Raw genomic sequence first — 72,089 nt, 5'->3', positions numbered from 1 at the left:
GATATAATTATCTTTAGAAATATGGCCCTGACAAACTATTTCAGCTATTGGCTTATACTTTTAATTTATTCCTGAGAGGAGAAGAGCTACCTAGAGAATGGAAAACTGCATATATCATACATAATATAATGGAACATAATATGGAGACACACATGGTATTTATTGATCTTCAAAAAGCGTATGACAGTGTCCCATTAGCCAAGCTATGGCAGGTGCTAGAAGACAAGAATATTCCACCGATTTACATTAATGCTGTAAGGGAGTTGTACGATGATATGACGAGTGTAATAAAGATTGGACAAAAAGTGACAAAAAAGATAAAAGTGACCAAAGGACTTCGCTAAGGCTGCTGCATTGCACCTACACTCTTTAAGATTTATTTGGAGGGGGTTTTGGATATTTAGAAAAGAAAATGTGAACCTATGGGTGTTAAAATTGGAGACCATACACTGTACAGCTTGCATTTTGCTGATGACCAAGCAATACCAGCAGAAGATCAAGATGATATCCACTACATGTTACGAAAAATAGATGAAGAATATACTAAGTGGGGCTTATCAATTAATCCATCAAAAACAGAGTACGTAGTACTGGGAGGTGAAGGAAAGCACTTAGAACTAGGAAGCAAACAAATTCAAAATACTGATAGCTACAAATATCTCGGTGTAAACATTACAAACAATGGTCGGAATACAAAAGAAATAGCTACTAGAATTGGTCAAGGAAATTCAGCAATACGTCAACTGAATAGTATACTTTGGAATAACCACATCACCCGAAACACAAAAATTAGGATATACAAAAGTATCATAGAAAGCATTGCTACATATGGTTCAGAGCTTTGGGTAATAAATAAAAATGACGCATCCAAAATAAAAGCAATGGAAATGAATTATTGGAGAAGATGTTGCCAACTCACTAGAAGAGATAAAGTAAAGAATACTGAAATCAGAGAGCGTATGGGCATAGACATTGACGTCCTGGAAACTATAGAATGAAAAAGGCTGAAATGGTATGGCCATGTAGAAAGAATGAATGATCAACGATGGCCAAAGAGAATGTTACAGTGGATCCCCACCAACCGCAGGAAAAAGGGAAGACCAAGAAGATCGTGGAGACAAGAAGTAAAAGATGCAATGGAAGATAGGGGTCTACAAGTAGATGACTGGAACGATCGCAAGTTTTTCACTATATATATATATATATATATATATATATATATATATATATATATATATATATATATATATATATATATATATATATATATATATATATATATAGTGAAAAAGCGATAAACGCTTGTCATCAACGCTGATCAAATAGAATACAAAACTCAAATATTTGGGTTTGCAGCGGAAGATAGGACAAAGAAGTACTCTTTTTAGTAAACCAAGCTTTCGCAAATCTTTATTTGCATCATCAGGGTGCTACAATAAACAAAATTAGTACAAAATACAGAAAAGGAATTATTTTGCATCTTACACTAGTTGAGGTTGGTTGTCGTGATGTTTATCAAATGAAATGAGCAACTCATTTCACCCCTACAAATGATGGTGAAAACTATCCAAAATTGTTTTTTAAAAAACGTTCTTTAACAAATACATATTTAAAACACTTTAAAACACATATACATGAACACAAATAAAATTATGTTAAAATAATTACAGAACATGTCATAAAATAAAATTTAGGTTATAAACATTCTTATCAGAAACAAAGAATTGGTTGTGAATTCGTTACTGCCAACTTAAAACGATAGAACGTTAGATCTTAATGATAACAATGTAAAGGTAATAGTATACCTGATAGACGCTGAACTTGAAACAGAAAAGGTAAAAAGACTTATTTTAGAAGAAGTAGTAGAGGTATTGTATATCTCATATATAATTAAACTTATATTGTTGATGATGAATTGTCTGTATTAGTAGATTCATGTTTATCCAAAGTTAACAATAATGAATATAAGTTGCTTAAATTATTGGTATCTGTCTTTTTGTTAATAGTTTCTTTTTCTTGAAAAATAAAAGCCATCTCGAGAAACAATCTTTTTAAATAATTGGTCTCCGTGGATAGGATTTTTACATTTGGAAAATCGAAAGAGTGCCCTGTTGTGTTAGCATGTGTGGCTAGAGAACATCTATCAGGGTGTAACCTAATGTCACTCTTGTGAAGAGTTAAGCGGCTAGAAACTTTTTGGGAGGTGTGACCTATATAAGAACCTTCACAGCCCAAACAATTAAGTTTGTAGACAACATCACTTTTATCTAAGTTTGGTACTTTATCTTTCAATGACTTGTACAAAGATCCCACAACTAGAGTGCTTTTATAAGCAATTTTTACATTTGGTAGGTATTGAGCAAAAATTCTGGTCAATTTGGGAGAGACGTCCTTAATAAATGGAAGTGATACAAAAGATATATTAGAAATATTGTTAGTCTGTGAGTGGGAATCAGAGCTAACTTTCATAGCACCTGTATTTTGGGGAGGGTTTACTTGTGTGTTGAGTATGACAGAGGATGTGTTAAAGATGATTTTCCTAAGTAAGGATTCGGGGTAAGAATTATCTAGGAACAACTGTAAAAGGATGTTGAGATTCTTCTCTCTAAAAACAGGGTCAGCTAGTTTACGAACTCGTGTAGCCATTTGTTTGACTAGATTAACTTTCATGCTTGACTTGTGGTAAGAGTGGTAGTTGAGATATCTTCCAGAGTTACACTTTTTTCTATACCAATCAATTGTAATAATGTTATCCAGTTCTCTAATAAACATTGTGTCGAGAAAAGGAACAGATTGGTTTTGATCCTCTTTTTCAAGAGTAAATTGAATGTGGGGGTCATAGCTATTGAAAAAGTCTAAGAGCTCAAATTCTAAACCTTGTGGGCACGACATAATAATGTCATCAACATACTTTTTAATAAAAGGAACATTGAAAGGAACAACCTGAAGAATAATATCCAACAGATCATCCATTACATATGTAGCTAGAATTGGAGAGATACTGGCTCCCATAGGAGTGCCAAAGGTTTGTTTATAATATTTGTTATTGAAAGAGAAGCAAGTGGAATTAAACAAGAACTCTATCATCTCAATAAACATATCGTAATCAATGCTACATACTTGTGAAATTTTATTCCAGTGTTTATGAATAGATCGGAGAACGGCATTTAAGTAAACATTACTGAAGAAGGAGACCACATCTAGACTAACGAGAACATAATTATGTGGTAATACAGTTCTGTTAAATAACTCAACAACTTGAAAAGAATCTCTGATGTAGTAATCATTATTTGAATCATAAGCTTTGGTCAAAATGTTGGTGAGAAAGCCTGCAATATGTTCAGTTGGTGAGCCTATGGAGAAAACTATAGGTCTCATAGTTAAGCTAGGTTTATGGATTTTAGGGGGGTGTAGAATTTTGCAACAACACTTTTATAGGATGAGAGTCTCTTTTTTGTGTTCAAATCAATTTGTTTCTGTTGCCAAAGGCGTTTTATTATGGCATTAGATTTATTTTGAATATTACTAGTTGGGTCACTAGGGAGGGTTATGTAGGATGAACCCTGATCAAGAATCTCTTGAGAAAGTTTAAAGTAATCATCTTTCAACATTATTACGGTAACATTACCTTTGTCGGATTGAGTCACTACTAACTCAGGGTGAGATTTGAGGAAGCGTTTAGTTTCTTCAAAGAGATTTTGTAGGAGAGAAGGGGAACTCCTACGTTTAAACGAGTTATTAGTGATTATGTTAATCGATCTAGCAATTGAAATATTTCTACAATCAGGATCCGGAATAAATGATGATATAAAATCAATATCTGATAAAAGCGGTTTAATAGGAGAATCAATACCTAACCGTGGTTCAATGTTAAACTTAGGACCTAACGAGAGAAACTTAATAACGTTTGATGGAATTTCAACTCGGGAGATATTTTTTATCCAAGCATCCTTAGTAATAAGTTGGTTGTTCAACATAGTAGATTTTAAATTGTTGAATTTATTAATATTACTATTTTTTATCTTATGAAAAGAAAAATTATAGTGTTTCATTTGTTTCTGAATAAAATTATTACAAATATGTTCACTAGTACTACTAATTATATTTGACTTAAGGGTATTTAATTTATTCTCTAATGATTTTATTAGTTTATGATTAATGTTTATTTCAATAGTTAAAAGTTTATACCCTAATTTGTTAATAAAAGTTCTCGTAAGATGGGTATGAGTATCTTGCCTGTAAATTAAATTCTCAATTGGGACAGCACAATGTGAAATGTGTTTCGAAAGTATTCCAGATTTCTTACATTTTAAAAGGAAAATTCTTCTTTTTCTTTCTTTGGATAATTTTAGACTCGTCTTCGACCATCCTTTGAGGAATCCAACGGCTGCAGTTCCATATGTAGCGTAGATGTTCTCGTAAAAACCCATTACACTGTAAACTGAAAAAGCGATAAACGCTTGTCATCAACGCTGATCAAATAGAATACAAAACTCAAATATTTGGGTGTGCAGCGGAAGATAGGACTAAGAAGTACTCTTTTTAGTAAACCAAGCTTTCGCAAATCTTTATTTGCATCATCAGGGTGCTACAATAAACAAAATTAGTACAAAATACAGAAAAGCAATTATTTTGCATCTTACACTAATTGAGGTTGGTTGTCGTGATGTTGGTAGTTGTGGTCTCCCTCTTCAGTAATTTTTACTTAAATGCCGTTCTCCGATCTATTCATAAACACTGGAATAAAATTTCACAAGTATGTAGCATCGATTACGATATGTTTATTGAGATAATAGAGTTCTTGTTTAATTCCACTTGCTTCTCTTTCAATAACAAATATTATAAACAAACCTTTGGCACTCCTATGGGAGCCAGTATCTCTCCAATTCTAGCTACATATGTAATGGATGATCTGTTGGATATTATTCTTCAGGTTGTTCCTTTCAATGTTCCTTTTATTAAAAAGTATGTTGATGACATTATTATGTCGTGCCCACAAGGTTTAGAATTTGAGCTCTTAGACTTTTTCAATAGCTATGACCCCCACATTCAATTTACTCTTGAAAAAGAGGATCAAAACCAATCTGTTCCTTTTCTCGACACAATGTTTATTAGAGAACTGGATAACATTATTACAATTGATTGGTATAGAAAAAAGTGTAACTCTGGAAGATATCTCAACTACCACTCTTACCACAAGTCAAGCATGAAAATTAATCTAGTCAAACAAATGACTACACGAGTTCGTAAACTAGCTGACCCTGTTTTTAGAGAGAAGAATCTCAACATCCTTTTACAGTTGTTCCTAGATAATTCTTACCCCGAATCCTTACTTAGGAAAATCATCTTTAACACATCCTCTGTCATACTCAACACACAAGTAAACCCTCCCCAAAATACAGGTGCTATGAAAGTTAGCTCTGATTCCCACTCACAGACTAACAATATTTCTAATATATCTTTTGTATCACTTCCATTTATTAAGGACGTCTCTCCCAAATTGACCAGAATTTTTGCTCAATACCTACCAAATGTAAAAATTGCTTATAAAAGCACTCTAGTTGTGGGATCTTTGTACAAGTCATTGAAAGATAAAGTACCAAACTTAGATAAAAGTGATGTTGTCTACAAACTTAATTGTTTGGGCTGTGAAGGTTCTTATATAGGTCACACCTCCCAAAAAGTTTCTAGCCGCTTGACTCTTCACAAGAGTGACATTAGGTTACACCCTGATAGATGTTCTCTAGCCACACATGCTAACACAACAGGGCACTCTTTCGATTTTCCAAATGTAAAAATCCTATCCACGGAGACCAATTATTTAAAAAGATTGTTTCTCGAGATGGCTTTTATTTTTCAAGAAAAAGAAACTATTAACAAAAAGACAGATACCAATAATTTAAGCAACTTATATTCATTATTGTTAACTTTGGATAAACATGAATCTACTAATACAGACAATTCATCATCAACAATATAAGTTTAATTATATATGAGATATACAATACCTCTACTACTTCTTCTAAAATAAGTCTTTTTACCTTTTCTGTTTCAAGTTCAGCGTCTATCAGGTATACTATTACCTTTACATTGTTATCATTAAGATCTAACGTTCTATCGTTTTAAGTTGGCAGTAACGAATTCACAACCAATTCTTTGTTTCTGATAAGAATGTTTATAACCTAAATTTTATTTTATGACATGTTCTGTAATTATTTTAACATAATTTTATTTAAGTGTTCATGTATATGTGTTTTAAAGTGTTTTAAATATGTATTTGTTAAAGAACGTTTTTTAAAAAACAATTTTGGATAGTTTTCACCATCATTTGTAGGGGTCAAATGAGTTGCTCATTTCATTTGATAAACATCACGACAACCAACCTCAATTAGTGTAAGATGCAAAATAATTCCTTTTCTGTATTTTGTACTAATTTTGTTTATTGTAGCACCCTGATGATGCAAATAAAGATTTGCGAAAGCTTGGTTTACTAAAAAGAGTACTTCTTTGTCCTACTTTTCTAAAAACCTTTTTCTAAAAACAAAACAAAATCTCAAATATGATTAGATATTTACCAAATGTCAAAAATAGTGCTAGCTGTCATAATATGTCAATACTAAATCTTAAAACAAAACAAATAATATGACAGCTATGGCCACACCCTACATTTATAATTTTAATTATTACAATTATGAAAGCAATTATTATAAGAAAATGTTTATCTTCAAAAATCAACACAAAAAAGTTACCTGGGTTTCACTAAGATTTCTTTACTTTAAATTTCTGGACTTCACTGGGTTTTAGAATTTCTGGGGTTAGAACTGGAGTTAGATTCACCGTCACACGAACAAATTCATCTCAAAACTGCGATAGGACAAAACAAAATTGAGTTTGAAATTGGCACACTGGACACAAACCTTGGACTCGGCTTGTTAAAAAACTAGAACCATGTTGGTATTTTTTAAAATTTGTTGGAAACGCCGTTTTACAAGTATCTCAGATGAGAGACGGCTTACAAATAAAAAACAGTGATTACTCTTATCGGAACTGACACATTACTTTGAGTATAAATCACGTTTTCTAACAAATTTTGACGGCTTCTTCAAACTACATACCGACGTCTGTTCTCAATGACCAACCATGCAAACCTCTATAACTACACATACGGCACAATTAACTACCACAAATCTACTTATTAATTAATTAATTAATTAATAAGAGAATTAATTAATAATATTAATTATTAAAGAAGATGATAAAAACAAACTTCTGCTTTGCCACCTGGAGCATCATAATTTTTTAGTTGCTGCTTAATCAGGTTTTAGCGCTAATAGCCAGATTGGTTCTTCTTCAATTAGAAATTTCTAAAGTCATAACAAATAAGAGCGATGTCGCTGTGGCCATGGATATACAGAGCGCCGTTGAGACTGTATCTAAGATTTTTCATCGTCGAAAAACTTGAAGAATTTAATCTTTCCGTAAATATTTTATCATTTATATGTACTTTTTTGACTAATAGATTTTTTAAAGTTTCTACAAATCGAAAAACATCTGCATCACTCACTCTTCAAAACGGTGTATCGCAACTCTCAGTTTTGAACACTACTTTTTTCTTCTCAATATAAATTACATGGGTTCCTTCGTGCCTCTTTCAGTAAAACATGTGATATATGCGGAGGACCTTATCATATTTTGTCAAGAAAAAGTCACAAAAACTACATGTTCTTTACTTCAGAACGTATTAGATAGGATTTATAAGTGGTCGGCAGAAATTGGTTTCAAATTTTCGCCCTCTATATTCAGAGTTATCCAATTTAGTGGAAAATATAGTTACCATTCTCCTGTAATTTTCCAAATAGAGTCCCTCTCAAAGTTGTTGATCAACACAAATTTTTAGGAGCTACTTTTCACATACAATTTACATAGACATATCGCATTGAAAACACTTAAAGCAACTGTTTAAATAGAATAAAAATTTTACAAAATCTAGCTCACGACCAATGGAGAACTGAAGAAAAAATTTCTTTTGAGAATCTATAGAGCTCTTAGTCACTCCAGATTAGATTATGGAAGCATGCTCTTCATGGCAGCCTATAATACTTCTCTCAAATCTTTAAATTCAATACAAACGACATCCTTACTATATGTCTAGATGCGTTTAGATCTAGCTCAGTTGTAATTATGTGCATTGAATCTTTTGAACTTCCCCTTCTTATATGACGTTAACTTGTACTATCTTTTTATTTCACCAGAGAAAGCGCCAATCCAAAAAATCCAGTAATCAAACTCATCAATTTTCTCCATCAAGTTCCTAAAAAATACATACAGATCTGTGCATAATTAGTAAAGCCTTTGTTAGAAGATACAAACCTGACAATAACCACCTTTATCAGTACAACATACTTTTATGGACTCAGGTTACAATATAAATTCGCAATAAATTGTATATACCAGTAAACGCTACTCGATATATAGAGTGGCCCAAAAGTCTGGGGAAACGACCAATTATCTCGTAAATTACAAGTCATAATTTTACTAAATTTGAGGTACACCTATTTTGAGATACGGAGAATCCATATTTCATATTTGCAATATTGCCAGATTGACCGTTTCATACCGTAATGTCTTAAATATATAAAACAGTGCAAAATATGTAGATTTTATTAAATTTAAATATTTAAATGTAGAATGCTGTGATTTTGACATTGTTCACTATTTACATTATTAACTAAAAGTGACAGTAGTTGTGTTTCGAAAAGTTCTGCAAGACAAATTGCTTCTATAAAATGACTTCCAACCAAAAAAAAAAAAATATAATGAAGCAACCTTTACACTGTGTGGAAGTTTAAATCGACACAATTTAAGGTACTGGAGTGACGTAAATCCACACTGGATGCGTGAAAACCATACTCAAAGACCACAAAAATTAAATTTATGGTCAGGTATAGTAGGTACTCAGTTAATTGGGCTCATTTTTTATCGAAAGAAATTTAACGTCAGATAGTTACGAAATGTTACTTAGAAATGAAATTGTATCTAAACTGAGAAACTTTTTTGGGGCTAATTGGATGGAGTAAGTTTTTTATTCATTTGTTGTAATATCTCAAGGCGAGTGTAATACCCTCGTAGGTTCCACTGGATAATAATTGAGAAAGCTATTATGATATATCTTTTACAATTTCATTATATTGGATTCGGTGTTAGTTTCTGATTGTATGGATTTAAGTATTTTGATTCGAAGTCTAGTGCATTTATTTTTCGATTTCCTATTTGATAAATTTTCATGTAGTTGATTTAAAAGTTTCAATAGGTTTTCTAGACATAAGTGTATAAGTTTTTATTAAGCTTACTGGATCAAGGGTGCCATGAGCATTTTCCAGTATGTCTACTAATGTTTCATAAGATATTGAATGGTTTACTGAAATATCTTCATATATTCGTCTAGCTGAATTTTTTATATTGTCAGATACTTTAGTGGTTCCCATGTATGTGACTAAAGACTTTGGCTTTTTGAATTTAGGGTCTGGGAAGGGGTTATTTACTGGAGTATCATTTGTTGGAGGGGTTATAATTCCAGAGCGATTTCGTTTGTTTGAGGGAGGATCGTGGGACATTTATTGAAAATCAGTGCTTTCTGTAACATGAGTAGATGGTAAAATATGGATATCCGGCTTAGTAAATATTGTAAGAGGTCTATCTTTTTTTCTACCAAAGTTGTCTATCAACTTTAAACCTCTAAATAGACAGGTTTTTAAGTTATGAGCAATATAATGAGTTTGACGTTTTGATTGTATATTTAAATATATTTCCACTAAAAAATTGATGAATCCCTAAATCAGAGTCTTTTTGTATTATCTTATACTACGCATTTCAACTGTCAAACCAGTTTATACAGTTATGACTAACTTGATTGGTCTATAAATCGATATCAATAAAAACAGAATATTATTAAATTTTAAGTATATCTAGCATAAATATAAATAACTATACATTAGAGATTCAAGTAAAATATTTTATCCATATAAAACATGATTTGTTGTTTCCAATTTAGTAGAATTCATTCGTGCATCTAGACACATAAAGAGGCATGCAACCTGCGTATACCTCAAAACAGAGTAAAAGCGAGAGGAAACGTGCTGCTAAATGGAGTATTCAGATATGTATAATGTTACCATTGTTACTATGTTGCAGAAAGAAATAAGACAAAGGGCAAAGGAAGGAAAAATCAAAGGGACTTTAGTGAGAATTGGATTCAACAAAGTGACTTTAGGAAAATGGAGAACAGGAACGAAGAAAAAATAGAAATAACAAAAAACTATCCCTTAACTGGTATCGTCATTTTTGTACTCGTAACTGGTATTGTCGGGTTAATTCTGATCCGACATTTTATTCAAGTATAAAAAAAATAACTAAATTAAATTAAAGTTTTTATGTATTTATTATTATATCATTATGAAAGAATATTTTGTATATAAAGAGTTGGCTCCAAAAGTTTAACAAAAACATGTAGTATGCAAAAATAAAAAAGCAGTATATTTTGTACCTAAAAATGTACAGGTTCAGAAGAATACCCTAAAACTAAAAAAATTATTATTTAAAAAATTGTTCTTTTGCAAAATCTGCAAGGGCATTTTGAGACATACTATTTTTTAAACAATTTGAACATTGCAGTAATTGTATACTGTGATTTTTAGAAACATAATCTCCACATGTGTTACAAACAGTTTGGTGTTTATTATCTTTGCTTGATGGACAAATGTAACATTTGCGCCGTTTTCTAGAAGGTTTGTGTTACTGCTTTGTGGTCAATTTTGACTCTTCTGTGGGTGTAACTAATTCATCAAGTTTAAGAACTTTACGAATTATCATCGGAATTTTTCTGGAAAGCCTCGTTAGAGTTAGGTGGCGTTCCATATGTGCATTAATCATTGATATTTCCAAAGAAATTACAAATTGTCTTCGTGTCATGTCACTGTCAGTATTAGTTTAAAAAAGAAAAAAAAAACGAATTTACAGAGGCAATATTCATAATAGCTTCGCCACATCGCACATGGACCTTGTTCTTCTTGTTTTTCTACCAGTATTATATGTAGAGCATTTCTGATCCAGACTATCTAAGACTGATTTAGTGGAATTGTAAAAGAGCATGATATCAGGTATTTTTATAATGTCTTCTATATATTGTCATTATGATGCATTGAGGACAGAAGAAGTACATACTTATTTTGATTTGTTACAGAAGAAACCGTTGTTTTTGATGAAGTAAAAACAAATTTAGACGAATAAAATGCATCTTTTTTTTTTTCGTTATTATATACGATAAAACATTTCTGTTGTTTTTACGTACCGGTCCAACATAGGTTAGTTTTTGTGCAAGCAATTAATCTATCAGTTCAATTGAGGTAAACCAGTTATCTCCAGTTATGCTTCTTTCAGTTTGATTTAGCAGAACAATAAGAGATAATACTGATAATTTCGGGAGAGAAAGCTTCTGGGAATTGGGTATTTTGCTTTTACCTGTATAAATAAAGGCGTTTAACAAATAAAGACTCTTGGCATCACAGAGACACATCACTTTTAGACTATATTTGTTAGGTTTACTTTTTATATAAACGCGTAAGAAACAATGACCTCTGAAACCAACAGGAATCTCATAGTTAAACAGTCTCCTGGTATATACCACCTTTTACAGTTTTATATGTGTACCCCGGAGGTAAAGGACAATGTCCATTTTTATCGAAATTTAGATTATTGCACTTTTGAATATAGATTTTCTGGCTCTACACATACCATACTATGTTCAAAAACAATTTTACGGCAAGTTACCGACTTTTTAATAAACACCAAGTCTACTTCCAGTCAGAGGTAAACAACACCATGTGGGCTTGGTGTTGTTTACCTCTACTATATGTGTGCACCGTCATTTACCATCCGGACATAGTGTTATGTACCCTTGTACACTTCCCGTCATATAAAAATGGTACACTTTTTTTTCCCAATGTAAACCAGTGTTCTGACCAGAGATATATAAGAGAGCCTCTGTTACATATCTCTGGTTCAGACTGAAACAATTAATTGTTGCCATCACAGATAACGAAATTGCACTAAATCTAAATAAAAAAAATATCGTTCAAATATGTGTTTAGATAAATATTATTTTTATTATTAACAACAAAAAACGGTATCTAATAAATTTAATAACCAGAGAGACGGTTGAGTTAATGTCCAAAATGTTTGAAGAAATTTTTAATAATGGAGATATAACAAAATACTATTATTTCAGCAATTTCGAATTATAATACATATATTTAAATTCCACCCTTCTTCACTGTAAAAGTTATTCATTTTGTATTAATTTCAAATTAAATTTTTAATTTTTCCAGTGTGTTTTATTTATTCTAGTATGCCACAACTCAATACAGTTTTCTGCTACACTTTACGAGAAACGAATGACAGCTCTCGATTTGAAATTAAACATAATAATTTAAAGTCATGTCTAAATCTTTAATTTTTTAACATTATTTTTGAATTAAAATATTTTCATAAATTATAGTAAAACACGATTCAAGTCCTTCTTTTAGATGGTTTGATATAATATATTCGTTATAAGAAAGAAGTGGACGAAAATGATAATTTGTTTGGAGATAAAAATTCGGATATTGATAAAATCTATGAGCCTCTAAGTGGTGAATGCTCAGAATTGGACGACAATGATATGAGACGTATAAGTAAACCAGCGAAAACAAAGGTTAAAGAAAAAGCTATTATTACTCCTACGATTAGTGGGGCAATAAAAAAAATCTTCTTCTTCAGGATGATTTATCCCTAAGCAGTGATGCAGGCAATTTCAATGAACATAATGAAATTATTTTAGAAGAAGAGAAAAGTGTTAAAAGATAGGTACAAAATATAACTAAGTACAAACAAAAAGGTAAAAAACGTGTAGTAAATTGGGCCTGTAATGTTCGCAAACGAGAAATAGCTGGTGGGAAAGAGTATCTCAGTAAAAGAAGCAAAGACATGCCTGCAAAAATGTTAGAGCATCCTTGCATGTGTCGCATGAAATGCTCTAAAAGATTGCCAGAATTGCCAGATTGCCAGAAACAAAAAATTTTCAACTTATACTGGACTGCGACAAACGTTTCAGATCTTAAAAAGCAATTTATCTTCTCATGTATCCAACATCCAACCTACTCTTCGATCAAGAAAATAGTCTAAATTCTACCAAATCTAAAAATAATACACTACACTACCATTTTACAGTGAACAATCAGCTATTGAAGGTGTGCAAGGTTATGTTTTTAAACACACTTTGTATATCTAATTTAGTAGTAGTAAATATGTTGAAAAAAATTGAACCAGGAGGTTCAATAAAAGCTGATCAAAGAGGTAGACACACGCCAACCAATAAAACTCCTACCGAAACCATAAATAGTATACATCAACATATTAAATCATTCCCAAAATACGAGAGTCATTATTCCAGAGAAAGAAGTGAGAGAGATTATCTGGCCACAGAACTTACAATAGAAAAGATGTATCAACTGTACATTGATGAATGCAATGAAAGACATATAGATCCAAAGCTTAGAGCAAAAAAGTGGTTGTACGCAGATATTTTTAATAAAGACTGCAAGTCGTCATTTAAACCTCCCGAAAGAGACATTTGCGATACATGCAGTACATTCACCGCTCAATTAAAAAATAATCTTACTGGAGATGAACTAACCAGTGTACAGGCTGATCATGATGCTCACCTAATTGAATCTAAAACTCGGTATAACTTAAAACAATTGGACTTTATAATAGCTAAAGAGTCACCAAAATACAAAGTACTATCTGGTGATTTGCAAAAATGTTTGCCTTCACCACTAACAAACAATTGTATTAGTTTCTACAAAAGGAAGCTTTGGACATTATATTTTACATAACATGATGCCAGTGACTCTTCTGTACAATGTATAATGTGGGACAAATCGAAAGGGGCCCGAGGTGCAAATGAAACTCGTCAATTTTGAAATGGGCTGACAATACAATTCCAGGTAGTCAAGTAGAGGACATCACTCTTTGGACCGATAATTGCTATGGACAAAATAAAAATATAAGTATTATAATGTGCTTTTTTTGGATACTGCAAATAAATACGATCACTTAAAAGTTTTTACTGAAAGGGCACACACATATGGAAGTACACAATGTTCATCCTTTAATCGAAAGAAAAAGAAAGAAACTCTCCAATTTGGCCATTTTAACACCATGGGACTGGCAACAACTAGTTAGGCAAACATCAGGTAAATACACAGTGCACAATATGGAACTTGCAGACTTCAAAAACTTCAAAACGCTGTTCGATAAGAAATTGTCAGCTAATCCTCCTTTTGTAAGTAGAAAAAAAAAATGTTAATAAAAACCCTGTTCTACTGTCAACATGAGTTTTTTTACAAGTCCAACAAGAACACATTGGAAAGTTCTTTTATAAGACCGATTTCAATAATCAAAATATGTATGAAGTGGACTTCATGAGGTATCGAAGACAGCAAGTAACGTTTCCAGCCCAATTAAATCAAGTCTCAGTAAATCACAAAACAAAAGTACAATGAACTATAGCAATCCGTACGGACTCTCTGTCCTTCATGCAGTCCATAAGAAACGTACATTCTATGCACCCAATAGTTCAAGAAATCCAGAGTATATGTAATCGCCTTCAAACTAATGGAATTACAGTAACAATATTGTGGGTTCCATCACACGTTGGTATTCCAGGTAACGAAAAAGCCGATCAAGCAGCAAAACAAGCATGTTCTCTTAACGTTACAACAGACATTCAAACATCATCAGATTTAAAAAGAATAATCAAACATAAAATAATGGACCTTTGGAATGATCATTGGAAAAGAAGCAATACCAAGTTAAGCGGTCTACAACCAAACATTTTCTACCACTAGCTCCCACCAATGAAAAGAAAGGATAAATCTATCATTCGAAGATTGAAGATAGAAGGGCACACCCGCCTTACACATTGACACCTAATGAATTCCAGTAATCAGATTTTGTGCCAGTACTGCAACAGCACGACTTCCGTAACACATGTACTTCTTGACTGTCAACACTACCTAGCGGCCAGAAAAAAATACAATCTTGATAACAACCTAAAAGACATACTTATCTCAAACAGCAGCAACTATGAAAATGTATTAAACTTTTTAAAAACACAAAGTTATACAATTTAATATAAAACAAAATGTATTACAAAAAATGTATTGTAACTAATTTGTACCCAATGTAAAGTATTAACCATGTAAACATGAATGTACATTGTAGCTGTGTCAATGACCATTAGCTGTCGAGACACATATTTTTTCGAAATAAAAAAAAAAGTACAATGACTTAATTGCACTATTGCCTTTTGTTACGTCAGGTTGTTATGCGTTTTATCAAAATTTAACACATAGCGATGTAGCCACAAACGATTACCCACAAGAAGATGAAGATGATATGGAGCATCTTTAACAATTTTGAAACTTGTCTATAATTTTACTTAATTATTATAACATTATAATATTTACCTCTAATAGAATAATAGTATAGGCTTTTTAATGTGTTTGTATTGTTTATTTCGCAAAGACCTTAACATGCAATGCCACATTATTTAAAAAAGTTGTTAGAGGTAAACAACACTATGTCCAACTACACATTTTTAAAAAAAATTTAAATAATGAACGGTAAACCTCAGGTATATAACACTTCATGGAATGAAAAACGATTATACACACCACAATAATAATATATTAATCTTGGTTAAATATAAGAAACATTTGAGTATTTACTGATTACAAATTTAAAAAATTTTAAAACTGCTCTCCTAAAAAAGTAAGAAAATGGACATAGTGTCCTTTACCTCCGAGGTACCGATATAAACTTATGAAACATTTAGTCAATAAGTCTCTCATTCCTCGTAGTTGCGCTGTCAAACCGTAAGGCAGCTAACAGAAATAAAAATCCTTACAGTGACATCGTAACACAAAATACGTCGCGTCACATGCCTTCACTTGCAAATAGTCCTTCAGCATCCTTATAATTCAAATTAAAGAAGGATGTAACATATAAAAGTCCAAAGAGTGCATTTATTACTAAAAAGTTTGTATGCTCAAAAGAAGACCCAGTGATCCATACTATTATCTGAACATGACAAATCGCTAATTTTTTCTTTGTGCATACCACAATTAGGTTTATAATAGCATCATTGATTAAAACACAAATTTTTACAAATTATACAGCGTTTTTTCGGCACAGTCTTTTGCAGCAGACTTTAAACCAGGAATATGTATTACTATGTTATGACTTCATGTTTTGCCAGTAGTTGGTGGATTTTTTGATTTGTAGCTATTTTTGCCATAAACGTACCTGAATAATTATTGAAAACTTTCACTATCTTCATCATCACTACTTACTAAAAGTACAAGACTCTGATCGCTGATTTCTCGAATAATCACTGTTGAAGGTCCTGAGTCATCAATCTTCGTATTCCCTGGAATATTGCCTTCACACACAATATCATATTTTGGGTCACTGTCATGATCACTGTCTATAGTTGAGGAGTCACTAATATCACCATAATCATCGTTTAAAAAAATTGCTTGTGCCTGTTCACTTGTAATGCGTTTTCCATCAATAACAATTAAATTTATGGTCGTAAAAATATATGAGTATCTGGTATCGTCGGGTCAGAGAATGGACCCTAGACCTACTTAGGGGTCTAGGGTCCATTTATCGACTGGTATTTCACACCTTGATGCGTGTGTATGATTTTGGAGAACTCCTAAAAGATGCCGTTATCTGACGCTTGTGCGAACAAAATACGAAGATAAATTTATCCGGTTGGGTCCAAAAAGACCCGTTAGTACCAGTTAAGGAAAGAGTAAATGATGAACAAAAATAGCAATGGATAAGGAAACAAGTACAATAAATAATAATGGACAGAAAAGTGAAATGCAAAAAAAAACAAGGAGAATAGAAAAGAAATATGGAAGCTGGGAACCTAGAATATCAGAAGTATACAAGGCAGAGAAAAAGAACTGAAGATAAAGTTTGAAGTAACAGGGCTAGATATACTAATAATAGAAAAACAACCGAAACTAAGAAAAAAGGACAAGGAATGATAACAACAGAAAATGATCATATATTTATATATAGTAGAATAAAAGAAAATTAGAGAGCAGCGGCAAGGGTAGGATGCATAGTGCACTCCAGATCCGTTAGCCAATTAGCTAATTAGAGGAGCCTGATCAGAGAGAATACTGAGTTGATATGAAAGAAAAAAGCAAGAATTTAGAAACAATAGTATTTGTATATGGCCCAAACGATGACGAATCGGATTATAATAAGGAAATTCTGGGAAGAATTTGCATTGGTCACAGAACAAGCAAAACGGAATATATATTTACCTAGTAAGTGACTTCAATAGCAGAATGGGCGCAAATAACCAGGAATATAAAAAGGTATTAGGAAAATATGGAGAAACAGAAACATAAGAATGCTAGAGTGATCAGTAGAGTATTTGGATATGTTTTTCTTAGTCAAGATGATAAACTAGGGATGCATTTTGAACATGAACATGTTTCTAGATGGGTAAAAACTAAATATATGCTTATATTGGTTGATTAATTTAGAGCCTCATTCCGATTGGACTTTAATCATTGGCACTCTTTGGTATTTTGAACAAATATAGATGTTCGAAATATAGCTGGCAGTGGCAGTATTGGCACATTACTGGAATGCATTTAGGTATCTATTTGTTAACCTAGTGTGTTCTAGTCAGTCTTCTAGGTACTATTGTTTTTTCTTTCTGCACATCCACTAATATTCAATGTGGTTGTATTTTTCAAATTTAAATTGCAGTATAGTTCAGTTAGTTTGCCAAAAGTTGAGTGTGAAACGTTTAAATGTGGTTAAGATAATTGGCAGTTTGAGTACTGTCACTATCATTCGTTAATTATAAGGTTAATTTTGCTGCGAGATCAGCTATTTCATTGCTTAAATTTCCTATATGGAAGAGTACCAAGATAATTGTAAAAAAACTTATTGGAAGGTCAATAAATGGATTGCTTTATGGGTAGCTTAATAAATTGCAATAATAATATTACTTTCGAAAAAGATAACACTGTCAGCCTGTCCCTCTCTTGACATTCAGGTATACCTCAAATAATAAATTTCGCAACAAGGCGAGTCTACTTTATCCAGTTCGGACTTATATCAGATGTAATCCGTCAAAAATGAAAATTGAGAAGTAAATTTGTGTGCCGCTTACTATCAACTATTTGCGAACTACAAAATTCCTGCCCTGTTAATCCTATTGAATTTAGATTATGGGTGATGCGACAGGGAAAAATTTTACCTTTTGTCTGGGTTAGAGTATTCATATTTTTCCATAAACATTGGCATATTTTCTTCTTAAACACTATACTTGAGAGTGATTTTACATAATATCTTTCAAAATTTAATCAGTTTTGGCTTAATTAATATAAAAATTAAGCTCATTGAAAACAACTAATATTATCAACATAACTATACTACCCCTCTCGAAATGTAAATAGTTTTGCCCGAACTTATAAAACAAGTCTTTCATCGAAATGGCTTCATATACAGATTTATTATACAGTTTTGTGGTGAAACCTGCATTTTATGCGGTAAGATTACTAATTTAATTGTTAATTTATTCAATAAAAAAAAAAGTATTTATCTTATCTTAGAATTACAAGTATGAGGCTTATAGAAGGCTTTGAAATGTGTGTTCTTCGAAGGATGCTGAAGATTTCGTGGACAGAGCATGTGACCAACAATGAGGCGATGAAAAGAATAAGGACTGAGAGAGAACTCCTAAACATTTTAAACAACAGAAAAACGAGTTATCTAGAACATATTTACAGAGTGGAAAAATATAAGTTTCTACGACTCATAATGGAAGGGAAAGTAGAAGGAAATAGAGGTCCAGGACGAAGAAAATGCTCCTGACTGAAGAATGTAGGGGACTGGACAGGCATGGACACACATTTGATACTAAGAACAGCTCAAGATAAAGAGCAATTTGCTATAGTTATAGCCACCCTTCCATAATGAAGAAGGAACCTTAAGAAGAACTAGAAGAACAGAATTTTAGTTAAATTTATTTATTCAATAAAAAACATAATATAATATTATGTTAATATTATTAAGAATAGTTATTTCTATAATAAGGCATATTATGCTACAAGTGAGTGAAATATTTTTTTACCCGGTATTGAAATTTTTCTCACGAATTGTCAGCAACAGCCGGCAACGAGTGGTAAATAAGAGTTCAGTGATTAAAAATATTATAAGAATAAGATAAGTAAATAATATATAATTTTATAAAATGTATTCTTTGCGCCTATCCAATTTAGCAAATCGTTCTACGATTGCATCAACATTTAGAGAAATTTCAGAATGCACATTGATGAGTACTAAATCAGTTAACCTTTCCTCCGAAGTTCTATTTCTAAGCCAAGTCACAGTATATTGCTTAAAAAGAATCAGTAGGTTCACTCTGCCGCCAGTCCTTTGTTCTTCATGTTCCATTTTTTTCACGCGCAGATAAATTCCAGTTTTTGTTACACTGTTCAATATAATTTTTAATACACTGCTCGAAAATAAATAGGAAAAGTGTGACTTGTGGCGACCTAAAATTTAATGAGATTTTCGGAATAATGAATACTTTCCTTTATTTAACGTTTTCGACAATTATCGATAGTTTCCCAAATAATGATTACTGATTGTCCTTCAAAATGTATTATGTTGAATCCATCAGTTTGGATTAATCGAATATTTAATTTTTTGTATTCCATAGACAATCACGCTGTATTCACTGTTACTGGTGAGAAATCTCATAAAACGAAGAGCTAATGAGGAAACTAATTTCTATAGATGAAAAAATAATAATACATTCGAATTATAAATCATATTTTGAGGATTTCAATTTTACGATAGCAGTTATAATAAAAACAAGATTATAAAAAACACAAGTAGCGAACTATGAATACAAGTTAAAATAGAATATATATATATATATATATATATATATATATATATATATATATATATATATTGTATATATATATTTCCACAATCACAACTTATTAATAACAAAATAATGAAATGAAAAAATGTCATATAGCCTAAATATCCCACTGTAGGATCACTACGTTTAAAACATAGTTAGTTAAACTCAAATTTTTACATACATTTACAATTGAAAGAATCTATCGATATAAAAAGCTAGGATGTCACACTGTTTGTCCAGTAAGGTAACTACGCCATCTAGGAAAGAAATCTGAACTACCAACATCTACCAAAATTAAATATAATTAAGTAAAAGCTGTAAAAATGCTGTTGAGACAGAAAAATGCGTTAAATAAAAGGGCACTACACAGTATTTTCAAAATTAATTAACGTATAGCGACATACGAGATAGGATAGGGCACTATGGATAAAAATGGATTTACCATAACACAAATTTTGATTTTTTTACTTAAAAAATGCCTCAGGTTGAGTACAAAATAAACAACTGATTGAATCCTAACATGCGACATAGCAAATGAAAGGGGAGGATATAACGAATATATTCAGATAGAAAAAATAAACAAGGCGACCACTGAAAGGGTAGATAGGGAAGATAAACAATGTTTTCAATATTAATGAACGTATAGCGACATACAAGATATGATAGGGCACTATGAATAAAAATAGATTTTCCTTAAGACAAATTTTGATTTATTGACTTAAAAAAGGCTTCAGGCTGAGTACAAAATTAATTGATCGAATCCTGACATGCGATATATCTCCTCAGCTATTTAATATTCTTTTTTAAAAGGTTCAAGAAAATTATGTTTTTTACATAGCTTAAGTTTTTTTTGAGACTAAAGCATGACAAATCAAACCAAAGCTGGGTTTTGGGAGGCCTGTTAAATAGTTTCTGAAGGTAATACTCAAATTCTTGCAGAATATAAAATAATAGAATATATGTTACACCCAGCTAAGATACTCACAGACAGGAGCAGTAACAGTCAAATCATAATTTTGAAAGATAAAATCAGATTCCACTTCCAGACAACGATGGAAAAGTGATAGCATATATCGCTGTTCCGGAAGTATAATGACATAACTGTAAAATTTTTGAAAAATGACTTTATTGTGTCGGAGGGATGAAAACTGCATTTTCAACATATATTTGTAAATCGTCGTAATTTTACTTACGAATTTTGCCATGACCGGTGATTCCGTAAATACAGTTATGATGATTTAAAAATATATAGAAAATGCAGTTTTAACCCCTCCAACATAATAAAGTCATTTTTCAAAATTTTACAATTATGTGTTGATACTTCTGGAACAATGATATACTGATCTCCAAGGACGTAGAAATTCTTTACAAGTACTACTTAGTACAAATCTATTTCACTTTGACAAACACGATAGATACTTATGATTAATTATTTAAATAGATTAAGTCAATTAGGCAATATGATTTTTCAAACTTTAGAAGTGTGTAAGTGTGAAGAACTTCTATAATAATAATTATTTTATTATAATTTTGGAATATTCTTTGAAACTAATGAAATATTTTAAATCTTGCAACAGCAGCATTTGTCGCCAAATCTATTGCGCACGGACCGGCACGGACCTAGGAGTGGATTCAAAATTGGAACCGTGAAAATGCGAGAGTGAACCTACTAATTCTTTTTAAGCAATATACTGTGGCCAAGTCTTTAGACGCTTAAGCGTAGAAACACTACGCTCTGCTGTTGCTGCAGTGACAAGCAGTGTAATTAATATTTGCAGAAATATTCTGATATTTGGATATATATGAATATCGCAGTTTTCTAATGCTTCTAAAATAGAATCAGGAAGTTTTCCATTATTTTGCACATCCTTTTCCACTATTGAATACACAGTGAAAACTCTTGTTCTACTGTGGAATATGCAGTAGATAATAATCCAATAATATCCTGAAAGAAATCAACAATTTTTTTAATGCAACTTTATCTTCTGGTGTGTTATCAGTTTTAGGTAAAAGAACTCGAAGATTAAATAGCTTCATAACTTTCGGTGAAAGTCATTCTTCTAAATCAGTTAAGATATTGTCTAAAAGGAGTAAATAAATAGATCTTCGGAAATATTCTTCGCAAAAGTTAGCAGGTTGGTTTTGACAATAGGTTTGATGAGCAACTATACGAGGCATCTTCGATTCAATGTCTAGTTGTTCAGCTATTTCCTTTACTTCATAGTAAAGTTTGCTAAAAACAGACTCAGGATTTGATCTTTTATTTTGAAGAATGCATTTAGTGTCCTCTATGGCCTCTATCCATAGATTCAAATCCAATTTTGGTGACTGAAGAAGACGACTAAGTGATCACTAACGTATCAGACAGAGCTAATGCAACAACAATATTCACTTTGATATTTATTATAGATAAATATAACATGTACAAATGATCAAATTACAAACAACCAATTTGTAGACAAAACTGAAGATAAGAAATACCTAATACAAAATAAAAATGTAGCGATAAGAGTAAGCAATAATGTGTGCGCGGTAATTCTATCTCATCGATAATAATCGAACGATTCTCTGGCACCCAAATGACGAATTGACAAAATTTGAAAATCGCGTATCTCTGAATTCGCAGAAGTCTGGGTAGCGGTAGTCGAGGAATTACTGTATTCAGAATTGTTGATTTTTTTAAAGAGCAATGTAAAAATTTTTTTGTATAATTCTACACTTATACCTAGAATAAAAATGAGTTTAAATCATTTCAACTCTTGACTTCCTGCTTATAGGGTTGATGGGTTTTAAATTATTTTTTGATGATTATCTGATTGATATTTAATTTTGTTTGGGAGGGGTCATGACCTCCGTGACCCTCCCCTTGGATCTGCCACTGGCGTTCGGTGATTTAGTCAGGGGCACGTAATTTTTTTATTTTTTACAAGAATATTACTAGGTGTAACGTTTAACGATAAAAATTATAAATATTCTTATTTTTTTTTGTAACCTAATTGTAGTATGAATGAAATCTTTTTTTGTGTCGAGAAATTTAAACTTTTAAATTAATTAATTTGTAAGTTTTATTTCAATTCGTTTAAAGACGGCAACCTGTTTAGCTGTACGTTCATTATTTACGTCATTTTGAGTATTTAATAAACACAATTTTTTGAAAACTCTATTTTATTTAAATAATATTATTTTTTTGAAAGTATAATTACTCGTAGTATTGTAACTTTTTTTGCATTATTTCATTAAAGATATAAATTCTTTTTGCAGATTACAGATAAATCTGTGTATTTTATTAGTTTTGTATTAATAATTCTTTAATAAAGCCCTTGTGAAGTATCAGCTTTTACCACAAGTCTTCTTAGCTATTTCATTACAAAACAGTTTTAGTAGGTTTCGGAAGGAGCTTGAACCTATATAACATCTAGATGCTGGTTGTATATGGAGAAACGGACAAAAAGGCGAATGAAATCAATCAATATCCAATAAAACGAAGTTCTGAAGTATCCTTTGGATATGTCGAATAATATGTAAGAAATCGTGAGGTATGGAACCCGAACAGATGTACCTACTATATACAGTGGAACTTGGACATTACGGCATCGGTAGTTACGTCATCTCGGTTGTATTGTCCGACCTTTGCAAAACGAACGAACTAACATTGTAAATCATAAACCTTTACAGTTCCATAATTTCTTATTTATCAGTGTCATCCTAACAGTCAAATTTTCGGTTTCAGAACAGTCAGTTTAAGAAATTGTCGCTATCGTGAAATTGTGTTCGCCTCGTTTTGTTTTTAGGTTTTAATTTTAATTTAGTAATTAACTTTTTATTTTTTAATATGGCAAGTTGTAGTACTAAAAGGAAGATTTTGTATATTAAAGATCAAGTGCATGTTATAAGAGCATTTGAAAATGGTCTAAAAATTGCTGATGTATGTCGGCAATTTGGACTTGTTAATTCGACTGTCGGCTCAATCCTAAAAAACAAGGACAAAATTTTTAAAAGCCTTTAATGAGAAGGGAGAAAATGTTAAAAAGATTAGGAAGTGCATTCGTGGTGATGTAGATTCAACTCTAGTTAAATGGTTCAAGCAGTGTCGCAGTTCTGATATTCCTGTGTCTAGGCCACTTGTAAAGGAGAAGGCTACAAAGTTCGGAAAACTGTTTGGTGAAGATTTCACATGCTCTATCGGCTGGCTAGATCGGTTTAAAGTTCGGCACTCAGTTCCCTTCACGAAAATGTGTCGACGATAACGTAACAGGTAATTGGTTACAAAACACATGGCCGCAACTAAGGCAACCATACAAGGATGAAGATATCTCAATGGCGATAAAACTGGTGTCTTTTACAAATTAACGCCAGACAAAACTTTAAATTTCAGAAAGGAAATTTAAAGCGAAAAGTGGAAAACTTTCAAAACAAGAGTCACAGCTTTCGTTTGTGCAAACATAACAGGTACAGAGAAAAGAAAGCTTTTAGTTATTGGGAAAAGTTTACATCCTAGATGTTTCAAAAACATAAAAACACTGCCAGTAAACTACACAGCCAACAAAGAAGTATGGAGGACTTTTGCTATTTTTAAAGAAGAATTGAGAAAGTGGGACAAGGAACCAATATCAACCTAGTTTTCTTACCAGCCAACTGCAAAAATATCTTGCGGATTATGGACCAAGGAATCCTAAGAAGTTTAAAAGGCCGTTATCGGAAACAGCTTTTGAAAAGAATGATTTTTTGTATGGACAATGGGGAACCAGTGAACATTACCATTCTTAATGCAGTTCAGTTTTTAGACAATATGTGGAGTGCGGTTACGTCAGTGACAATTGGTAAGTGTTTTCGTCAAGCTAAATTGACTGTAGTTTCTCCTGACATTCAAGATGTTAACGAGGATGACGAAATGCCTTTGTCAGAGTGGATACAAAAATTTAATGCAAACTAGAGAGAAGTTTTAAGTGATGTAGAAATTATGGAACAAGTGTAAAATGTGGAAATGAATGTTGATGAAGATAATGAAGAAGAAGAAGACGGCGTTGATTGTCCTACAATCCAAGAAGCAATGAGAGCTGCTGAGACCATATCCAGATTTTATCAGTTCAGGAAGGCATCCAAAATTACCAAAGAAGCAGCTCAGATTATTAAGGATATTACAGAAAATATCCTTAATAATATCTTTATAATAGCTTTATTTTTCGGAAATGTTGTGCAGAAGAAAATAACTGACTCTTTTTAGCATTAGAGAACTCTTTTATAAAAAATGTAAGTTTCATATACATTATATGTTTTATTTCTTATTTTTTTGTACCCTAAATGCAGCTTTAATAATAAATAGGATAGGATATAATAGATAGGATAGATGGCGCTGAACGAGTAAGAGTGTGTGTTTAAGTCTAGCTCCGAGAAAACCTAAGTTATTTACGGTAAATTGCATTCATTTTAATAGTTTTTCAGTACTAATTAGTGTAGTGATACGTATAAGTTATATAGTTTAAAGAAAATGCCATCAACAAGAAATACTCCTAAAACAATCAATAAAAATGTTGTAGCACGTGTTGAGAAACTTGAAGAAGCTTTACAACAAGGTATGAAGGATCTAAGATCTCAAGTAACCAGTAATATCTCAGGTACCCAAATAGATTTTATAAATAAATTTGAGCAAAATATGTTAGAATTAAGTAATTCCGTCAAAGAAGAATTAAATAAAGTGCAAAAACTTGTAATTCAAAACCAAAATAGCATTGAATATCTAAAACAAGACAAACGGCTTAAATCCCTTATTATCAATGGTGTCGATGAGAAAGAAAAAGACGACCTACCTGATGTTATTACAAATATAATCAACAATAAACCTATCTTGTCAACCAATTTAGTTGATTGCTATCGACTAGGTAAAAAACGAAATTTGGATAAGAGGCCAAGACCGGTAGCCGTTGTGTTTGTAAACAGATGGTTGAAAACAAAAGTGTTTAATCAAAAGAAAAATCTTAAAGGTTGCAGTGTCGTGATTAGTGAAATGCTTTCTCCTGATTGTCAGGAATTATTAAAAAAAAGTGAGGACATCTGTGGGTACCAAAAACTGCTGGACATATCAAGGTAAAATATATGTATCACAAAATGGGTCAAAGAAGCTTATATTATCTGAAAACGACCTTGCTTTATTATAATTTAAATTTATTTTCATATATGTTGGTTTGCAATTAGAGTTAATATTATTATTAGTTATAATGGTATATCTTGGGGATAGATTTTGGCATATAGGTACTTACTTTATTTTCATTTTTCTTTGAACATTTTATTTTTGTTTCTTTTTTAATTATTGCTTTAATTATCTGAACTTAGGCGAATTAAATTTATTTACTGTTAGGTTATTTTCTTTAAGCTTCAATTCAAATTTAACTGTACATCTTGAGTTATTTAGTAAAAAATCCTTAGTTTATACTGTGTTTTGAATTAAAGAGTAATATCTATATATTTTTTTTACACTGTTAATACATCACCATGTGAATTACTGTTTATGCAAATAATAATCATCTACAAATTTTGCTTAAATTATTTACATAATCGTTTGTACCAATTTAGTAAGGATCTAATCTAAGCTTAACATGAGTAGTTTAAAGTTTGCTCATATAAACTCTAGATCGCTAGTTGCGCATTTTAATGATGTAAAAGAACTTATTTTGAAAAATGATTTAGATATTTTGGGTATAAGTGAAACATGGTTAAAGGAATCAATATCCAGTAAAAACATTAATATACCTGGCTATAACTTTGAGCGAGTCGACAGGAATAAAAATGACACAGGTGGAGGTGTAGGTATTTACATAAAATGTAATATAAATTATGTGCTGATTAAGTCATCAAATGAAATTGAAAAGATATGGTTAAAAGTCTCTCTACGTTATGAAACACTAGCTATTGGTGTTTTATATAATCCTTATGGAGCATTTTATAAAACTGTCTTTGGAGTTTTGGAAACAACTTTATCATCAGTACTGCCAAGTGTAGATCATTTACTCTGTTTGGGCGATTTTAATGTTGATCTGTTAAATACCAATAATTATTCCACACAGTTCATTACAGATGTATTAGATGGTCTTGGACTAAGGCAGATGGTAAATCAAGCAACTAGAATCACCCAGTTCACATCGACTCTGCTTGATTATGTAATCACATCTACTGAGGATAAAATCTTGTCTATTGAAGTAAAACATATCCCAGAAATAAGCGATCATGAATTGGTTGTTTTAAAATTTGGTTGTGATGTCAAATCTAATACAAATAAATTTATTACTACTCGGAATTTCAAAAATATAAATTACAGTTAATTTAAATCATATCTGGAATCTACACCGCGGAGAATAATTTATGAATTGCCAGATATAGACAGTAAAGTCGATTTTCTCTCTAATAATATCACTACTTTACTTCACATACATGTTTCATATCAGACTTTTAGAATCTCAAAGAAATATGCTCCATGGTTAACTAATGCCATCAAGCAATTAATATTAGATAGGGTAAAGCACTTACTACTTACGAGGTTACTAAAAATATAAATCAATTGAATGACTACAAAGTATTGCGTAACTTAGTAATAGCCATGACTACGAGGGAGAAAAAATCATATTTTAAAAACATACATGATCAATCTTCTAAAGATATGTGGAATAATTTAAAATAGTTGGTAAATAATTGCAAAACCAAAAATAACTTTAAAATAAAAAACGTGTGGAATGCAAACGAGATAAATAAACACTTTATTAAAGTCATACCAAACATAAAAAGCTTACATTGATACACAAATATTCTATGAAAACAACTTTAAGTATTCTCTCAGTTCTTCTCTTAACTTTAAACCAGTATCTGAAATTAATATTTTGCATATTATTATTAATATTAAACGTAAAACTATTGGTGATGATGGTATTAAAATATTAACGCTGCAACTGTTTATTCCCTTTCTTCTACCGAAGAACACACATATCATTAACTGTTGCTTAACAAATTCAATTTTTCCCAGTAAATGAAAACGGGCACATATTATTCCTTTACCGAAGACTAAAATTACAGAAAGCATTAAAGAGTTAAGACCAGTAACTGTACTGCCTACATTATCTAAAATTTTGGAAAAGGTAATCGATATTCAGTTACAAACTCATTTAAAAAATAACAACATAATCTCTACAATGCAGTCCTATCCGGTTTTAGGTCCAGATATAGCTGTCTTTCTGCTTTATTAAATATTACAGATGATATTTTTAGAGCCTATGACCAAAACAAAATATCAATTCGAATTCTTCTAGACTACTCAAAAGCTTTTGATACAATTAACCATAATTTGTTATTCTCTATTTTAAAATATATTGGTCTAGAAGCGAGAGCAGTTAATCTAATGAAATCCTATCTTTCTAATAGATGTCAAGCAGTAAAACTTAATCAAAATATTTCTCCATTTCTAGATCTTAATACTGATGTGCCTCAAGGATCTATATTAGGTCCAATTTTATTCTCTATACACACATCTAATTTTCCTTCTGTGTTTTTGTCCTGTTCACAACATTATTATGCAGACGATACCCAACTCTATATGTCATTTTATCCAAATGAGTGTAATCAAGCGGTAAATGCAATAAATCATGACCTTCTTCAGCTGCAGATTTTTTCTCAAAATCATTGTTTAAAATTGAATACATTAAAAACTCAGGATATCATTTTTGGGAGGAATTTCCATAGGAAAATATTTTTATAGAATTATGCCAATCGAATTATCTTAGGAAATGACAATTTAATTTTTAGCAAAAAGATTAAAAGCCTTGGGGTTTGGTTCGACGAAGATTTAAGGTTTACATATCATGTAAGTATTTGTTTACAACGAGCTTACGCCGTTTTAAAATTACTGTAACAAAGCCGCAATTTATTAAGTAGGGCCACAAAGTCATTATTATGTAATGCTCTGGTATTATAAAAATTAAATTATTGTGACGTGCTTTACAATGCGTGTCTCACTGAATTTGATTAATGGAGAATACAGAAATTGCAAAATTCTTGTTTGCGTTTGATTTTTGGCATCAGGAAATTTTAAAGGATAAGTCATGTTTTGCCTGTAGTCAAGTGGCTAAATATGAAAAATCGTCGGAAACTCCATGCTCTATGTTTTTACCATGAAATAATTCAAGAGAGAGTTCCACCATACCTGTACAATCGAATAACTTATAGGACGGACGTTCATAATCTTAATCTTAGACACAAGAATACCCTCACTTTACCTAAACATACAACATCCTTTTTTAAACGTTCATTTTCATATTCAATTGCTTGCAATATTAACAGTTTGTCCTAAAATATTAAAAATCTGTCTAGACTTAAGTTCAAGAGATTAATTTATGAGCAGTTGTTCGCTGAACAGTAATTTAAAAATTTAAGAATTAAAAAAAAATAAATACTTTATAATTAATAAATTTAATATGTACTTAATATTTTTATGTGTTGTTTGCTTAGTAATTTTATTAACTAGTATGAGATCGGGTCTATTATGGGCCACTGGTTGGTCTGTAAGCACAGTGCGGTCCCAGTATAGCTTGTAGTTGTCATTTTCAAGCATTCTATCAGGGACGTATTGATAATAAGGAAGATGGTCGGTTTGGAGAAGTCCCAGTTTGTCAGCTAGTTCTTGGTGGATAATCTTTCCTACTGAGTCATGACGGTCTTTATAATCAGTACCGACAAATGCCTGGCAGCCACCGGTAAGATGTTGGATAGTTTCTTGGGCTTGGCATCCATATCGGCATTTGTCATTTTGGACTTGAGGATCTTTAACAATATATTTCAGGTAATTTTTAGTTGGAATAACCTGATCCTGAATGGCAAGTAGGAAACCCTCAGTCTCGGGAAACATCTTTCCTGATGTCAACCAATAGTTCGACGCTGTATTGTCGACATATTCTTGGCTGATCTCATTAAGATGTCGCCCATGCAGAGGTTTACTCATCCAGGCGCGCATTTTGTCTTGCTTAGTCAGGTGGTTTATGCGCATTTCTTGTTCCCTCAGTTTAAGCGGCGTCGTATCATCTACTGCGCAAATTGCTCGATGTAAAGTAGATGTCTCAGCCTGTACCTGAAAATAAGTTCTTAAATTAGCAATTTGTTTATCCAATTGCTCACCTATATCCATAAGTCCTCTTCCCCCTTGATACCGCGGTAATGTTGTTCTCTCTACTGCACTACGTGGATGATGTTTTTGCGCCTTTGTGAGAAGTGTTCTTACTTTCCGCTGAAGACCCTCTATATCCGTTTTTGACCACTTTATAATACCAAATGAGTAGCTCAGCGCGGAACAGGCGTACGTATTTAATGCCTTAAACAAATTTTTACTGTTAAGATATGACCGATTTAGTTGTCTTACTCTTCGCACGAACTCCGAAGTTAGTTCGGTTTTCATTTGTTTATGGTCAATTTTCCGCGCTTGTTTTACTCCGAGATATTTGTACATATCATTTTCACCCATTGCCTCGATGTTTTGGCCATCTTGCATATCGAAACCTCCGGGCTGAACCTTTCCTCTGACTATGTTTAGTATACGGCACTTGTCTAGTCCAAAATTCATACTGATATCATTTGAGAAATTTTCTACAGTTTTTAGCATCTCATCTAGGTGGTTTCGAGTGGAAGCCATTAATTTTAAATCATCCATATACAACAGATGATTAAGCTTCGCTACAACAGTGTTGTTATTTTTGATGCTAAAACCTGAGTCAGTAGAGTTCAGCAGCTGAGATAGTGGGTTCATTGCTAGGCAAAACCAAAGTGGACTTAACGAGTCCCCCTGGAAAAGCCCCCGGTTAATAGGGATATCTTCAGTTTCGATATTAATTTCACCCGGTATTTGAAGGTGAATTTTAGTCTTCCACTCTGCCATTATATGCTTCAAAAAGGTCACGAGATTATCATCGACTTTATATATTTTCAATATATCTATAAGCCATTCATACGGCATTGAATCAAAAGCCTTCTTGTAGTCAATGAAGGCAGTAAAAAGGTTTCTTTTTTTGTTGTATGCCTGGTTAGAAATGACTGAGTCGATAATAAGTTGTTCCTTGCAGCCCATGGACCCCTTAGCGCATCCTTTCTGTTGAGGCTCTATGATATTGTTCAGAGCACAATGTTGGTAGATACGCCGGGCCACACAGGATGTGACCAATTTGTACAAAGTTGGAAGACAAGTAATTGGGCGGTACTTTGCTGGATCTTGGGTGTTACTTTGATCCTTCGGTATTAGATAAGTGGTTCCCTGAGTAAGAAATGATGGTATTTCCTGTGAATTAGAAATAATATTATTAATAAATGCTGTTAAAAGCTCATTAACACTCCAAAACTTCTTTAGCCAAAAGTTTTGAACTCCGTCTGGTCCAGGAGATTTCCAGTTATGAAGCTCTTTGATAATGTTCGAGACTTCTTCAGTGGTGAAAGGTTCATAAGGAATATTACTGTAGTGTTGACAGTTGTTCGTCGTTTGTTCAATCCATCCAGCATTGTTGTTATGAGTAGCTGGCGTCGAAAGTTGGTTTCCCCAAAACTCATGAATTTCTTCTTGGCTTGGGTAGGATTTATTTACATTTTCTAAGGTGGAATTAAGTTTTCTATAGAAAGCCTTCTCTGCATTCTCAAAAAGTATATTGTCGCATTTACGGTTGTTACTAACTTTGTATCTCCTTAGGCGACCTGAATAAACGGAGAGTTTTTGTTTTAATGTGTCCAGGCAGTGTTGAGCTGTGTTGTTCTCTGGATCATGTTGTGAGTGTCTTGGAGTGTTCAGAATTATTTCTTCAGTTCTTTTAATTACTTTTCGACTTCTTACTCCTCGGATGTATTCTGTAATTTGTCCAATATCCCTGCGCAATAATTCAATTTTACTCAGCAGTCTTTTTTCCCAGGGTGCAATTCTGTTTTCAGTCCTTCCGATATTAGTTCCCCGCCGTGTTCTGATCTTAATGCCCATAACATTAGCAATTGCTGTTGCTGCACAATAAATCAGCATATGCAAATATTCTAATGTATGGGCTTCCACGATATAATTGGGTAGGTTATTATTATTATTATTATTATTATTATTATTAAATAATGCTGTAATAAAATTTTACCTCGTTAAAATTTTATTTTTTTCTACCTTTTTTATAACGTCACTCTGATAAAGTGCCATTTTTTTACTGGACCCTTTAATCTGGCCCCTCTCGCCCAGAGTAGTCTGGGCATCAGAAACGCCAAAGACTAGATCCTTATGGGTCTAGCCCGTATGATAGAGGTAATTAAATGAATCCATTTTAGGAGGCCTAAGTATCTGAAGGGCTCACAAATGGGCCCTGCCCCTATCTACCATAACCATAACAATAACAGACCTACGATTACGTATGCAGCAAATGTGCTGAATGCTGAATCACAACAGAATTTATGTCGACTGCCCCAACCGACTCTATGTAGGGTATACTAGACCTTCCTCTATTACAAATATAAATGGAAAAAAAAGACAAAGGAAGGAGCATACAGAAAGCGAATAAGACGCCAGAAGCAGGGCGAAAGGGTACTGGGATTAAATCTGGAGAGGCTCTCTAAATAATAATCATTTAAAGTTTAAAACGGTACCAGATGCAATGCAACCTAAATTTAATTTCGACAAACTGGTTATCCTCGTTTTTTCAGGACAACCTATGGGAGTCGATTCACAGGTATAACCAAAATTAAGATAGAGGTAATGGATTTTAACAAGAGCTATGAGTCATGCAAATACAGTACACAAGTTTACCTGTTATTTACAAGGTCATAGCTCTTGTCAAAATCCATTACCTTTAGTCTTATCTATAATATCCAATCTCGAGATAGGAATGAAACATGAACAAGAAGAACAACCTTATAGGATAATTTTGTGATATTTTCTCCAGATATTCTAATAGATTTTAACCAAAATGTGTATTTAAATATATTTTTGTAATCTCGCCTTTACTTTGTACTAATTTTAATAACTATTTTTAATATATTCCATATACAAAATGTTGAATAAATTCCTTATACAACAAATATCGCAGTTGATAATTTATTGGTTACATTTTTAAAGTTAGCAGTTGCATTTATGTTGGAATAAATTGGCGAAGATAGAAAACTAAATGGCAATTTGTAATTTAAGAAGTATAGTTTAACGTGCCTAAGATTTATTTATTTATTCTCTTTGTAAATTGGGGAGATATATCAAACATTAGGTACATATAGTAAACGAAAATAACTGAAATCTTTTTATGTGGATAAAATTTGTTTATAATAAATTTTATACGTTTAATAAATCGTAATATAGAGTAATAACTTTAAAATAGCTTTAATTCAACATCAGATAAATAGATTAATATATAATAATATTAGCTAATATTTTTTCCATTTAATTGAATTCGGAAACTTCAGTTGTTTAACATCGTCTACCAATTTACAAAATCACTAGCTACAGATGACTAATAATGTAAATGCTAATCAGACTTTTCATGAATTTTTTCGAAGTGCACTTTCCATTTGTCTTTGACACTGGTTAGTGACCACTAGGAAGTCTTTTGCTTCTTCTTCGGTTCTCGGCGTCTATCGGCTGGTTCGTTGTTCATGAGGAGCTTGAGGTCCTTGTAGTCCAGCTGCAAGTACCATCGAATAACTGTCAATCGGCCCAAATGCGTCGAGAGGCCGGATCCCAGTAATTTAATGTAGGTCTGAAGGTGTCATTTTTGAATTTAGATCGATAATAAAATGTGTATTTTAGATTAAAAAGAGTTTAAGCTTTTAAACTACGTGAATAAATTATGTTTACATACCAAATCAATAGCAATAAATTCCAAATATACAATGAATCTAAATGCATGTTGCAAGTAAAAGATAAGCATAAAGTACATACAAAAAAAAAAGGAAAAAAGTCGGAAATATTCCCAATATCATTTGTGAAGAAATTCTTCGCATAGGTCGGATTTTATTTTTAATTTGAATTTTTCTTATGATACAAGACATATACAGCATCGATCACCTTTAAATACTGACGTCAAAAATACTTTTTTTTTAATGGAATGTCCCGTATATTTTTATATTTATAAAAAGAGAACTTGTATTCAAATAAACTGATATATCAGTTTCAATAAGTTTTTATAAAGTAGTAAAGTAAATGTTTGAAAAAAGTACTTTCGCTAGTCACAGTCCGGCTGGATAACAGTGTCCAGATGCAACACTACTTTGAGGTGAAAATTTAAAGAGTTTTATGAACTTTTGCTATGAGACAGAATTTATAGGCAACAACGAGAAATAATAATAATAGCTCGTGAACTGAAAAAAATTAATATCGATATTGCTGCGCTAAGTGAAACCATAAAAGTAGAAGAAGGTCACCTTAAAGAACATGGCGGTGACTATGCTTTCTTTTGGAAGGAAAAAGCAAAAAATAAAACCCAAATACACGGCTTAAGCTTTGTTATAAAAAACGAGCTCATCGACTATCTTTAAATTTCTTCTGGAATAAATTAAAGGCTTATGACACTCCGCCTTAAGGTGGTAAATAAACAATGAGCAACCGTAGTTAGTACATACGCATGCACTTTATATTTAGACGTACGACGAGAAGAAAGAGTGCCTTTAATCTCAACTGGACAGACTTCTTCCCAAGCAGACAAACTCATTATATTGGGAGATTTCAATGCTCATGTCTACTAACAAGTGCTTTAACCAGTACGGATCAGTGTTGGACTGACTACCGACTAGTGCGGTATATTATGGCTCTTCACATCTTCATGATAAGACGTAATCGTTTTTTTAACTGGTAAGAAAATAAGTAAGAAATAAACTAACACTGCTGGATTTACGCACAACAAAAGGTTGACAAAATTGAAGGAAATACTGACTGCCAAGCTCATCGATATATATTTTGACGACATTGAGGAGCATTGGTCAAAGTTTAAGTCAGAAATACTCTCATCTGCTAAAGAAACTGTTGAAAATATTAAAAGAAAACAGGAATAATTAAATGAAAATGATAAGGCTATTCAGAAACATAGATAATAAACGTAATTTGTACATCGCTTGGCAAAACGACCCCAATTCAGTTGCATAATATTCAATACTACATAAGAGCTGAAGCGGATGTACAGAAGCAAACTCAGCAAAGTAAAAACGAATGCAGTAATGCGAAATCAAATTCAGGAGAGAATACCGGATTTGGGTGAAAGTAACCACACCAGAATATCTAAGACTCCATCTTGGAGGACGTAACTCTATATTTTAGGCAGATATTGATTTAATCTTGCAGTGTGCAACAGAAATCGATAAGAGCACAAATAGTTTAGCAGCCCTCAGGGCTGCGAAGGTCTAAGATAGTCTTTAGGCTAGTGTGGGAAGTCCGAGAACAGTGTCACACTAATATGGGTACTAAGACAGAATATATGGCAATACAAGAGCTGATGAACGTGCTAAAACAGGATTAGATAAAATATTTCGGTCCATGGCCGACCTTAGGAGAACCAAAAGCACTATCCGCAATCAGATATATTGGATCCGAACATAACATAACCATAACCGAACATATACATAAGTATACCTGGTCAAGTATATAGCAAAATATATATTGGCTATACACATGCAAATAGGGGTGAATTTCTGAAGAAAACAAGCAAGGACCAACTCAGGAGCATACCAGGCTTTCTTACTGGAAATGTGCCAGTCAAGGGACCTTGATGCCAAAACTAAATTTAATGATAAAACAATGAGAACTTGATTTCTTTCTCATGTAATGTACTTTTACTATGTGTCTAGACTTTATAGCCTTTAACTGAATAAGTTGAGGAGAGGAGTGTTTGTCCCAAGTTGGTCATTCAGAAGTACATATATCTATATTTTTTAGTTTATTAATTTCCATAAATTTTAATAAAGGTAGCTAAAGGCCTTTATTTTGAATGTTGAGAATTTGAAATTGGTCGGTAAAAGAATGATTCAAAAGAATGGAAAGACTAAAGACCATTAGATAAAAAGCCCAGTACCTTTTCTTTGATTACATATACAGGCAAGATATCAACAAAAATAGCCAAACACATAAAAAAACAATTATACCAGCTTTCAAAACAAAATTATTAAGAACAACAAGAGCCAAAAGAAATTGCACTTAAACAGTGAGGTATACAAACTTACACGTGGTGACCGCCCAAAAACTTACATCGGTCAAACTGATAGAACCTTTAACAAACGTATAACACAACACAAAAGGGCTTTTATTAATCGAAAAACAGAAAAACAGATTCTACGTACGCACTTCACATTATAGATAATAATTATTCTTATAACGACCAATTTTAATTTCTCCCCATTTAAAATAAAGGCTTTAGGCTATCTTTATTATATTCTGTAGAAATAAATAAATTAAAAAATATAAATATATAAATCTGAAGGATCAACTTAAAATAAACAACTCTCCCCTGTTCAAATTATTCAATTATCAACTATAAAGTGTACAAATAGTAAAAATACATCCCTTGAGTAAGGCACTCTGCCGAAACAGCTGTAGTAAAAATCAGTTGTAACAAATTTTGTGAAAGTGTAGAAAGAAATGTTTTACAATTAACTTCCGTCAAGCAACGATTGAATCCATCACTTATCTAAAACTAAAAATCGACAGTTAACCCGAAGCAGTCAACCATACCTTGCATACTAACATAAGCACTAGATAGCAGATGACAAACACATGTTGAAGATTACCAAGTGACTCCAAAAATTTATGGTACCGATCCAGTGGATCTCTACTATCTGGTCCAGAATTCTGCAATAGGTATCATAAATAGATATCATGAACAGGAAGTCAAAGGCGGCAATACATCATTGGTGAATGATCGCAGAAAGCGCAACATCATGGTGTATAAGAAAAAGCTTCCGAAATAAATAAGACATATTTTGAATTGAGAGGATTATACCTATATCGAAAGTGGACTAATTTATGAAGTTCTTAAAAAAGAGTCCAAAAATAAAGGTCAATGCATTGTATTTTTGGATGCAACTTTTTGGATTTATTTTAAACTTATCATTTATTTTCTAGTTACTTTTCACTCATCGATTGTGGTTTACATCCTCAAAGTATTTGTGATATTTTTATATACTGCTATCGACGGACAATGTTTTAAGTTAAAAGATAACTAAATGGAATTGAAGGATGCAGTAAAAACCAGGAAAATATTTTTTGATTAGTGTATTAAAATATTTTATAAAATAATAATAAACAATATTCCTTGCAACAAACATTTACAAAATATTAAGTATGTTTTGGTGCATATGATCATTTAGAAGTAACCATTACCGAATATATAAACCTTTTAAACCATTTTAATAAAAAATTAACAACTTAAAATAAATTTATTTAACATAATTTTTAAATGTTACAGTAATGAATGTATATTTTATTGGTCATTGTAACTTCTGGAAGCAGGCCGTAGAGTAATATCCCATACTTTTCATAATACAGGACAGCATAGTCCGTCATTCCGCTCATCGATTTATTTTTATGATCGTGTTAAGTGAATGAACCGAAAACTAGGCCCAGGCTCTCGTTTGGTATGCATTAACCTTTCATGCTGAGATTTTTACGAGATAGTTAATAGGACTTGTCTTGGCAGGACTATTTCTATCAGCCTTGAATTTAGGCCATTTTGACAGCAGAGTTAGTTTCAAGCTAGTTCTGGAATGCAAAGGGACCCTAGCTATAACTATGTACAAACAAGTTCAACAATTTGGTATGGGTACCGGAATACTTAGGTGTAGACGGTAATGAACAGCTGGGGTCTTTGAAACTCGGGTCTCGTCGTCACTGCCTCCACTGGAAGAGTGCCAGACTGGAACCTATGATTGGAGTAATTGTTAGTATTGACCGGGATAGTATTAAGAAGCTTCTCACCCAAAAGTTTTAGAGCTACTGAAGAACTTGTGAAAGTGTGAGATAGACTAGATTTTATGTAGCAGAGTCTTTTAAAAGTCTCACAACTTTATTCCTCCTATTTAATCCTTAATCGTAGAATATTCTCTTTGGCGGTCACCATATTTACTGTTCACGACGAAAGAATCTACTTCGATTAATAGATAACTTAAAGTGTCATCTATGTGAGAAGGAGGAGAAAATATTCTCTGATGTCCTTTGAAGGTAGCCAGCACAGGTTTACCGAAGGTGACAAAACCTTGCTTTGGCATTCATTTAGCCGAGATAAGTGAAAGAGATATTCTTGTGACATTTTATTGGGCCATGAGTATATTAAGGAACTAGATAGCTTGGACAGCAGGTATACATTCAGACATTAGGCTTTTGCTGATCGTAGTGGATAACAAACGGCTAGGAATAACGTTGCTCTCGAACTTGCCGACGACCAGGTCATCGCAGGCTCAGTCCGAGGATATGGCACTACCTTGTTTAAGAGATAAGAATTTGTGAAACAAGAAAGTACTTTATTGTAGCCGTATGATTTAAGATAAATGAACTAAGAACTTGAGAAGACAATAATAGATACAACAGGTTAATGACAATAACAAGGTAAATAAATAAACTTGTTACAGAATAATACAAATAGGGATATGAATAATAATCTTATGTCAAAAATGGATATCATGAGCATTAAGGTAATTACATAGATCATCATGTTTGACGAGTAGATTATCTAAAATATACAAACAGTTCTGCTATCAGCAATATACGCAACTTGATAAAAGCCTTTATTGATTTAAACAGTTAATTTTTATAAAACGCATTTCTTCACTCTTATACAGTCGATTCTCGTTAGTACGAAACTCAAAAGACTCTTAAAATATTACGAATTATTGAGTGTTTGAAATATCAAATGATTCGAAATTTGTGAAAAAAAAAAATAAACTTCGAATTATTAAGTGTTGATCAATGATTATTTATTAACTGCTATTTTATAACAATGACAAAAGTTTAGAAGTACATTCGTGTACATACATGTATGTATTCTTAATGTGCATTAATCAATCTTTTTTTAAGAAAAAAAGTGCCTGAAATGCTTTTTCATCTGTTTCATTTTGTATTCACAAGGTTTGTAAGGTATCGAATGAGACAATCTGACAACAAAGTCAGAAACACTCACACCGCTAATGTCAACTAATGGTTCTATTGCTGGTTGCATAAGTATTGGAAGATTTTCCTGATCTTCTTGTAAGAAACCGGATTTTTTGAAGCAGTTGAGAATTGTTAGAGGTGTTATACCTCTCCATGTCTTGTCAATCAGTAAAATAGCTGTCAAAACCGTGATATTTTCAGTTAGCTTTGTCGAGAGATTCTAAAACGAGCTTAACAATTTCTTTGCGATAGAATGTCTTAAAATTATGGATGATCCCTTAGTCCAATGGTTGCAATTTTGAAGTTGTATTTGGCGGAAAGAAGTAGAGTTCCACGTTTTAAAATGTAGGAGGACTGTTGTGGACAGCGCAATGCTCAAAATAGTAAAATTTTTTGCTTTTTCATGTCCCCATTAACTGTTAAAAGCCAATTGTTAAAAATCTCTGTCGTCATCCAAGCTTTTTTGTTAGCACGATAATCCATAGGAAACGATTTCACACCTTTGAAACATCGCAATTTCACTACAGGTGTAAGTTTTTCTGATCCGTCCATATTTACTGCAAGTAAAACTGTTAACCTCTCTTTACAATGTTTTCCCTCATGACATTTTTCATCTTTAAAAGTAAGCGTCTTACTTTTAAAGTTACGTCCGGTAAACTTGCGTCCGGTAAACATTTGATATATAGGCCAGTTTCATCAGTATTAAAAATATCGCTGACATCATAGTTTTTAATAAAGGTCTTCAATTTATCGTGCCAATCTAAGCAAACTGCATCATCAACACTTCCACTTTCCCCACAAACTTTTTTAAACTCAACTATATTTCTCTTTTTGAAATTTGTAAGTCACTCTTCACTTGATGCTTAGAGTAGACGCGAACTCTTTTGCTTTTTGCTTCAACAAGTTTCCGCTAATAGACACTTTTTGTCCTCTACATTGTCTTAGCCAAATAACCAGACTTTCTTTCAGACGAGGAAATTCACGTTTAGTAGTTCTTTCCGTACTCAAGCAAATTGAGCAGCATTAATTTTCTCCTTGTGCTTTATTACGGTTGAGAGAGTACTCAGAGAAATCTTAAATTCTTTTGCAACATCACTTTTCTTCTCACCTTCCTCTACTTTTTGGATTAACTTCTTCTTTTCAGCAATCGTCAAACATTCATACTTTCTAGGGCTCATGACTAACAAGATTTTAATCTGTATACCAAAGAGTAACAGTAACTAATAACTAAACAAACCAATTCGTGAGAAGTGTGTAGTCAAATTAATCATAACAACAAAAAAAGTGCGTTGATACAAGTTTGAACTGTACTTTCTCTCTCTTTCTCTCTGCAACTTTAAAATGCCGATAAGTTCGGAGTAACGCGTCGTTTTGTTATATAGCAATGATTTTTTCGTTCGAATTACCAAGTTCACAAAAATGTGTTAATTTAGTTCGAAATATAACGAGATTTTGTAGGGAACTCGTAATAACTTTGAATTATAGAGAGATTCGAATTATCGCAGGTTTGAATTAACGCGAGTCGGCTGTATTTAAAAAACTTTATTTGACATTTTTCACTTTACTAGTAAAAGATTTTATTTTGAAGTAAAACACTACATGTAAAAACCGTAACGTTTAAAAATAAAAAAGTATTTGTTTTGAAAGCAAATTTAACTGTAAATTAATAAAAGAATTGCATAAATTACTACAACAATACCTAATTTACCATTCAGTTTTATCATACCTTGTGCTAAAATGAAGTTTAACCATATCCCAATACAGTTAATATTGTTAGACCGTCTTCCATATGACACCAGCAGACCTAAATTAATTGCAACCGAAAAAACACCACAAATATATTAAGAAACTATTTATTTTAATATTATTGCACAAAAATTGAGAAATAACATGAATATCCATATTTTACCCATATTTTAGAAAATTAAACATTTATAAGTACGTTTGCCATAAATAAATAGCAAACATTTTTTTGTTATTTAACTTTAACAATAATATCAAACTCTAAATTTAATTAAAATATGCGTAAAATAAAATATCAATTTTGTAACGTTATGTATCAAACCTTTGTCTCATATTTATTACGTTATTTTTCTTTTAATAATTATTTTATTTTAATTTCTTTTGATTGTATTCATTTATTGACATTGTCTTTCATTTTACTATTTTTATTTTAAAAATAGTTGGCCTCAATTCTTTAATCAACTAAATATTCTATTTAATCCTTATTTTTTCTAAGGTTCTTGAACTCCCAAGTGGAGCATAGAGCTTTAGTGAAAACGCGCCACCGGGTTCTATTTTGCGCTAAGGCCTTCACCTCATTCCAAGATTTTCCTTGACCTCTTATCTTGTCCATGATGAATCTTCTCCAAGTTTGTACTGGGTGATCTCTTTTTCTTCTTCCTTGGGGATTCCACCCTAGGGCAATCTTTGCAATACTTTAATTATTTTTGAGTGTGTGACCAATCCAACTCCACTTTCTGGACTTAATTTGATGTTCTACCCTTTTTTGTTCGGTCACGTGTAGTAGATCTTCGTTTCTGATGATGTTAGGCCAGAAAATACGAACAACTCGTCGTAGACATTTATTAATAAAGACCTGCAGTTTATCTGTAAGGGTTTTTGTCACTTTTCAGATTTCACATCCGTAGAGTAGAACAGACATGACATTCGTCTGGAATATGCGGAACTTTGTCCTTGTAGTATACTCGTCAGATCTCCAAACAGGGTTAAGCATGCTGAATGCTTGTTGAGCTTTTCGTATCCTCATACGAATATCGTCCTCTGTACCTCCACTTTCTGTTATGACACTTCCAAGATACGTAAAGTTTTTCACATTTTCAATCTGCTTGTTGTTGATAGTAAATAGCGTGTTGTTCCTTGCATTTACTCTCAAGGATTTGGTTTTACTAATATTTATTTTCAAACCTACTTTTTTGGCTTCACTTAGGCAAAGTTTCAAACCTTTGTCTAACAGGCAGATATCTTTAGCGTATTTCAAATCGCTTAGGCGTGTGATTAACGTCCTCTGTATCCCTCTTGTGTCGGAGTCTAGTTTAGAGAGAACATAGTCTACTGCTATGTTAAAAAAATGGAGAAAACACGCATCCCTGTCTGACTTCAGTAAGTATGTCAAATTCGTCGCTGTTGACTCCATTGTGTGTCACGCTCCATTTGACCTCAGTGTTCAGTGACTTTATATAATGGAAATGGAAATTATTTTATGCGAGATCTTTTGTAGCTCTAAAATTTTCCATAAAGCAGCACGAGATAAGCTGTCAAAGGCACGCTCGGAGTCAACAAAAACCATGTATAGGTGTGTGTTCTATTTAACCGATTGTTGCATTATTACCCTTACAGTATTAATGTGGTCTATGCAGGAGGATTCTGGTCTAAAGCCTACTTGACCAGCTCGAAATGCAATCTTGTTTGTTAATCTTTTAAGTGTGATGGTCGTGAAGATTTTATTTGTATGTCTTTTTTTTTATATGGCTTCGGCAGTTTGCCATACAGGCAGTAATTTGTATGTCACATACATGGAACATGTAAATTTTTATGCCTTTATTTAATAGTCAGTAAATCTATCAGTTGGTAACTCTGCTCCGTCATGTCACACTTTTCTGGCATTGCCACAATTCTGTGGTGGCATATTTTTTTAAATATCGTTTATCTATAAAAAGGTATGCTTGGATTGAAAATTCATTTATTATATTAAATCTTCTCTGTGGTAAGTTATATTCAATATTTAACCAATACCCAATGTCTTTTTATGATTTCAAATTTTATTTCATTTTTTATACATCCATAACATGTTTCCTTTAAACTTATAATCCGTCTAAATATAATCGTAATAAATAAACTAATTAATTTATTTAATAATAATTATATCCACTAAATACTTACCAATTTGCTATTTTCTATTTAATATTTTTTATATTAACTTAATAGTTTTAATTTTTTTTAGTTTAATACATTGTATCAATATTTATGACAAGACTAGATCATTTATCGATTGTTCAATCAACTTTCTTTTAATTTCAAGTTTTCGAATTCTCCCTATGTAAGTAGTTCATTGTCTACAAATCTCAGCTTATATATAGTATTTTTGTTGAGCGGCAATCACATTATCGTACTACCAGTTAGTCCATTAGTAGGCGTAAAGCTGTTCCTAATGAAATTTTATTACCTTATCTTGGTATTCGAGTCAATATTTAATGTTCTAATTCTATCTATGGTGATCTATCTCTGAGATATATTCTTAGGAAGTGAAAAAGGAATGTGTGGTCTTCATACCAAAACCAGGTAGGATGGACTACACTTTACCAAAGGCTTTCCGACCAATTAGTCTAACATCCTTTCTGTTGAAAACGATGGAAAGGCTATGCGAGAGGTACATAAGGGATGAAGTTCTGGTCCATAATCTACTTCACCCAAATTAGTATGCATTTACTTCGGGAAGATCTACTGATTCTGCACTGCTTCAAGTAGTGGAAGAATTGAAAGATCACTGGACAATAAAGAATTCACCTAGGTATATTCATAGACACTGAGGGAGCGTTTGATAAAACCACATTCCCAACCATCACCCAACAGCTCAGTGTCAGGAATGTTCCCCTCACCGTAAGTAAATGGATATTTAGTACGCTTTCTAATCGAGCAATAAGCATAAATGTAGAAGACGGATTAGGCTAATGCTAACTTACGGAGTTATTGCTTGGGTAACAAAAGTGCTACAGGCAACAGCAATTAACAAACTAAACCATATTCAAAGCACGTGGTGTTCGTGTGTATTAAGGTATAAAAAATGCTTATTAAAAGCTTAAAATTTTTATTTTAAAGAAGATCTTTTCGGAATTAAATCATTCCATCATCAGTTTACTAAAAGAGAGAGTAAAAATACCAATATTAAAAAACAAGTAAGTTAAAATTTAAATATATAGAAAGAACACGTTGATTTTTTACTACTTACATAAAAAGTTGTTAAAAACATTGTATGGCCACATAAAAACATTGGAAGGACATCCGTATTAAAAATCAATCCTCATGGTATTTATAAAGGTAAATGGAATAGACTGTTAACTTGTTGATTAATAAAAACTGAAAATGGGGGCATCTTACATGACCCCCTGTAGCTGGTGAGGTTTTACCTCGACTTACATTACCTCTGATCTGTGCTGGAGTCTTGGGCTAACTCATAGAAAGATGGTATGAAAAATCAGTTAGTACCCGTCAATGTCAAGTGGAATGATGTAGTAGGAAAGTCATTGTGCTTAAGTTTGAGAATAGGCCGTTTTTAGTGAAGAATTGTGTTTTGTGTGTAGTAGGATCAATAGCAATTTTTGGTATTTTAAAAAGGTGGGAGAATGTAAAACAATGAGTGACTGTGATGTAAAATAAATTTGGTATACCAGGGTAAGGCAAAATTTAAGTTAGGTAGTTGAAAATAATAAATCAGTTTAAAGGCGATAAAAAGAATGTTATTACCTAATTGTTTGCTTGTATGAAGTAAGTATAGATAAAAGTTGGTTTGAAATTTATGGAAGATGAATCGAGGAAGAAGAAATAAAAGAAAAAGAAAGAAAAGGAAATAGGAGATGAATGTACAGATGTAAGCTGGGGATACTGAAACTGATTGTGATAAGAGATTGATAGATGTAAAGTGAGTATTTATAAGAAAACCTGTGTGATTATTTAGATGGTAGTTATTGGAGAGGATGGGAAATTGGATATTGGAAAAGGGGGGATGTTAGTGTATTAATGGTGACAAGAATAAAGTTAAGTATGGCGGATTATATAGGGTGATATTAAGCTATGGGAAAATAGAAAGAAATGTAGAAGTAAGTAAAACTGGATGTGTAGTTAAAAGAAAGAAAGTTAGATCAGGAGAATAATTGTCGATGAAGTGGGACGAAGTCTCTGTTGATGCTGGTGTGACGATTAACACAATTGGGACTATTTTTCTTTTCCTTGACTATTTCCAAATCCTCAAAAAGGTCAAGTTTGAGATAATCTCTACTTGGGGTGTTATGAAGAAGAGAAATATCATCTGGTACCTTGATTGTGTGATTGTGATATTTAAGATGATGGGAAAAGAAGAAGTGTTCTCTAACTTAGAATGTTCAATGGCCCTGGTTACTAGAGATCTACAAGTTCTACCAATATAAGTGGCATCACAGTCAGAACATTGAAGTTTATAAACTCCACTGCGTTTGCTGAAGTCAATAGAGTCCTTACTATTGCATAATGATCTACTCAAATTATTGTTAACTTTAAAGGAAATCTTAATATTTTCAACAAAATTCAGGATAGTGTTTTTGATTGATTCGGAGAGTGTTGGACAGTCAAATGGTAATGAGAAGTAAGATAAGGAATCTGAAGTAATGTTAGGGTAAGCTGATTGTTGAAGCAATTTACGTTTCTTTTTATAAATGAGTTTATGGATGATATCAGGGTTATAGCCATTATTGAAAGCAATCTGTTTGATTATGTTTAGTTCTTGGTTGTAGTTAATGTTGGATAATGGGATGGTTTCTAAACGATGAATGAAACTGTTGAATGCAGATAATTTGTGTGAAATGGGATGGGGGCACATTTCAATTCTAACTTTCTATTACTTTCTAACGCCATAATTTAAAGAAACTGTCACAAACACACTTAATTATCCAAAATAATAAGAAATCTGAACAATAACAGCTGCACTTCACTTTTGTGTTACGCACCTGACTACTAGGAGGAGACTGATGACAACCACCTAATCCACCCCAAGCGGACTTCAATTTTGGGTTTGTGCGCCTCGCCAACTTAAGTGGTGTTGACAGTAAGTCGATAAAACCTCACCAGCTACAGAAGGTCATGTAAGGTGCCCCTATTTTCAGTTTTTATTAATCAACAAATTAACAGTCTATTGCATTTACCTTTATAATTACCATGAGGATTGTTTTTTAATACGGATGTCCTTCCAATGTTTTTAAGTGGCCATACAATGTTTTTAACAACTTTTTATGTAAGTAGTAAAAAACCAACGTGTTCTGTCTATATATTTAAATTTTAACTTACTTGTTTTTTAATATTGGTATTTTTACTCTCTCTTTTAATAAACTGATGATGGAATGATTCAATTCCGAAAAGATCTTCTTTAAAATAAAAATTTTAAGCTTTTAATAAGCATTTTTTATACCTTAATACACAAGAACACCACAAGCTTTGTATTCAACAGGTATACTAGCCACTCCTGGATATCTCCACTTCATGGTTTGTTCCAGTTTCACTTTTAATTTTAAACCATATTCAGCGGATGGCTTACATAAATATAACAGGTATCATGAAAACAACACTAACTGCTGCAATGGAGTCGGTCATTGGCATCACGCCTCTAGACATATACAGTGTAGGTAGAAGTTTATGGTCGGTATGGTAAAATTTAACAGGATATCTAACGCAGATATAAAATCATATTTTCAGCGAACAGACAAAAATAACAATCATATTTCCCCTTGGTCTCCCCTCCATATTTCTTATTGCTGCCCATTGCCCAGTAGTAAGACGATTAGTTCCGATGAGTTTCGATTAGTTCCGGTTAGTTCCGATCAGAGATATTTTACATATCTCTGGTTCCGATCCTAAGAAACTAGAGGTGGGTCGTTGACATTTTTATCGGAACCGTTTTTCGTAAACTGTAACTAGTTGATTGTTTATCAGTAGTTTCAAATAAGCGAGTACACAAAAAACATATTGGCTATTATATTGAAAGAAACTAACGAAGGATATATTTATTATAACTTAAAAAATAAATTAAACAATACAAATAGTACTTACATTTACATGACACATTATTAAATCGCGAATCGTCTAAATTGACATTTAAAAACATACGTTTTTCCACTTTTCTTGTTGTTTCTTCTTTTGTTTAAAAATAAACCAGATTTTTAACATAATATGTTCACAATAAACAGATTTTGTTACAATACTACAATATTTTATAAATATAGTGGTTAAGTTAGGATATACATGGCGATGGTTTTTCCACCACTGTAATGGACAGTTCCAATCACCGTTCGAAATTTTTTGTGGTTAATATCATCAGACAAATACATGTCGACTTCTTTTATATCTCTAGATACAGGTGTATGTTTAGATGAGTCATGTCTAATAAATTCATCAAAAATACACTATGGACTTAAGTCATCTTTATCAGTTTCTTTTTCTTGTACTGGTTGATTTTCACTAGTACAATCTTCTTTTTCTTTTTTTATAGAAGTAACCAGCTTCTTAACTCTTTCTTTTGTTTTTTATAACTAGGTATTCTGAATAATGAATGAGTTTCGATTTACGATTGATCTGCATTTTCGATTTCAAATCTTTATTGATAGTTCGTCAAAGGATTTATTTATTGTAAATATTCAATTATGAATTATTTTTCTTAGTCAAAATTATTGACCTAGTATAAGAATAATAATTTTATTTTCAAAAAATGCGCATTTGTAGAAGATGCAGCTTTTATGGTCCACTTTCTGAATATTGCAATGATTGAAACTTCTCCTGATGCATTTCTGTCCATTTCGACTACTTCTACTACAAGTACTGACCTACTGCCACCGCCACCCAAGCGTCAAAAGGTGATGGATACTTCCATTAATAAAAATATTAGTTTAGAACAAAAGAAACAAATAGATATGGATTTAATAAACCTATGCAAATACTCGTTTCATCCGTTTTCCATAGTTAAAGAACGAGCTTTTAAAAAGCTTGCAGGGTGGATTCCTGGATATAAACGTTATTACGTTATTATTATTATTAAACGATATTACGTCAGGCTCATTACTTCAGGAATGTTATACAAAACTAAGCAAATTATTAGATCACAAGTTGTTAAAGAAGTAGAAAATATCTGTATTACTACTGACCTTTGGATATATCGAGTAACTGAGAGTTACATCGCATTAACAGGACAATATTTAACCGAAAATTTAGAATTTAAAACGATTTTATTAGGCTGCTGCCATTTTTGTGGAAACCATAATTCAGAAAAGATCGCTTTTGAAATTAGTGAAATTATTTCACTAATTTCAAATTTCAGTTTCTAAAAAAACACATGTCAAAAAAAGTACCTTATCTTTAGAAAGGCTTTTAAAGTATCAATTACAACATAACAAAGTTCCCAAACGGCCAATCCAAGACGTGGAAACTAGGTAGAACTTCACCTATTACATGTTAAAAAGAATGACCGAGTTAGAAGAGGCAATCCTTTCCACTTTTGTATTAGTTAATACAGACTTAGACTTGGACCAAATCTAAATAATGAAGACTGGATTATTTTTTCTCAATTTTCCCAAATTTTACGGCCTTTTAAAGAAATAACAAGTACAATGAGTGGCAAAAAATACTTGAAGGGTAGTTCAGTGATTGTTATGGTAAGCTGCCTTCAAGAATCTTGCAAAAAAAATTTTAGCAAACGGTAACCTTACATCCATAGTATCCGACGTAGTACAATCGGGTTTAGCAAAAAGTATTGTAAATTTAAACACATGTTAAAAATCTGGTTTAATTTTAAATAAAAGAAGAACACGGTTAACAAGAAATAGAGTAGAAAAACTTACGTTTTTAAATGTCAATTTAGACGATTTACGATTTAATAATAACGTGTAATGTAAATGTAAGTACGATTTACTATTTGTATTGTTTAGTTTATTTTTCAAGTTATAATAAATATATCCTTCATTAGTTTCTTTTATTTCAATAAATATACACATAAACGATAATAGCCATTATGTTTGTTTATGCAGGTACTCTCTTACTTGAAACTACTGTTAAACAATCATAGTTATTGTTTACGAAAATCGGTTTAGTCGCGTTAAGAGCGTAGACGCAAAATTTTAGGCCAATGCTTTTTAAATGTATTTATTTTTTTCGAATCCTGAGAAAACTAACAAATATTTTTGAAAAATTTAAACGCAGAATGAAAGGTGACATTATTGCCGAGGGCCGAAATAAACAAAAAGTTTTTTTGAATAAGATACTTAAAATTCAAAATCACACTAAATTTTCTCTTTTTTCGCCCCTGTTACTTATTAAAATAAACATTATAGAAGTTTTCAGAGACTTTCAGTCCTCGGTAATAATGTACTCTTTCATTCTGCGTTTAAATTTTTCAAAAATATTTATTAGTTTTCTCAGGATTCGAAAAAAAAAAAGAATGCCCACCTCTACTCGTTCGTTACCTGTGTTCCTACTTTGATTCGGTGCTTTGACTACGCAACATGAGTCGGTGCCAAATAATTTCGTATGAAGGTTTATTTATTGTGGAGTTATATGCATTTTATTATTTTTATTGGAAATAAAGCACAATGTGACTTTAAAATAAGCTTATTTTGATGTTTAGATTTTTAATTCGGAAATTGTACTTAAAATACGAAACATTAATAAATTTTATTTACATAAAACGATTTCCGAAGTGAAATTCAAAATGTTAAATTAAACTTATCGTAAAGAAAAATTGTGGCAAATTTAAAATAAAAAACAGTAAGCTGCCATTTAAATCAATTCGCCAAATTTGATTATCTTAGAACGTTGTTAAAATGCTAAAAAGACAACAGGTCAAATAAAACCAATAAGTTTGGCAACGTTGAACTTCTTCTCTTTTCTTAGTTCCACTAATGCTATTTTGACGATATAATGGGCTGACCTAATATACCTCTCTCTTTTTAAATAGGTGTTTCTCACTCCATCTCACATAAGGTCCATACCGACCATAAACTTTTACCTACACTGTATGTTACAGAGCTGGCGCTGGTAACAATGATGCAACTGCGCTCAGTTGGTGCAAACCTTGATGTAGGAATGAGATATTTAAGAACTCATTTTTGGTGCACTACCTCTCCTACAGGCAGACTGCGACTCAATTAAGCTAAAGTTTGTCTTTGACAAACCCTACAGAATCTAAACAGGACAGTATAGGGAGAAAAACGTGGCAAATGCGTATTGCATGGCTCAAAAATGGAGGAAGGCTCAGGATTCGGGATAAACTCAAGATCACTGAATCTAAGAATAAAGTGGGGTATGAGCAAAAATGGACTAGCTAGCAACAGAAATGGACTTCTGGAGAAGAGCATCAGGCAAATCAAGAAGAGATCGGATACCAAATAAAACAATACGAGAAATGAATAATAAGAAATGAAAAGTGATGGGAGTCAAGCATACAATAGTTGATGACATAAGAACAAAACAGTTAATATGGTACGGCTATGTACAGAGAATGCCAGATGACAGGATTCCAAAACAGATTTTGACGTGTACACCATAAGGAAGAAGAAAAAGAGGAAGGCCGAGAAGAAGCTGGAGAGAGGGAATTGAAAAAGAACTAGAGGAAAGAGAAATTCCTCCAGGCCTATGGTTAAATAGAGAAGAATGGCGGTTAGGAGTCGAAAGGCGTCGGAGAACGCTGTAAACCAATAGTAGTAGTAGTATGAGCAAAAATGACAGCGTAGTTCAGAGAGAACTGGCTGGTTTCTTCATAGCCCCAAAAGAGATAACCCAAAAAGATATAGCCGGGAAAACTATAATAATCTGCACAGATAGCATAGAAGCGCTACTAATCTTGAATAGACCACGTGTCACATCAGGGTTAGTAATGGAGTGTTACGAGTCACTAACTCAAGCTTCAGATGGGAATACCATCATCCTAAGGTGGGTTAAAGAATACAATAGGAATAAAGGCAATCGCATTGCTGACCAATTGGCTACGAAGGCGGCAGGTCTAAGACTCTTAGGACCTGGGGAACTTTTTGGTTGGTCAACTACAATAATCGCGGAAATTTTCAAAACTGGTCATTGTCAACTAAGCCAACACCTCTTTATACTGGGGCTAGTAGACAGACTTCTATGCAGGAAGTATAACGGAGAAGACGAAACTATATAGCATGTCCTATGTGAATGCCTGGAGTTATCATTACTACGAGAGTACGCGTTCGGCGAGTCCTGGCCCACACCTGTCCACAAAAGCAAGATGTCCCCTGGCGATTTGTCCACCTTCCTAGAAATGGCAAGATGGACAATGAGCTAAGGACGACAGCTCCCTGGGAGGATGCACAATGGGTCAATTGTGGCCTTAGTGCTGTGGAACTTAACTCGCCTTCCCCTACAGATACAGATACAGATGTGTTCTAATTAATTTTTTTAATTAAATTTTGGTTTTAGTTTTTTTCTGGCTTTCCACCAAAGCTTATTTAGTTTAACTTTAAAATATGCTCCGTTTTTTTATTTAAGTGAATTTATAAAGATGTTTTACTGTTAATCTTTCACTTTTGAAGTCAGTTTGTTTTTTTGCTTCCTCTTTTGTTTTCTATAATAATTTTTATCATATATCTATAAACTCTGCTTTGTATATTACTGACAAGATCTCACAAGTTCTCAAAATTATTATTTAAATAATATAGTTCTTCCCTTACACCGTAAATTCTTTTACATATTAATAAAAATTGTAAACAAAAAGCTTTATTTAAGGTTTACCTCGAATACAAAATAAATGTTCATTATATTAAAACAAGTATAAAATGTCTTATTTTAGTTCTTAACATATTTGTGGTTATTTTAAATATTTAAAAACACTCACCAACATCTCATCGTCTGGAATTCTCGACAAAAGGTCGAGAATTTCATTATTGGGCACTGAATGAGGTCTCAATATCCTTCTTAAGAATTTGTTAATACCCCATAACATTAGTAAGTACCTAATTGACAAGATGTACAAGACTACCGTTGCTACAACCAGCAGGAATATGGCTATGCAGGATAAGTAAGGAACTGTGAAGTTGAACATACTGAAAATGAATTAAAAATTGTTAAAATATATTTTTAGAAATATTCTAACACGTAACAAAGATTTGATAAAAAAGAAAAAATTACTAAACTAAATTTATATTGTTTGCTTCAGTAAAATTAAATTGGTAAATTTTAGTAGTAAATTTAATCTATATTAGGTACATAAAATACGAGTACCTTATTTGTGGTATGAGCAATAAATCCAGGTTTTAGACATTTTTAAGTAAATACTACAAAGAACTTGGTTTAGTTCAATCTACATTGTGAGCTATTCATTTCAGGCAATGTTCTTTAAATCCAATATACCTATATTGCTAGATGAATAATTCAAAACCAAACAAAAATGCAATAAATCCCAATTTAAGACTAGGCAAACTGACATAAATTCATCATATTTAACCAAACTGCAATAAATGCTTGAAATAATATCTTTGTGAAAGTGTTGTTGAGTTTGCGCAAATTACCAAAAGATGGCAATCACAGTTTTATTCCTCTTTTTCTTCTTTTTTATTATGTATAAGAATGTATTTTGTTACTTAGGTATTTTATAGAGAGTTGTTTGTTTGTACAGTTGCATCAGACACTGCATGTTAATTTACTAAAATGGAAGACGTTATATCTAGTATTTGTGTAAAAGATGGTAACAAGGGAAGTCGAAAGAGAATGGCTAAAGTGTCTAAAAGATCGGTTAAAAAAAGTAAAAGGTAAAAATACACTAACATTTATTATTTCGTATGGTTTTAAATGATAATTTAAATTATTTGTAGTTATGAAGATAAAGATTCGTTAGTAAAGAAGTTTAAGAGGCCTGTAATCATTCAGGTCTTCTTCTTGATGTGCCTATCCGTTACGAATGTTGGCGATCATCATGGTAATCTTTATCTTATCTGCAGCAGTGCGGAAAAGCTGAATATATGTTGTATTGAACCAGATTCTAAGGTCCTTTAACCAAGATGTTCTTCTTCTTCCTGGACCTCGTTTTCCAAATATTTTTTCTTGCAGGATGGCTTGAAGGAGAGCATATCTGGATTCACTCCGCATAATATGTCCGAAGAACTATAACTTTCGAAATTTGATGCTGGCCAGTACCTCCCGGTTCTTATTCATTCTTCTGAGGACCTCCTCATTTGTGAGTCGGCCAGTCCACGGGATCTTAAGTATTCTCCGATATAGCCACATCTCAAATGCTTCCAGTTTTCTGCACATATCTTCGTTCAAGGTCCACGATTCAACACCATAAAAAAGGACAGAGAAGACGTAATCATTCATTTATGCTACGAATGATAAATGAGAGCAAAATACAAAACTTAAAACTGTTCTAACAAAGACCTATGTCCTGTGGCGTATTTGTTCTATCGTATAAATACCTTTCATAGTATCTACGAATTAGTTAAAAATAATAAATTGATATTAGGTTGAATGCTCGAATAAATGAACTTTGATTAAACGAAAGGCAGATATCGAGCACAGTTTATTAATTAAATCTTGTCCAAGTACTTTCGCTTCCTTTTAGCAGTTTTTTTAAAAAAATTTAAAATTTTAAACTGTTTGTCCTTGTGTCGTGTAGTGTAATGTACAATTTTATGTTGATGATATTCTCAACAGATTGTTGGATAGGCCAAAATTGACAAAATGCCCCTGACGATGCTGTAGGAAACGAAAGTACTTGGGTAATATTTAATTAATAAACTGTGCTCGATATCTGCCTTTCATTTGATCAAAGTTAAAAATAATATAACCAAAACACAGATTTTCAAGTCAAGGTGTTTGGGACTTCTGCAATATCCTATTTGGACGGATTTTAAGTCTTTCCGCCTACTTAAAACTGGCGACACTAAGCTCAAAGGTTCCATAAGATTTAAATAGCCGTATGCTGCGCCTACTGCAAAGTGACTGCGAAACGCGCTTTTACATGAGATAGAGGGATGATCATAAGAAAAATTCTACAACAATAGGGACAAGATCATTGGTGGACAGCCATCGAAGAGAATATGGGCACAGCTGTGTCTAAAAATGGATTAAATATGCACCTATGTAAAAAAACAGACATAATTTTTATCCTATGTAAATTTTTGTCTTGTAATATGATTTGATATAATTAATAACTTACTTTTTAATACCTTCCAACAAGGATGCAATCCATCCAATCGCATTCTGAACACCCTGCGTTACTTCTTCAATCGCCTGCAAACGTTCTTTCAGACTTTTCTTTTCTTCTTTCTCTTTGTCTTCTTCGTCGTCGTCTTCTCCTTCTGAATCCTGCGATTCATCCTACGGGACTTGTAAAGGTCCTAATAAAGATCGTACTATATACTGTTTTAAGAATACCAAGAGAACTAATATCGGAAACATCCATGGTTGGAAATAGTAGCAAAGTATAACCCAAACTACCAATGCCGCAAAACTTTGTAGTTTTGACTCCCATTCAAAACAATTTCTAAAATATTAAATAAGATTTACAGCACATTTACAATTAACTAGAAATACAATAGGTATATCATGGGACATAATGTGATGGAGTTGTGAAGAAAAAATATTATCTTGTTTTCAAGAATAATTCTAAGGATAATGCAAGGAAAAAGGAAAAAATTAAAAAAAATTGCCTTAATGTTTAGGATCATTATTGAAAAAACTTACGTTAGATAAAAATATGTATTCAAGAAGTATCTGATTACTTACTGGAAAAGCTTGCCGACTTCTAAGAAATACATAACAAATACTTTTAGCCTTAGAACATTTTTTACAAAAACTTGCCGCTTAAACTTTACTTCAGTTTGCATATATTTCTCCTCCCTTGGATTTAAAGTTCTTATACACGCTCTCATAGGATTCCGCTGAATTATCATTTCTAGAAGAATTTGTGGTCCATTTCCTTTCGCCCTCGTTCGTAGTTTTTTATCCTTTAGAGCAAACCACGTTTTTTCTCCATTTCGTATTCGTAGAAGCGGAATTGCAATCTTTCCTGAAAATAAGTACTTATTATTAATATACAGGGTGCGGCAGATAAATGTCCAATTAGAAATATCTCGAGAAATAAAGGTAACTGAAAATTGGTATGAAGGGGTTTTAAAGAGTGACCTATTTAATGAATTTTTTAATTTTAGAAATATTTTCGTTATTTTGAATATTTTTTGTTTATAGTTTCCTTATCCTATTGTGAACCGTTTTTAAGTTATAATGGTTTTTATATGAAAATTACACTTTTCTACCATGTTATAATATTCAATATCCGCTAACGTAATTTAAATAAAAGTTTCTATTTTTTAGGTGCTTATTAACCAGATACAGTATAATCGTTTACAGTGTAAAGTTGCCTTTTTTATTATACAGGATGTTGTCAAAATTGGCATAAAACCAGCATCCTAAATTTTCGCCTCATTCCTTTTTTTCAAATAGGTCGCGTTCACACTCTGTGAAAATAGTGATTGATGTTCTTTACAAATTGCTCTGAAACACTTGGCGCATTTTGATGCTGTTTTTCGATTTTTTTTCTTGGGGCAATAGGAGCATTTTGGCCTTGCACCTGCTTGATTTTCCTCAGGAACATCTCGTTTCTGTGTCAAAGGAAGAGATTCAGATATTTTTTAATTTGCAAAGTTAGCAGAAATGGCAAGTTTTGGGCCGCTCTTTTTTGCATATGTGGGGTAATGAGTTGTCTGGGTAAAATTTTCAGATACTCACGTCTTGGTTGGTAGGATTTTAATACATTTGTCCTAAATATAATGTTTTCATTTATTCCAGCGATGTTTAGCATAGTAAAAAAACAGTCAATGGCCACCTACGTGTGATTCTTGCCACTGAATAAAGACTCTTCAGTTGGTCCACTGAATCTACTCCCGATTTTGTTTGATTGTAAAAAGTAACTACTACTAGTTTGCAAGCTTCACCACTTTCCTCGTTAATTTCGTCATATTCCTGGAGGGTTGACAAAAACAGGACATTCTTATTTGTTTTTGGGACGTACGAAACTAATAAACATTCACGACCAAAAGCAAATAAACTGCTACAAATTGGCTTTTTTTTAGCTGCAACAAATATTTCAGGAATTTCACGTTTGTTTTTTCTAATTGTCCCAACTAAAGTTATTTTTTTCTTTTTTAATTCTTCGGCCAAAGGAACTAACGTGAACCAGTTATCACAGGTTAAATTTCGTCCTAAATTCATAATGGGTTTACACAATCGTTTTACCACACTGGCTGGACTGTTGTCAATACAAAATGGACTATCAAAATCTCCATTTTCACAGTATAAAATACACGACTCTCAGTCAAGGCAAATATTTTTATCCCGTATTTGTTTGGTTTACTCGGGATATATTGCCTGAAGCTGCACCTTCCACGGAAACCCTCCAGAATTTCGTCAATAGTACAGTTCTTACCAGGCATGTAGCAGGCTTGGCTTCTTTCTATAAGTTTCTGGAATATATTTCTTATTGGAGCTAGCTTATCAATTAATTTGCGTTGAGCTCTTGTGTGAATATTATCAAAACATAGTGCTCGAAGCAACAAAGAGAAACGTTTCAGGGGCATTACCATTTTGAATAACTCTGGTGCTGTAGAATCGTTGCTCCATAGGTCATTTAGGTTGGTGTGTGGGGATTTCAAAACTCCTGCCATGTACAACAATCCAAACACTGCTTTTATTTCGTCACAGTCAGTATCTAAAACACCTCGTTTGCGTGTATAGTTGCTTCTAATTTTCTGTAGGTACCTACAAATTTGTGCACGTCACAATTTCTTTAATAACATCATCTCTTATGAGCAGGTTCCAACTTTCATATGGAGTTTTAACATCCTTTGCCGCATGTTTCACTCCCGGTAGTTTTCTAATAATATTGTGCTGTGGAATACGGCTAGGTTTTCGCTCACGGTGAACTTTCCAAATGGTTTTTTTGTCTCTGCCGATATATTTGGGACCATCTTCAGACCAAAACGTTGAAATAGTATTTGTCGTATCATCGGCCGAAAACACTGAGTCTGTATCATGATTAGAACTGACTTCTACTGAATCTATGTCGCTTTCTTCATCGTCCAAATTTTGCTTTTGCGTCTGTTCAAGTATCAAATCCTCTTGCTCCAATTCTTCATATATTTTTAACAGTTTGGCCTCTTCTTTAGGATCTATTACACAATAATATGTTAAAGTTATATAATTTAAAACACAAAGTCAATTAATAACCCAACCAAAATTACTCTGTAGCTTTCCAAAATTATCACGTTGTTAGTCGCGGGTGAGCTAATCGCTCATTTCTCGACATCTGCGTTTAATCAATACTTGGAATAGACTGACGGTTGCTCGATCACAATTCTGCGTAAAACATTCTATACACAATAGTAGTAGGAAGGATTACATGAGCGTAGTTGCCAATGTGAGTAAAATTGTGAAAAATGTTAAAAAAAAAAGTAAAATGGTGAGCGTTGCGCTCACCATGCGACCAACGTAGGGTTAATAACGATCACAATAAATGTACATCAAAAAATTTTGTATATGTAATATGTGTATCCTACCACATAAGACCATATCCCAAGAAGATTTAACAACTATTTTGGAACAAATTCGTTCACCTAGAATTATCGTTGGAGATGTTAACTGACACAATCCGATGTGGGGTTCCATAAAACTGAACCCGACAGGACGAATTATAGAAGATAATATTACATATAAGATATAACATCCCAAAATCTGAATCTACTTAACGACTAAAAACCAACCAGATTCAGCATACAAAATGGCACATCATCAGCAATTGATATTTCTCTGTGTGACCCAGTTCTGTCCACTACGTTAACATGGGACGTTCTACCCCACTACCACATTATAATATCTTTAACACATCAGAAAATCACAAATATAGAATGGCCTGTCTCAAAGTGGAATATTAAAAATGCGGATTGGACTAACTTTACCAAACAGATCGAACAGAACATTAACAAAATCAACTTCACATCATCAAACGATATTGAAAGTTTTAAAGTACATCTCTACAAACCATCACAGCAGCTGCAGAGACGTATGTAAGAAAAACAAAAATTTTAAAGAGACATTAACCTTTTCCGCGGTGGACACCTGAATGCAGCCAAGCTACAAAAGTGTATAAGAAAGATTTCAATAGAATAAAGCATCATAAAACAGACAAAAATATAACGGACTACAAAAAACGAAGAAAAAGAAAAAAAGAATAGAAAAGAATCCTGAAAAAAATTCATCTTATCTCTAAATAGCATATTAGCTCTTAGCTCTTCATGCATAAGTACAGTTTGTAGGAATTTAAGGAAAATCTCTGGCAAAAGCAAACCATATAAGATTCCTTTTCAAGCAAAAAATAACAAAATAATTAGTGATAGAAAAGAAATCGTAGATATGTTAGCCGACCAATTCGAATTAAATTTCAGTGATGAAAAGACTCATGCAAAGCATACACACAGCAAGTCAAGAATATGGTTTAGAACTCAATACAACCAAAACTAAATGCATGCTCATCAGCAGAACACAACAACCTCCGATGCAATTGACATTAAACAACCGAAAAATAGAACAAGTGGAGACATACACATACCTTGGAACCACAGTCAACACAAAATGGGACCAGTCAATAGAAATAAGATCACGAATTGAAAAAGCGCGAAACGCGTTCAACAATATGAAAAAGTGGTTCACAAGCAAAATCTCAATGGAACTAAAATTAAGACTGGTCAAGTGTTATGTCTTCCCGGTCTTGTTCTATGGAGCAGAGGCATGGACCACAACGGAAGCCACCCTGAAGAAACTAGAATCCTTTGAGCTGTGGATATATCGCCGTATTCTTCGGATATCCTGGACAGACCACATCACTAACGTGAAAGTAATGCAGAGAATAGGCAAAAGCAAAGAAATAATCTTCACCGTAAAGAAACGGAAGCTTGAGTACTTCGGACATGTCATGAGGCATACTAAGTACCGACTGCTACAGTTAATAGTCCAAGGAAGAATCGACAGTAGGAGTAGGACGACAATGGTTCGGACTAACATCGACCGAACTGTTCAGAGGTGCCGTAAACAAAGTCTAAATAGCCTTGTTAATAGCCAACGTCCGAAACGGATAGGGCAAAGGAAGAAGAAGAAGATGAAAATTACACTGATAATTTTAAAATATATAAAAACAACGTAGAAAAAAATATATTGTGATTCGATGGACATGAGATTCACAACCTTAACGTCTCTTTTTCCATCATAGAACTTTCTGTACCTTTATAATTTTATCTGGAGTAACCAGGTTTTCCCATGAACTTGATCCGAAGCAATAAAACTACAACTTCTTAAATCTGAGAAATCCGGGACATCACCTGAGTCATATCTACCAATATCTTTAACCAATATTATATGTAAAGTGTTACAGAAAATGGTAAATAAAAGTCTGAGATGTTATTTAAAACAACAAAAACTCCTTATTACACAACCAAGCGGATTTAGGCAAAATCGATCCACTATAGATAACCTAATAGACTTAGAGTCAGGAATACATGAAGCATTTGCAAATAAACAAGATTGTATCGCAGTCTTTTTTAATATTAATAAAGCTTATGATACTGTCTGGCGATTCAACATTATATCAAAATTGCAAAATTGAAATATCAAAGGCAATATGTTAAAATTTATTTAAAATTTTCTTTAATCTCGCAACTTCCTAGTTCGATCAGACAATGTTAAATCAAATAAAAAAGTTCAAGAGAACGGAGTACCACACGGATCAGTTATAAGCTCAACCCTTTTTCTAATAGCCATAAACGACATACTTCAACAATGCTCACCAATTGCTGAAGGATTATTATACGCTGATGACTTAGTTTTACTTGCCAAAGGAAAAAACTCTACATCTATTTAAAAACATTTACAACAAAGAATCAATTAGTTAAAATTGTGGTCTAGGACTATCGGATTACAAAAACCCTCAGTTTCACAAATAATATCAGATTTTTAGGTATGGTTTTACCCAAAAGCTCTCCTAGAAAAAACATACAGAAGAACTTAAAAAATCATGCCAAGCAGAATTAAATTTAATGAAAACTATTTCCAGCAAAAACTGGGGAGTAGATCAAAATACACTATTAGATGTGTTTAAATTTTTAATCAGATTCAAACTCGACTATGGTGTGATAGTTTATTCATCAAGCAAAGTATCAGTATTAAAAACCTTAGAAACTGTTCAAAACACAGCTCTACAAATAGCTACAGGTGCGTTTCGAACGACACCAGTTGAAAGTCTACAATGCTTCACAGAAGAACCACACCTAAGTTTACGATGCAAATACCTTCCTCTCTAATATTCTTCTAAAATAGCTAGTAATAAAGAACACCCTACTTATAAAAATCACTATAAGATATACACTGATGCATCCAAATCTTCAAACGGTGTTGGTGCGGCCATCCTCATTACCAATACATCCTTAAAATTTAAATTCAATCCCAATTACTTCATCATACACTGCAGAGTTGTTTGCAGTATTACAAGCAGTTATCCACATAAAAGGGTCGAAACAATCCCCGTCTCTCATAATAACCCATTCGCTAAGCTCACTTCGCATTATCAAACGTTTATATACCAATACTCCAATTGCCTCCATATCCAATCAGAAACAGAGATTCGAAATAATAATAATAAGATCACTGTTGAGTTTATGTTTGTTCCATCGCATTTAGGTATACAAGGAAATAAAGAAGCAGATGAACCAGCCCGCTTAGCATCCTTCATCCAGGACTCCATTCTTATTAATGAGGTTTCTTCAGATGACTTCGGGTCAGAAATAAAATATAAAGTGTTAAGTGCGTAGCAAAATAAGTGAAGTGTATCACAAAATAAACTCAAGGAAATCAAACAATTAGTGAAACCGTAGCTCCAACCTACAGCGAATAGACACAACCAAGTGAGAATAACACGTTAGGACACATTAACTTTACACATAAACACCCCTTTACGCGAACTGTGCTGCCAATGTGTGAAAATTGTCAAGTAATACTCTCCGTGAAGCATAGACTAACTCAGTGCAAAACATATAAAGAAGCAAGAAAGAAGCACACTATTAAAAATAATATAAAAGGAGCCTTAGGAAAAAACATGAATATTAAAAACACACTAAGTTATCTTAAAGGCTCAGGACTGTATCAATTATTGTAATTTTTTCTTACTTTGCCTGTATTGTATTTTTTAGGTAGCTAATAACCTTTGTGGTTACAGCGTAAATAAATAAAAGAAAGTACATTGAGGATTTAAAAACCACAACGAGTATTACTTTCTAAATTTAGTACTTGCTGGCAGCTAACAATAAGAAAGAGATACATAGAATATCTTAAAACACGAAGAATATTGAATGAAGTATGAAACGAAAATAACTAAACTAAAAACAAATGTTTTTAATATTTATTAGCAGAGGACAAACATAAAAGTCATAATATTTGAGAACACTGAAATAGCAGTAACTTGGAAGTCCTTTTGGACGAAAATGACTGATTTTGAAAAAAACAATAAAACTATATCAGTTAGTAAACAATATAGTGTGTCACAAATCTGTATATGTATCTGTGCCAAAGGAGATTCTATACAAGTTGATAATATAATTTAAATAAATATTGTGCAAAATGTAAACTTAATATGATTACTAACTGTAAATAAATATTTGAAATTGGCAGAAAAATTAACATTTTTAGATAAAAAAATCGATGCAAAAGGCAAGTGCACATTAAAATAATACGAAAAAATATTTTTTTTACTGCAAAAATGTAGCAAAATAAAGATGAAAACGACCCTGAGCAGAATAAAGATACCGAATAATTGCCCAATTTGGTCATGTTTTTCTCTCTGTTACCCCGGGTTCCAGTCCCCTTTCATTTGACGTCTCGTACGTCAAAGTTTCAATAGTAGCAACAAAAACACGATCTAATGTTTCTTTATATGCCTCTATATTCGTTTTTTTTAACGTCTCAGTACGACGACACCCTTACGTCCCGCCATAAAAGAGACAAAATAACCACAAGGGATATAAGAATCGTTGTCTTATAAGACACAACATGGGGCTCATCCACCAAAAGAGCCGTTCTCTTGCTGTTTCAAACACACTATACAGTGTATCCTAAATAGTTATGTATAAATGAAAATCCAAGCAGATATCAATATGTAAATCAAGAATATGTTCTAAGCAAAAATTTATAAAATTAAAGAATATAAACTTATCAAAAGTTAATAACATAAGTTAAATGCAAGCATAATATTTAAAAGATAATTTATTTTAAAATATAAGAGGTAAATTATAAACTAACACGAAAATTAGATAAGAAATTAAACTACTAAGCAATTATTAAAAATACTATGCAAGAAAATAAATAAAAATTCTTACCTTATTTGCAACTTCTATTTTCTTAATATTCTTGCTTCCAATCAAAAAAATATACAGAATTGTTTCTTCTTTAAGATGATATCTTTTACTGGTAGTAGAAGACGTCGACTATTCATAGCAGCTCGAAATAGATCAGCTGACGTTAGACCAGTCCATTTTCTAAGACAGAGAATCTTCCCAAGACCGTTAAAAGAGCTTCTGCAATATAATATCCCTCATCCATTCTTGCTTGTTTTCTTTTTTTGATTTAAGATTTTCACGTAAAAGTATGGTAATAGATGTCTTCATTTCGTTTCACTATTCTATGTTGCTACTAGTGTTTTCAACTATTTTCGCAAAATTCTTATTAAGCTTTGTTTTTAGTTTTTCCAGGAAGTTGTTTTTTTTTTAGTAAATGTTGAGCCTTATTTCCTGTGAATTATTTTGAATGGTATTTACAACTAATAAACTATGAGACGAGAAAACATCGTTTGTTTCTGTTGATAAAATCAACATTATTTCGCTCTAGAGTATCACTGTGTACTTTTCGTGTATAAAGTCTTCCTCGATGTAATTTTAAAAATGGATTCATTACAACCATATCCGTGTCTTGTCAGAATTGGATCATTCTTTCTCATCTTTCGTTTCCTGTGATAATATCATATATCTGCACAAAATTCTTGACTGCCTTGTCCTATTTTGGCGTTTAAAACGCCCAACATAATGATTAGTTTTTATTTTAGTTTTAGGTAATCTTCTGGAGTCAGATAGAAAGTTTCTATTTCTTCTTCAATAGATTGGATATCAGTGCGTAGACTTAAATGATGTTTATATTAAAAGGGACTTAATTAATTTTCCATAACACATCTCTCGTCTTATAAGGGCGCCATTTCTATTTCTGGTTCATGTATATCTATTACTCCAGAATCTACTCATCTAACTTGTACGAATTGCAGAAAATGATTTACTATCTTGTCTGCTTGCTATATGCTTCGAATGTTTCACTTATCGATCCTTTTTACTTTAAGGACATTCATAGGCTGACCGGGAGTCTCGAGGGAGTCTTATCGTCCTCTCCCAATTAAGGAGACCCTGGTACTTATCGCCATTTCTTTCGAATTTTTTTCATGAATCGCCAGGATTATGGTGTCCTGGAGATATCCTTATGGATCTTTTATGTGGTAGTCATCTCGTGGCTTTCAATAATATAATGCGGTTAAAAAATGTAGCTCTTCTGTCATTGGATTCAACTTGTCAGCTTAAGAGTAATAAAGTGCTCTTCCACTGTCAGTTCTTCCACCCGTAGCTGTTTACGAACAAGTGGGAGAATACTTATACCAATAATTGTTTGGTTACTAGAGTTTGTAGTAGAACAAGTAGTTTGTGTGGACTACAGACTGTATGGCTCGTTCAGCATGTCATAGCACGGAGGGTGCACGACATTTTACTATGTAGATGCTTTAACTTCATGGCCTGACCTGACAAAATTAGTCCTGATACCAACAATAAGATCAGCAATGCCATTACAGCATGGTAATACTATTTTTTGTAACGGCTTAGTGATTGAATGATAATTATTGAAAATATGATTACTGACTTGTAACTGGTTCTACCGATAATTCGGTAAGTAATAAAGAATAAGTAATCTAAATACCAGTTATCGAGTATATAGATCACAATAGTGGTTAGGAATATTTCTCAATTTTTTTTAGTACTGAGTAGGTTGCAGATGTTTACATGATTCAATTGAAGTAGTTGATGTTTTATGCGGTAGGAGCGCTATATTGAAATGTACTCTACTGTATCAACATTTTCGATAAAATAAAAAATATTTAAAAATTAATTACAAAAAATTTGTTTTTTCGGTCTAAAAATGTGGTTTAGAAAAATTATAATAGTTTTAAAGATTATTGTAAAGGCATATTACATAGTAAAAATGAGTGTAATTATGGTATATCTACTATAATATAGTATAGTTGCTAATAATGGCGCCACTGATGTTTAATTCAAATCTTATAAAGCGTAGCGGTATACGGTTTGCAGTGACAAAATCGAATATTTAAATTTGGACGTAAAAATCCGGTAAAATTTCCGAACACGATATTAGATCAAACTAAGCAAATCGACATTTTTATGGATTCGAACAAAAATTATAAACCATACTCTCTGAACCATGGTGTTACTCAATCTGAGAAAATACATCAAAATTACTTGAAGAACCTTTTCCTTGGAATTAAAAGCGTAACCTAGAAAGTTAAAAAATTGATTGCGGATAATGCAAAGTAATTTAAATTCAAAATAAAATAATTACTCTTTTTGAAGTTTCGTTTTTATCCAAAGATATTTAACAAAACATTTTTAAGTAATTACCGCCAATATCTATCTAGTAACACCAACTGAAATACGCCTATCAATATATATTGAGTAAGTTTTTTGTGTGACACTGGTCGAAAATTCCATTATGGAACAGACTATCCAAAAAAGATATTTAGAAACAATTTAGGCAAAGAAATTCTCCCGGCTTAGTGAATATATAGACTCCTACACGGTTATTAATAACTACGTGGCAAAGCAAATATTTTTTAAATGGAACACTCTATGCGCTCATATTTGAATTCCTCTCTAATCCCTGTTTTTACAATATGAAGTTTTACGTTGCCATATAGGATATTTATCAAATTATGTCCATGTTTTTTTAACATCACTATGAAATAAGCACCCTATATACAAAAAGAGCTCCTTGCCAAGAAAGTTTTAATAAAACATTTATAATTTTCGATTGTGACGGGCAATTAATAATAAGTAAAAGGCCACTTGAAAAAATAACAGTCTTTATATTATTATCTTTTTAAGCGTTCTGTGTGACATGTCTATTATTTTCTTCTACAGCAGAACTTTATTCTCATTTTTAAAATAAAGAACAAATTCTGGGTATTAGGAGAAAATTCGAGAAATTTTTTACTTACCTCCAGAAACAACGATTTATTTAACGGAAGGGGCCAAACAAAAGAGCTTTTGAAAAATGAATGAATCATGTTGCTGGCACTGGATCAGTTACCAACAAAAATGCAATAACTGTAACAACAATTGTGGTATAAAGGAAATAAGTCTAAAGTAAATGTTCAAAATGTTCAAAGCCAACGTCTATGCAAGTTTGTAACCGATTTTCAAATGACCGAGCCGCAGTTCTTAACATTTGAAAGCAAATATTATTAAGAGCTTCTCTGATTATATTTTTATATGATCTCACATTGTCGAAAGCTTCTGGTACGCAACGTTTTTTATACAGCACCATATGAAAAAATCAATTTTTTACAATTCTGGTGATTGCTGTGGCCACAGTTGGTCCTCTATTGCCAATCCACCCGCCGAATAAGAGGAACGTGATTAACTGGAGCACTGCGGTGTAAATACCACAACCTTTGTCGAATATTAAGTGGAACATTTTGCAGTAGTAATGACAAATGATTATTCAGAAAATCCAGATATATAGTACCATTCACACGGCCGTCAAAAAATATGGGCCAATGATTACTAGTAGTTCCTACTACTTACTAGTAGTAGAAAAAAGTCATAACGGCAGATCGTTAAAACAAAATATTTTACCTTGTAAAAATTGTGGAAAATTAGATTTTTAGAAAAATGAACCCGGTTCAACCCGGTAATTTGCTATTTCTTTTATGTTTCTCATATCTCCATCTCAGATGCCATTTTCAGTACATAAAAAGGCACTAGGAATTTTATTTGTTTTTTTTTTTAAATAAAACAAAGGGTTATACATTTCAAAAATATGCGAAAATTGTAATTTTTTTGTAGCTAACCCTGTATACAGTTATTAGTCAATGATTTCTGTTAAAATTATTTGAACACCAAAACATATAGTTTAGCTTATTATGTAAACTAATTATTTAAATACTCCTTCTATACGTTTATTTCATAGCAATGTCGAAATAAAAATTGCCATAACTCGTAAAATACCTTGTATAGTATTGTGAAACCCCATCATTTAAGAACAGGGATTTTAAATTTAAAGGGGAAGATGCGAAAATAGACAAGGTAACCTAATTAAAAAAATGTATCTTTGCTTTATGGCGTAGTTATTAACTACGCTGTCGAATTCGGCATATTACCCAAGCCTGGAGCATATCACTGTCTACATTTTTTCTATATAACTTTTTGGATATTCTGTACCATAATGGAATTATCGATCAATGTCGTACTTAAAACTCACCAGTATATTCCTGCTGTTACAATCTGCCGCTGAAAACATTATTAACGTGCATAGATAATATTATTAATAAAAAAGTTGACAATTTTGTAAAAGTTGTATAGTTTTGGTATTCACATTATAAGATTTAGTCTATTTTATTTTTCGAAGATAAAGTCAGGAAATAAACGAGAACTTGAAAATTAAAATAAACATAGTCTTGAATACAAAATATTCTAGTAAAATAGTCGACTTTCAGTAAAACGGGGTTTTCTGGAAATAAATTTATATTACCAAACTAATTTATTTATTTATAAAATTAAACTTTAAATTGACAATGAATAATATACGGAACTCAATAAAATAAAATAAGGTTCCAAAAATCCACTACCATCCGCTGCATGTATTCTTTATACACAAACACATACTTCCTACACAGCGCCATCTGTCAAAGTTGCGTTTTTAAGAATCCATTGAACCACATTATCTGGAACGGGTGAACTGATATTTAATGAAGGCTGTTTTCAACGTAGAAAAAATTATTAAAGATCAGCCATTTATTTTATATATATATATATATATATATATATATATATATATAGAAATATACATAAATATATATTATATATATATATATATATATATATATATATATATATATATAATATATATATATATATATATATATATATATATATATATATATATATATATATATATATATATATATATATATATATATATCTTCTTCTTTTTGTGCCGTGCTTGTATTCAAGCGTTGGCTATTTAGCTATCGTCATATTGATAAGCTGATGAAATGATTCTCGGTTGGCAGCTAGATGAAACAGTTCCTCGACCGTTCGACCTGTCCATTGTCTAATGTTACGCAGCCAGGACAGTTGTTTTCTTCCGACCCAACGTTTTCCTTTGATTTTGCCCTGAATGATTAACCGGAGTAAGCGATATTTAGGTCTTCTCATTATGTGACCGAAGTATTGGACCTTTCTCATTTTGATGATGTTGATCAATGCTTGCTCTTTGTGCACGGTCTCTAGCACGCGTTCGTTAGATATGTTTGCTGTCCACGGGATTCTGAGCATGCGACGGTAACACCATAACTCAAACGCTTCTAATTTGTTAAGATTTTTTTATTTTTGTTGTCCCGGTTTCACATCCATAGAACAAAGTGGACCAGACGTAGCACTTCAATACTCTTAGACGTGTGGTCAACGACAGACTTCTACTGCATAATACAGAACGCCAGTTAATAAAGTTTTTCCGTGCGAGTTCTATTCTGGTCGAAATTTCCTCGTTACTTTCAACCCTGCAGTCAATCCAGCTACACAGATATCTAAAATGTTCCACCCTTTCCAGGATTTTGTTATCTAATCTTAGTACTGAGTCTTCGATATTAATTTTTCCGACCACCATCCATTTTGTTTTTTTTTGCGTTGATTGTTAAGCCCTTTTCAGTGCATTCGTTGTTTACAGCATTCAACAGGGTTTGAAGATCTTCTAGACTCTCTGCCATTAGTGCGGTGTCATCGGCGTATCTGATGTTGTTAATAATTTCACCACCGATCTTAACACCTTCGCGGCAATTATTTAACGCTATTTCAAAAACTGGTTCAGTGTAGGCATTAAACAACATCGGTGACATAACACATCCCTGTCTGACACCATTGTTTTGAGCGTGTTACTCATTAAACTGATAAGTCGATAGTCGCTACACTGTCTGGCATTCTTTTTCTTGGGAATAGTTATAAATATCGATTCTAACCAGTTTTCTGGTAATTTGCCGCTGCTGTATATCTTATTAAAGAAGGATGTGATAATTGCAACACTCTCATTATCTAATAATTTTAACAATTCTGCAGGTATTTCGTCAGGACCAGAAGCCTTAATTCGTTTCGCTTGGTCGATAGCCTTCTGAACTTCTGAGATTAGAATCGGTGGGCCTGTATCTCGGTTAGATGTTATTTCTTGGTAGATTCTTTGGTCATCGTTAAATAATTTCTATTATGTAATTTTCCCATTCGGTACAGCGCTCTTTTTTATCAATTAAAATTCTACCAACAGAGTCTTGTAATATATTTTGCCCATAAGTTCTGTTTTTGCCTGTTAATTCTTTGAGTTTTTTATGCAAATGGAAGCTGTCGTGTTGTTGCTCCAGTTTCTCAATTTCTAAACAGGATTCTTGTAGCCATCGGTCTTTTGCTACTTTAATTCTTTTTCGGATTTCTTTGTGTATTTCATTGTATTTTTCTCTGTTTATGGATTTATACTGCCTCCGAACGTCCATTAGATCTAAGATGTCTGGTGTCATCCAGTTATTTTTAACTGTTGGTCGTCTTAGAAGATTTTCTCGAAATGCAGTGGTTATTGTCGTTTTCATTTGTTCCCAGCAATCATCTATGTTGTTGGTAACTTTTAGTCTAATTTCGTGGAACTTGTCGGTATTTTCTTGAGAAACCTTATTTAGAGTATATGGGTCTTGGAGTGCATCTAGTGATATTTTGAAGGTTTTCTGATTTTTACATACTCTCTTTAGCTTAACTGTGATTGTAGAGTACAGTACAGTATGGTCTGATCGAATGTCGGCATCTGGGTAGGTCTTGACCGATTTTATGCAGTTTTTAAATCGTTCATTGACTGTTATATAATCAATTTGATTTCTTACAATATTGTCTCCTCGATCGCTTGGAGACTTCCAAGTATATAGTCTACGTTTTGGTAGACAAAACCATGTATTCATAATACAAATTTTTTCTCTTGGCAGAACTGCATCCAACCGTTCTTCTCTTTCATTGCGTTGTCCTAGACCGAACTTTCCAGTAATATTGAGAGTACTTTCTGATCCCACTTTTGCATTGAAGTCCCCCATGATAAGAGCAAGTTCATGTTTTTTTGTCACAGCTAAGGCTTTCGATATAAGTCGGTAAAATGTTTCAATCACGGCATCTTCTTTGTCCGCAGTAGGTGCGTATACTTGTATTATATTTATATCCACTGGGAATGCAGCTAATTGAATTAGCATTACTCGGTCTGATAATGAGACAAATTTTCTTACAGACTTTGCAAGTGATTTCTTTAGTATGACCGCTACACCGTTTTGATGTGACTCATCGTTTGTCCCAGAGTAATAAATCCGATAGTCTTGAGAATTGTACTGCCCGTTGTTTGGCCATCTTGTTTCGCAGACTCCTAATACAGAAACATCGAGTCTGTCCATTTCAAGTAAGAGGTTTCTAAGCTTTCCTGCTTCATACAACGTTTTAACATTCCACGTGTATACTTTAATTTTTTGTTTAATTAACTTAAGAGAATTTTTATAGGGATTTCGCTTGTTGTCGACCGGGGAAGCCCTATGATCTTCCTCTGCCGGATCTTGGGGTCCGAATCCATGATCAGTAACTGTTATTTCGTCGTTATTGCTTGCATTGACGATTGTTTTTGGAATATCCTTAGGGATCTTTAATATAGTGGTTTTCCATTGCCTACTATATCTTCATGCCGTTGGCCGTTTATCGGCTCATCCGCCATTTGGGACAATTTCTTATTCCAGGGACAAGGGGGTGCTTTTATTCTCTTCTCAGTTCGTCCACCCGAAGCTGTTGACTAACAAGAGAGGGACTGCGTATCCCGGCAGTCAGTCGGTAAGGTAAGGGAGTTAGGCTATGCTTATTTAATGGCGGCAATACTCGCCATGTCACAATACTTTCCTTGGGCTATTGTAGTATTTTATAAGGTATGCTTTCCTAAGGCATGCCCACTACACCCTCCAGTATCGCCGCTGCTTGGTCGGGGATTGCTTATTCAGTATATTCGCAACTAACCTTCATATCTGAAGGCCATCCACTATCCGCCACCTGTGACCCCGCTGGTAGCCTCAGCCTCATATATATATATATATATATATATATATATATATATAGTTTTATGTTACTGTGTAGAAGTTTAACCTCCCGTCTTGCTTTTGAACCAGTGGAACGGACTAATTTTTTGCCAAATAAATTAATCTAAAGTATCTGATATAAAATGAAATGTATTAAAAACAACTATGAACTACATAAAAAATAATTATGTCTATATGAGATTAAGCAAGAACTGATTGTATCGAAAATTATATTTTTAACTAACTAATGTTTGACGTTTCGACTTCCACTACAGAAATCATTTTCAAAATTTTTTTTTGTTTGTGTGTTTACGTCACTTATTTCCAAAGGAATAACTACGGCGTGGCAGGAGTGGCACAATGCCGCGGGCCCCTGCCTTGAAGGGTCCCCCAAACTCGAGCTCATATGTGAAATAATGTTTTTAACAAAATTTGCTAAAAGGTATAAATTCTGTATAAGTACTTAAAATCAGTTACCTTTAGATAGAACCAATATACAAATTCAAAAAAATAATTAAGATTTAAACACATTCCTAAAAAAACGATCAATTTTAGAACGAATCCTTTGGTTGCTTTACTACAGGTATTTAAATTTTTAAAAGGACTATGAGCGGTAGCTGATGACGAACAAAGCAAATTCACGAATTTGTCATAAGTTTTTCCTCATATAACTTTTAAAACCTTTAAATATCTATATAAGACTTTTATATGAAATCAATGATTTTCTCACAGACTGGTCTATGAACACTTATTTAATTGAAATACATTTTTTATTGCGCTGGCAGTTTAACGACGTATGGTGTTACGGGATGTCCTAGATTCTTATGCAAGTAAGTATGTATTAAACATTTTTCGTTTAATTACTGTGCTAATGGGTCATTTGTGTATTAGATTTTTCGTAGTTTTATTTTTATTAAACCTACAAATAAAGGCAAAGTAAAGTTAATTGTGAAAATTAAATACCAACATGTCTAGTTCTAATAAATATCTTAAGTGGTATCGAAAAACGAAAGAGAAAAATAAAATCTGATGAAAAAAAATAAAATTTACCTAAAATTGGTCAGTACTTTAAGGATGAGAATGAGAATAAGTTTTTGACAAAAGAACTAGTGAAAGGTGCTCTAAAAGTCAAAAAATTGGATTAAACTAAATGTAAACTAAACTACAAAAAAATACTTCCAATAAAATCATGAATGTGTTGCTTGTGTGAGTCCATTTCAAATAGGTAAAATAAATAAATTAGACTTACTCACAATCAATTTAATTTTACTACCCAAAACGATCGGTTTCGCAACAGAAAATACTCTACCCTCCTGGGTACTGGGTGCTGATTAATTTAAATTTAAATTAATTTAATTCATTGTTACACAACTGTACTTTTACTGTAAAAATATCAATAAATTGACACATATTTCCAAAATATATCTCTTGAATAAATATAAATAAATAATATAAAACATCACTTTCATTTAACAAACAATCACATATACCTTACTCCTATTTCATTTGTTAATATCTCTCCCCTCAAGAAACTTCCTTATTAATTGTCAGACAGTTACAACATTAACCGAAGTTCACCCAACATCAGCAATACAGGATAGTTTGAACTATGTATCACGAATCAATAACTTAAACTTCTTGCACCGGAATGT

General features: G+C 32.5%; 1 protein-coding gene and 1 long non-coding RNA gene across 2 annotated transcripts; one reads left to right on the top strand and one right to left on the bottom strand.

Moving 5' to 3' along the window:
- Positions 1 to 25,562: 25,562 nt before the first annotated feature.
- On the top strand, positions 25,563 to 26,162 carry LOC140452867 (uncharacterized). Its single transcript, XM_072547201.1, has one exon. It carries the CDS (start codon positions 25,563 to 25,565, stop codon positions 26,160 to 26,162), a length of 600 nt encoding a protein of 199 aa, XP_072403302.1.
- Positions 26,163 to 51,896: 25,734 nt separating this feature from the next.
- LOC140452969 (uncharacterized) lies at positions 51,897 to 54,947 on the bottom strand. Its single transcript, XR_011952264.1, has 3 exons — positions 54,669 to 54,947; positions 54,100 to 54,426; positions 51,897 to 51,988 (listed from the first exon to the last, which is right to left on the bottom strand). It is a non-coding gene; the product is annotated as an uncharacterized lncRNA (long non-coding RNA).
- Between the last annotated feature and the right edge of the window lie 17,142 nt (positions 54,948 to 72,089).

Source organism: Diabrotica undecimpunctata, chromosome 11 (assembly GCF_040954645.1).
Source record: "Diabrotica undecimpunctata isolate CICGRU chromosome 11, icDiaUnde3, whole genome shotgun sequence".
Classification (NCBI taxonomy): domain Eukaryota; kingdom Metazoa; phylum Arthropoda; class Insecta; order Coleoptera; family Chrysomelidae; genus Diabrotica; species Diabrotica undecimpunctata.
This window is presented reverse-complemented; position numbering and strand designations above follow the sequence as displayed.

Excerpts from the sequence above, each read along its gene's own strand:
- LOC140452867 (XM_072547201.1), top strand. The coding sequence starts at position 25,563 with ATGCCATCAACAAGAAATACTCCTAAAACAATCAATAAAAATGTTGTA.